We start from the raw sequence: 72,089 nt of genomic DNA on the forward strand, positions 1-72,089 counted from the left end.
GGAGCTTTAGAAACCGGCTGTGTTCCGGGAACCACGTCAACAGTAAACTCAATCTCCCTATCAATCAAATCTCCTGGCAAATTGTCTGGAAAGACATCTGGGAATTCCCTGACTATGGGAATACAGTTCACATTAGCATTATCATCAGTAGGTACAGTCAGTACAGAACACAGATATCCTTTGCACCCCTTTCTAACTAATTTAACGGCTTTTACTGACGAAATCAAATACGGAGGAGGTACTACTCCACTCCCATTAAACACGAATTCAGGCAAACCAGGTGGACGGAAAACAACTTGCTTGGTCACACAATCAATAGTGGCATGATATTTTTGTAACCAATCCATCCCCAATATTACATCAAAATGATCAATGTTCAATGGTAGTAAATCAATAAACAGATGCATGTCCCCAACAATGATTTCACATGCGGGGTACATATAAGCACATGTCATGGATCCTCCTACGGGTGATGATACGGCTAGCAAATAGTTCATGGGTTCTAAGGGTCTATTCAATTTCCGTGAGAAAGCATGCGATACATAAGAATGCGTAGACCCCGAATCAATTAATACATATGCATTTTGTGCACAAATAGAGAGGATACCTGACACAACGGTTTCAGTATTTTGTACGTCTCCCGGTACTAGGGCGAACACTCGGCCCTGCCTCATGGGCTCTTTCCCGGTAGCTTTGGGGTTAGGCTTTGGTGCTACAGCTGATGCTGCTGCGCTTGGTGCAGCTTTGCTACTAACTTGCGGAGCAGAGGGGCAGTCTCTAACCGTGTGGCCCACTTTGCCACACCTGTAACAGGCTCCAGATATTTTGTAGCAGACCCCTTTGTGCTTCTTGCCACACTCAGAACAGGGTGGTATAAACCCACTCCCCTGGCTGGGGCTAGTTGTCGACCCCGTATTCTGTTTCTTGTTGGCCGGGTTGTGCTTGCCTTTCTTGAATTTGAAACCCTGCCTCTTACTACGCCATTCCGACGTTGGTGTTTCAGTTTTCAGTGCTTCAATGTTTGATTCAGCCATCAAGGCTCGGTCAAGAACATTTACATAATTCGGTAGCTTCAAAACATTTATTCTGTCAAGAATTGCAACATTAAGGCCGCCTTCAAACTTCCTGGCCTTCTTAAATTCAGTATCCACCATATGCGGTGCATATCTAGCAAGCTCGGTGAATTTCGTCTCATACTCCGCAACGGACATTGTGCCCTGCTTCAGCTGTTCAAATTCAGTCACTTTTCTATCCCTGACACACTGAGGGAAATACTTTTCAAAGAAGGACTCCTTGAACTGAGCCCAAGTCATAACAGTATTTGTATCGCGGATCAACATCCACCACCTTCTAGCTTCTTCTTGTAGGGTGAAGGTAGCTAACAATACTTTATTCGCTTCTGAGCACGGGAACACCTCAAATAGTATTTCTGTTTCAAGCACCCAAGCTTCAGCCTTTAGCGGTTCCAGTCCTCCCTGAAAGGATGGCGGTTTCATCTTGCTGAATTTATGGGTGAGAGCAATAATATCCCCATCATTCACATTCGCATTAGATTCCGGCTGTACCGGAGGAGGAGGAGGTGGGGGCTGTTGGTTCTGTTGTTGTTCAAGTCTAGCGGTTATCAGTTCCATCATTCTTTCCATTCTTTCCATTCTTGCCTCAGTAGATGAGGTTTCAGGTTCATTTGCATTGTCCATTTCACTATAAGCAGTTATAACAGTTATAAATTATAACATAAACAGTCGCGTATTTAGACAGTTATCACATCAACATGTATTCAGTCATAACATAGCCACACACTTTTCAAGTTCATGAAATGCCCTAATCACTTTTCTAGGACACCCTATAGCTCATTTGGACACGTGTGTGCGGTACAACTCGTGGTTAAGTATCGCTCTGATACCACTCTGTCACGACCCAAACCCGGCCCTATGGGTTTAGCACCGTAACTGGCCAGTAATCCGAGATTACCGAAGGCCTGCAGAACAGTAGTACAGTACAACAGAGTACAGGGCTTGGCGGAAGCCAATACAGTAAATGAATAATGTCCATTGAGCTGTGTCAGTCTGTATGCCAAAAAGATTTTTCATGCATTTACATATACAAACAGTACAGTCTATACAAAATTTACAGTCACACAGTACAGGGACCTAATCCCTTGATAACAGTACAGTAAACATCCAGTCTATACAGAACAGTAGACGGTACAGGAGGGGGAATTGTAAAACGCCCCTAAGCCTTAACACGATAGGCTCGGAACCTCGCAGTGAGGCACATAGGCTGGCTTGACAAAATTGGAGTCTAACCCACGCTCCTAGCTCCGATCTGGTGGCTGAGCACCTACATATATATATAAATAGTGAGCTAAAGCCTAGTGAATAACATGATGCGTAAAGGGTTTAAGAATGAATGTCCTTGCAGTAATGAAAACAGTCCATTAAATCAGTATTCCAGTCAGAACAGTTATTCAATCATATGTGGTACATCCATTAGCATAGCAGTAAACAGTAGGTCTTAAAGACCGAACAGTAATGATGGCCATCAATCAGTAAACAGTAGTTGTTCCACGAGGGAACCGACAGAGATCTCTGTAACAGTAACAGTCAGTAACAGTAGTTGCTAAGGATGCCACAATACAGTTCAGAATAGAGGACATACATTCATTCAATTAACAGTAACAGTTCATAAAGCAGTACAGTTCAATTGTTCAGAAAATAATCATTTGAACATATCTTTACACAACTGTTACTCACAGAGTTTGGGCTACAGTATGCTAGAGCGTGTCTCCCCAGTCGCCAACCCTACACAGTTCACAGGTTGAACACACACTAAGATACACAGTTGGGAAAGATAACAACTTAATCCCTAATTTGCCTCGGTGTGTTCTACATCTATATCCTCAACAAGATGTCTTAAACTAGGCCTAAGAATGCCTAGAATGGGATGAGGATGCAAAGATGCACATTTAAAAGCATTTTCAGAAAAACAGAGTCCCGCTCGAGCGCAGGTTTCCCCGCTCGAGCGGTCATGCAACAAAGGTACACGCTCGAGCGTAAACTTTCCCGCTCGAGCGTACTGTAAAAGTACTGGATGGGTGAAATCTCCGCTCGACGCCCGCTCGAGCTTGAGACATGACTCCGCTCGAGAGCCCAATAATCCGCTCGAGCGGACTGTAAAACAGTGCAGAGAGATGCTGGATGCTCGGATTTCACGCTCGAGCGTCAATTACCCCGCTCGAGCGGGAGTGCAAAATCTGGAAATCCCAGATTGCACCTCCAAGCTCAAACTCACATTCCATTGCATCAAAACCGATCCTCTTGGGCCCATTTTCTGGAAAACATTTATAAACACATAGAATAACATGTTTCAAAGCTCAATTTAAAGAAATCAAAGCCCAAGGGTGTTTAATTCAAACTCAATTTAAACCATTTTTCAAGCACAAGATGAACATGCAAACATGCATGAATTCAAACCATTTTGAAGCTCCAATTTGATGCTCTAAGGAGTCAATTGATCCAAGAACAAGTTGAAAACATGGACCATTACAAAATTATGGACATGCATGCACCATTTTGCCATGAACTCAACTCCAAATTCAACCAAGAACACATGCAAGCATGAATTATGCTCTATATCAACATGTATGAACTAAAACATGGCTTAGCTCTACAATTAGGCATGAACCATGCATGAATCAACTTAAAGACAAAATCAAGAGATGAAATTCATACCTACGTTCTTTGAATTAGAAGACTAGGAGCTCAAATATACAATCAACCTTCAAGTTCTTCAATTAACAAGCAAAATTCAAGATGGACTTCAAGTCCTCACTCTCACTCTCTCTAAGGTCGGTTGGACAAGAGATATGGCTGAGGAAAATGTTTTGATTCAAGTGTATGAGTGTATACAAGGCTCAAAGGTGTGTGAGATAGTGGCCCACTTAGTGGCAAGTTGGTAATTACGGCAAACTTTGCAATTAACTCGTTTTAATCTAATTTAATCATACCTAATCAGTTTTCAAATAATTATACCATAAAATCACATTAATTATGACGATCATAAAACATTAATCAATTCCGGATTCGGCCGCCGATAAGGCCTTCAATCAGCAGTTTAAACATAAAACGTGAACAGATCAAATAAACAATCAAACAGATAGAATACAAATTAACGTACATACTCAGTCAATTCAGTTCCAGTTTTCAGTCAGTCAGTTCAGTACTTTAATCAGGTCAGTCAGTCAGTTCAGTACTTTAATCAGTTCAATTATCAGTCGTGATCAGTTCAGTTCAATGGTAATCAATGTTTATCGGTAAGCAGTATTGAGGGTTATTACACTCGCAGTCGGCACGCCTCGCAGCCGACCCCCCCTCTCGGCCACCCTCACGGTCAGCTTCTCCCGATTCAATCACCCTGGCGATCGGCATGGCTTCCCGTAGAGCTCTCCACTCGGTTCGAACTTCCCTTCCTCCTTACTATTCCCTTCGTTGGACTAAAGCTGCACTCGGAAATGGGGGACTACTGACATGGACAGGCCCACGAGACATACGGCCCACAGCAAACCACCCCGAACCCATCGCCTAGGACCAATAGCGTAACCCGGTTGGCAAAACCCAGGACAGCTGGAGACCATCTAGACACGGGGGGCCAATGGTATTCGGGCACATGGCAGGTGAAACACGGGCCACATCAGCAGACAAAGATCTGCAGAGTTATTACCCCAACACATCACCATTAATGCAACCCATCACAACATTTATTACGACAATACCTCCCCGTCGGAACAGGGTCCCCCCTCACCCTGAACAAGGTAAGCTACGGCACAGGCTTTCGGCGGAAAGGGGACACGTCACAAGGGACAGTGAAATGATTACCAAAGGATATAAGCAACAAGAGAAGCACAAGAAAAAGGTTAAGCTTTTTATCTCTCCATCTTCTTCCCTACATTTCCCTATTTTCCTCTACTAATTCTCTCGCCGGAGGGTTCACTGGGGGACTGCCCCATTCCCCTTTGGACTTGCTTGCAGGTCATTTGACGGAATCTCCACCCGAAGCCGGAACCTGAAGAACCTGGGCCAGCCTGACCCATCCACCCGGGACGAACTGTATCATCAGTTAACATTAAATATATTAAAAAAGAAAGAAAAAAGATTAAAGGTATATTTAGTTTTTGTTGTGAACCTTAAAAAATAAATAAATAAAAATAAAATAAATAGTTGTTAACATTAAATATAAAAAATAAAAATGGAGATTAAAGTGGGTTGGGAAAAATCCATACCCATTAAAAAATGGGGAGGGTGGTACCCATGGAAAATGGGGAATGAAGAATGAAAAAATTTTATTATAGAAGAATAGGAATAAAAAATTAATATCCACCCCCTTGCCCCCACTGCCATTCCTACCCATTTCTAGTCATTATGTTTGCAAAGAAATTTTTAAGTATAAATAGGGTACCAAGCTGCGGACACAGACTTCACATGTAATATTAACCAGTTATGCACGTGTATCGCCCGGGATGCGTGGATCCAAATTAATATAAAATAAAAAAGAAGTAAAACGAGGTTCTAGATTGATAGGTTAAAGCAAGCAGCTGCACTGAGAGGATGACAACGTTTCCATCCTTCGTACGAAATTTTATTTTTAAAATAAAAAATTAATCATGAGCCTCAATACTTTATATGCGGAAAATTTTAGAATCTAAATTATCTTATATTGAGATTAAGATTGGACCCGTTTAATTCAGTTCATGAGTCTATTTTTAAGCCTCATTTCGATAATTCAAACCGTTCAATGTGTAAAACTCGTCGAATACTATATCCTTGTAAGAAAATCACATTGATTGAATATCGATAGTTATTTGATCGGATCAGAATTCTGTCAACCATTTATTTTTTCACCATTCATTTTTATTGATACAAATCTAATCCGATCAAATAACTATCGATATCCGATCAACGTAATTTTTTACAGGGATATAGTACTTGAGAGGGTAATTTTTGGGAAAAATTGGGCCGAGCTTCGAGTTGGGTCTTGAGGCCCAAAACGCAGAGAACTAGGTAAAAAGGCCGTACTGAATACTCCGGCCTAGAAGGCAAGGTTACTCCGGCCTTGGGGAGACAAAGTTACTTCGGCCCAAGGAGGTGAGTTTATTCCGGCTCAAGGAAAGATAGTTGCTTCGGCCCAAGGAGGAGTAAAGCTACTCCGGTCCAGAGGCAACTCGGAGTTAGGCCGGTCTCAGAGTTAGTCCGGTCGCAATATGTTTTGGGAAGACCGGCTTCGAAATTAGTCCGGTCGTGACATACTCTGGTTAGGTCAGTCAGAACTTGCTACTTGGAAGTTTGATCTAAACGCACCAAGGTTGAACAAGGGCAGCCGAAGTAATGAGTTAGAAGAGAAGACCGAGCTAAAGATAGTTCGGCCTTCTTTGTGGCTCAGCATAGCCAGTGTTATTTCGGTCATGTGGTAGTTCGGCCATGGAGAAAACCATCCCACTTGGTTTAAGCAGTGGGGGAGGGTGTAAAAGGATAAGCATTATCCTTAGGAGTATGAATCCTAGGAGGACTCTGCATGGAGAAATACAAGTCCTACTAGGATTGTGCCACGGGAAACTTATAAAAGCTCACAAGCATCACCTTGGAGGAGGTAATTGAACACAATCTTTCTGAAAACTTAGAGCCTTGTCTATTTGTCAAGTTTTCTGACTTAGGCATCGGAGAGGTTTCCGGCACACACCCGCCGGCTAGCTCACGTTTGTGTTTTCAGGTGACAAAGCGACGTCGTACGGAGGAGCGTGGACTTGGTCAACAGGATTATACGAGGAGAATTATTTCCTCCCCGTACAATTGGCGCCGTCTGTGGGAAGAACAGACAAGAACAAAAACCTCTTGACTAAGCTTCTCCTTTCTCGCAAATCAATGGCACACATTGAAGACTTGCCACAGTCCGCCGTCGACGGACTAACTCCAGAAGGGGGCGCAAGGCGTGAAGGATTACCTGCTGTCCCTCCCATGGCGGACTTGGAGCCCCAACAACATAATTCCAGGAGGAGTGGCAGGGGAAGGCGGAATGGCAGCCCTCGTCACTCTCCAAGTCCCGACAGACAAAGGAGGAGGATTGATCCTCAAGCCCTGGAAGATCGCGTAAAGGAACAGGATGAACTAATTCGAAGAATGGCGGCGGACATGGAGGCCTTGAAACGCCAGATGAAGACCAAAGATGTGGCGACATGAGAGGGGCGCAAGCACAAGACGCCCCCTCGCCACTCAGAGAGTCGTAGTAGGAATACTACACCCTCCCAAGGAGAGAGCAGAAGCCTCAGGACAGGCGACACTCACTCCTTATCCTCAAGGACTCGTCACTCCAGGTCTGAGAGGACGAGATCCGAAAGATCATACACTGAAGGGAGCACGTATTGGCCTTCCCATTCACACCAAACCAGATCTAGACAGACAGAACTGCCCAGGTCATCCGACTTACGAACCGTGCTCGAAGAAAAAGCACGATGCAAGGAGGATGCCAGGGCGAGGGATCCACACCGAGTTTCGGCCTTACAGCGGTTGGCTCCTCGGACGCATGGAAGCGTCGAGGTTGGAATGCCAATACCGCGACCGGCCTACGAACCAACGGACAAGGCATTGGCGAGATTACAGACTTCGCCGTTTGTCCCAGCGATCGAAAACGCACCCCTACCATCAGGCTTCCTTCAGCCGAAATTCAATACATATGAAGGGAAGACGGACCCGTATTCACACTTGAGCCACTTTCGCCAAGTCATGGCTGTGTACAGGCGAAACGAGGCCTTAATGTGCATACTTTTCCCATCAAGTCTGGGCGACCTAGGCTTGACTTGGTTCGAAAAGCTCCCAGAGGGCAGCATAGCCTCCTGGGCCCAATTGGCAGAAGCATTCGTAACAAGGTTTCGGACAAATACTAAGACACCGGTGGAGATAGACCAGTTACTCTCCATCGACATGGGTGAAAAAGAGACCCTCAGATCTTACAACAGTCGCTACTGGGAGACATTCAACCAGATTGGAGACTGCCCCACCAATCTAGCCATTGCGCAATATAAAAGAGGCCTACCAGTAGGGAACCGACTAAGGGACTCGATCACCATGACGCCACCCCTCACCATGGAGGCCCTGATGGAAAGAGTGCATCAGCACATCAGGGTAGAAGAGGATGGCGCGCGTGCTAAAGCAAAATCAAGTACGACCGCAGCACCAGAAAAGAAAACCCCTGCCAAGGTCAACACGGTCGACCGAAGTAACAAAAACGGGCGTGGCAGACGAGATAACGGAGAAGACCCAGACAAAAGATGGTTGAGAATCCGCACTGCCATAACCACGGTGTTCAAAAAACCAATATATCGAATTTTGAGCGAAATCAAAGATAAGCCTTTTGTCAAGTGGCCAGCCAAGCTAGGGGAAGGTCAGAAAAATTACGATGACAGATCACGGTGCACCTTCCACAAAGAAATGGGGCATCGAACTGAGAATTGCATGCCACTGAGACAGCACTTGGAAGAATTGGTGGCAGCAGGCCACTTGGACGAATACATTGAAGGAGGAGCGCAACCGGCCCCCCAAGATCATAATGACCATCCCAATAGAATTCCAATCGATGCACCACCCCAAGGCATTATCAATGTAATTCATGGAGTTTTTGAACCTGAGCGCATATGCGAGCTCAGAGGTTCAATCAAGAAGGCTGAGCACTTTAGGGAAGTATTAAGTGCCCAACCTACCATCAAGAAGGGGAGGACAGAGGCAACAAACGTCATGTCCTTTTCGGATAAGGACTTGGAACGAATTTACTGCCCCCATAATGATGCCCTGGTTGTCACTCTCCGAGTCAAGGATTTTGACGTCAAGCGGATTCTGATTGACCAGGGTAGTTCATGTGAGATCATGTATTACGACACATTCAAGCAACTGAAACTGCAAGACAAAGACTTGGCACCTGCAGTTTCTCCTCTGATTGGATTCAACTCCATGCCAGAGTGGCCTGTCGGCAAAATAATCCTTCCAGTCAGAGCAGGAAGTATAACAAAACAAGTGGAGTTCTGGGTATTGAAGGTCCCTTCCACCTACAACATCATCCTGGGCAGAACATGGCTGCATGCCATGCGTTCGGTAGCGTCATCATACCATCAGGTAATGCGGTTCCCCAATGACGCCGGTATAATTGAAGAAGTCTATGGCGATCAGATCATGTCAAAACAGTGCTTCGCCACAGCGAATGGAAGCCGAGCTTCCAAAGGATACGTTCATTCGGTGGAAGAGCCAGAAAGTAATGAACTATTCGCTGACATCGGCAAAGAGGCTGATCAAAAAGCAGTGGAAGACTTGGTGGAGGTAAAAATAGATGAGAAGAACCCGGATAAGTTCTTCTTGCTTGGCTCATCATTGTCCAGCGCTGAGAGATTAGAGGTCTTGGAATTCTTGACCTCCAATATCGAAGTGTTTGCCTGGACACCTTACGACATGCCAGGCATTGATCCAAACTTCATTAGTCACCAACTCAATGTCCACCCATCCGCCAGACCAGTCATTCAACGCACACGCAGATCGGCACTCCACCACGCCGAAATAGTGGCAGAAGAGGTAGGCAACCTGCTGGAAGCAGGAGCAATAAGAGAAGTGCACTACCCAAGATGGATCTCCAATACAGTCGTAGTGCCGAAAAAGAATGGTAAATGGCGTGTCTGCGTCGACTACAAAACAGTCAACAAGGCGTGCCCAAAAGATAGCTTTCCTCTACCAAGGATAGATCAACTGGTGGACCTAACGGCAGGGCATAACCGTCTTAGCTTCCTGGATGCATACAGAGGCTACCACCAGATCGCCATGCATGAACCAGACCAAGAGGTCACCTCCTTCACAACACCAAGGGGGTTATATTGCTACAAGGTCATGCCCTTTGGCCTAAAGAACGCAGGGGCGACATTCCAAAGAATGGTCACCAAGATGTTTGAACCATTGTTAGGCAGAACAATGGAGGCTTACATCGAAGACATGGTGGTCAAAAGCAAGGATGAGAATGACCATCTTAAAGATCTAGGCGAGATGTTCCAGATCCTGAAGAAACACAAGCTGCGCCTCAACGCGTCCAAATACGCATTCGGAGTTGGATCTGGCAAATTCTTGGGCTTCCTGGTGACCAACCGAGGTATCGAAGCCGACCCCTCTCAGATCAAAGCAATCCAGGAATTGGAGAGACCAAACTCAGTCAAAGAAGTACAGCATCTTACTGGCATGGCGGCTGCACTCAACCGGTTCATAAGCAGATCATCGGACAGACTACGACCGTTCTTCCAAGCTTTAAAAACCAAGTTTGAGTGGGATGAAGAATGCGACCGAGCTCTAGAAAGCTTGAAGGAGTACATGTCTTCCCCACCACTACTTGTTACTCCAGTACCTGGTGAAGAACTCTTTTTGTACCTGGCAGTTTCTCAGCACGCAGTTAGCGCAGTGTTGGTTCGTGCAGAAGGAATACAACACTTGCCCATCTTTTATGTAAGCAAGACATTGTTGGGAGCCGAAACAAGGTACTTGCCCTTAGAGAAGCTAGCATTAGCGTTAATGATGGCATCCAGAAAGTTGGCGCATTACTTTCACGCCCACACCATAGTCGTCCTCACAGCCTTTCCATTAAAAGCTCTATTTGAAAGGGCGAACTTCAGTGGGCGAATTTTGAAATGGGCAGGCTGAAGCATCAAATAAAGTCGTCTTGGATGGACTAAAGAAAAGGCTAGAGAAAGCAAAAGGCAAGTGGGCGGATGAACTTCCTCACGTCCTATGGGCTTACCGCACCACACCTCGGCGATCAACTGGAGAAACACCATTTTCCTTAGCCTATGGCATGGAAGCAGTGATCCCACTAGAAGTTGGCCTCCCCACAATTCGAAGCGAAAATTTTGATCCAGACTTAAATGGAGAAGCCATAGCCTTAGAACTCAACCTTGCAGAAGAAAGAAGAGAAAGAGCGCTAGTCCACATCGCCTCATACCAACGAGAGTTAATCAGAAAATACAGCAAAAAGGTTCATCCAAGACAATTCAAAATTGGCGATTGGGTACTGCGCAAAGTAATGGGAAACACCTTGGTCCCAGGAGACGGCAAGTTAGGCCCAAATTGGGAAGGTCCTTATAAGGTGGTTGGATTAGTAGGCAAAGGGGCATACCACCTAGAAGACAAGGATGGCAAGGCAATCCCTAGGCCATGGAATACGGCCAATCTCAAGTTATTTTACTTTTAGCTTTTCTTTTTCAAACATGTAATTTTCTCTTCCTTCAATAAAATGAGAAATTCTTTTTGGCACAAATTACTCTTTGTAAAAATTAGCTTTCAAGACTTAAGTATATTGCAAACATGTTATTCTAAGTTAGCTGGAAAAACTAACTTAGAGGTTGGCTGGATTAAACCAACACCCTTCCTAAGCCCAGGATAAGGATCCAGGCTGCAGGACATTTGGTCGGAATAACCAAATACTATAAGTTAGCCGGAAAAACTAACTTAGAGGTTGGCTGGAATAAACCAACACCTGTTACTCTTCAGCCGAAGTAAGTGCAAGGCTGAAGAGTGGTTGGCTGGAATAAACCAACTCTTGTTACTCTTCAGCCGAAGTAAGTGCAAGGCTGAAGAGTGGTTGGCTGGAATAAACCAACACCTGTTACTCTTCAGCCGAAGTAAGTGCAAGGCTGAAGAGTGGTTGGCTGGAATAAACCAACTCTTGTTACTCTTCAGCCGAAGTAAGTGCAAGGCTGAAGAGTGGTTGGCTGGAATAAACCAACTCTTGTTACTCTTCAGCCGAAGTAAGTGTTAGGCTGAAGAGTGGTTGGCTGGAATAAACCAACACTTGTTACTCTTCAGCCGAAGTAAGTGCAAGGCTGAAGAGTGGTTGGCTGGAATAAACCAACACCTGTTACTCTTCAGCCAAAGTAAGTGCAAGGCTGAAGAGTGGTTGGCTGGAATAAACCAACTCTTGTTACTCTTCAGCCGAAGTAAGTGCAAGGCTGAAAAGTGGTTGGCTGGAATAAACAAACTCTTGTTACTCTTCAGCCGAAGTAACCAAACACTGTATACTCCTCAGCCGAAGTAAGTATATCGGCTAAGGAGTGGTTGGCTGGCAAGCATATTTTAGAAAGCCAAAACCGAAATAACAGTTGGAGTAATAGAAGACATTACAAAATACAGGCATACATACCACAACCGGAATAAAAGTTGGCGTAAAATTTTCATTCAAAGAAAAAGTCATTACAAACGAGTGTAGTTCGGTTACAAAGAAAAAGAATACAAAGTCAAGCGAAAAGATCTTCAATCTCGGCATCAAAGGCAGCATCAGTGTCAGCTGGAAGACCGGTCTTTGGCGGCAAGACTCCTTCAGTCACAATAGCGGTATCGACCGGAGCCACAGTTTCATTTGGCTGTTCAATAGTCAGATCTTCCACTCTGGACTCGGGCCGATCTATCTGATCCACGTTTTCAACCGGAGTATCCTCAGTGGCAGAGTCTTCATCTGAACCTGAGTCCTCAAGGAATTGCTGCTGCATCGTATTGGCGTATTCCAGCAGAGAGTTCGGTATAAAGTAGGCTGGAGGGTTGAAAACCTCGGTCTGAGGATCATGACCGAGCTTCTCAACGGCTCCCCTCCAGCCGCACTTAAAGAAAAGATCCTTGGCAGCATTGCATTGTAGGGCGTAAGCATCCTCTGCCCTCTTGAAGCCCTGCTTGTCAGCCTCTTTTACCTTCTCCTTTATTTCGGCATCCTTCTTTCTTTCAAGTTTTAACAACTCGCGCAAGTACTTGTCCTTCAGAACTATGGCAGTCTTTTGTTTTTCAGCTTCGGCCGAACTAACCATTCCGGTCAGTCGGCCGACCTCACCTCGAAGTTCGGCCAGTTCCTTTCTGGCCTCTTCTAGTTCGGCCGATTTCGCCTCTGCCTCGGCCGCTGCTTGCCTAGTCACTTTCCTCAGCTCCAGTACTTTCCTGTGGGTGATTTGGTTTTTCTGAATAGCCTGACAAAGCAAACAACTTCCCTTTAACCGAAGAAAGAGTTGAAAAGAAAAAGAAACATAAAGAGAAAAGCAACCGAAGTCACTAACCAGAATCATGGATTTAGTAGCAGACCGGATGGACTTCAGCTCGGTGGTTAACTGTTTTTGGTGATGTTCCATGTCTTTGGGCAGACACACGCTCTTGGCCAGGTTGATGGCCAACAGGTGGTCTTTCTCAGCAACGACCGAGTCTGTGTCTAGAATGTCTCGGTCGTTGAAGGTTAGTTTCGGTGCCCAGCAGCCAATGGTTCGGTCGGAAGACTCCGGTTGGGGGCTCGGTGGTAAGCTCGGCTGAGTAGGAGGTTCTTCATCAATCAAAACTCGTTCGGGTTCGGCAGTTCGGGCATGTTTGGTTCGGCGGGAAGAGGATGGCTGTTGGGAAGGGAGGGCGACAACAGCAGGCTGCGATTGGCTGGAAGGCGTTACTTCGGGCCTAGTTGTTTCGGTGAGAAGGGCCCTAACTCTGCTCCTTTTCGCCATCTCTTCTTCTGCGGTTAGAGGGACAAGTCTTATCTCGGGCAAAGTTGGGTCCGGCTCCGGTGCTTCTTCAAGAAGGAAGTCAGTCACCCTTGCTTTTCGGCGACCGCTGTAGCGGTAGGTCGGCTCAAAATTTAGAAGCTTGGCCCAACCTCTTTCTTTAATCCGAAATGCGGCTCGCAAAACTCCGAGGTTGGGATAGCTATACAAGGAATGGAGATGGGCGAAATCTGCAAAAAAGAGAAGTGTTAGTTCGGCTAATAGACTAAACAACCGAGATAACACACAAAGCAGAAGACCGAAGTAAAATTACCAAGCTCTCCCATTTTCCAATTTATAGGTCGGCCAGGAATTTGAGCTTGAAAATCCTCAAAATTCCCAGAGACCCAGAAGAAGTCATCATCATTAAGGTCTTTGTCCGGTGTGTACTTAATTATCTTCTCTCGGCGGCGGCGAATCCTAAGGTAATAGACCCACCCAGCATTCTTCGAGCCGATGGAATACTGATGGAATATTTCGGCTAGGCCAAGATTTAGTCCGGTTTGGTGGTTCAGTGCGGCTATTCCCATTATAATACGATATGTATTGGTGGACAGTTGAGTGGGGCATAACCTAGTCTGTCTAAGAAATTCGCAGATTAGCGGTTGGACAGGAAACCGTAGTCCGGTTTCTATTATGGATTGAAGGGTAAAAGGGACGAAGCCTTCATTGTCCCAGGGAGTAGCATCTTTTTCGGCCAACGTCAGATGGACATCGTTAGGAATTTGGTAATCTTCCCTAAATTCGGCCATGCCACCAGGGGTCTCAACTAGATATCTATACTTACCCATCTGGTGAATAAATTACTTATAATTTATGTCGGTACAAAAATTTGGGTCAGTAGCTCGGTTGAGCACACGCAGGAGTGCCTGGGCAACCTAAGTCTGCAAGGTAGAAAACAAAGGGGTTAAGCACAGATCGTTGGACCGCGCTACAAATTATAAGCAAGATATACAAATCCTACTTCGGCTTAGTGGGCTGGTTCTACCTCGGCCCATCAGAAGGTTTGTTAGCTCGGTTTTGAGCAGTCTAGACAAGTTTAACGTCTAGGGGCAGCTTTCTGAGTTCGGTCTAAAAAACTAAGAAAGCTGGTTTAGTCCCAAGGCCTAAATCGGTTGCGGTGTGAGGAAAGTTACTCCGGTTGAGCCCCTAGGGGCGGCTTTCTGAGTTCGGTTTCAGAACTTAGAAAGCCGGTTTGGCCCCAAAATCTTAGCGCGGTTATAGACCGAAGTACCTAGTTCGGTATGTGCAAGCTTGTTCGGTGATCTTATCTTGGCTAGAGTGGTTCAGAAGAAACTACTGACATTCCTACAAGTTCTAGTTCGGTTATTGACTACAGAAATCTACATATTTGGGGCAAACAGGATCCTAGTTCGGTTGCAATGTGATTTTGGATCTAAGACTTGTTTTTCTACATAACAGTTCATACACGTACAAGTTCTATTCATTTTTTCATAAGAATATAGAGGCAAAAACAAAAAAAAATGCACAAGCATGCTTCACCAAGACAGGGAAAACAGAAAAGAAGAAAGCAAAAACAAGTTTTTTCAAACTTACCAGGGGGAAACAAAGGCGAGGAAGGAAGAATGGCAGCAAAACCACAGCCTTTTCAAGAACAATGGAAGAACAGTTAGAGCACACAGAGAGAAGACGAAGGATTTGAAGAATGTAAGTGAATGATTCAAAAGTAAAATGGTTCTTTTGTGAAAAAGGAGAGAGAAAGAAGCGGCAAAAAGGGGCGGGAACTGTACGAAATTTTTGTAGGGCGGCGTGACAGTTGGCCACAGCTTATCAGAGTTTGCCACGTGTCACTGGAATGGGAAGCGTTACAGTCGCTGTGATTGAAGAGACGTTTTGACCGGATATAGTGATACCCGAGGTAAACTTAGCTCGGCTGGAAAGGCTAAAGGATTTTTAGCTCGGCTGAAAAAGCGTAACAAACTCTAGCTCGGCCAGAAGGCTGGTAATCCCAATCATGTTGCACAGATGGAATTAAGGGGCAATTGAGAGGGTAATTTTTGGGAAAAATTGGGCCGAGCTTCGAGTTGGGTCTTGAGGCCCAAAACGCAGAGAACTAGGTAAAAAGGCCGTACTGAATACTCCGGCCTAGAAGGCAAGGTTACTCCGGCCTTGGGGAGACAAAGTTACTTCGGCCCAAGGAGGTGAGTTTATTCCGGCTCAAGGAAAGATAGTTGCTTCGGCCCAAGGAGGAGTAAAGCTACTCCGGTCCAGAGGCAACTCGGAGTTAGGCCGGTCTCAGAGTTAGTCCGGTCGCAATATGTTCTGGGAAGACCGGCTTCGAAATTAGTCCGGTCGTGACATACTCTGGTTAGGTCAGTCAGAACTTTCTACTTGGAAGTTTGATCTAAACGCACCAAGGTTGAACAAGGGTAGCCGAAGTAATGAGTTAGAAGAGAAGACCGAGCTAAGGATAGTTCGGCCTTCTTTGTGGCTCAGCATAGCCAGTGTTATTTCGGTCATGTGGTAGTTCGGCCATGGAGAAAACCATCCCACTTGGTTTAAGCAGTGGGGGAGGGTGTAAAAGGATAAGCATTATCCTTAGGAGTATGAATCCTAGGAGGACTCTGCATGGAGAAATACAAGTCCTACTAGGATTGTGCCACGGGAAACTTATAAAAGCTCACAAGCATCACCTTGGAGGAGGTAATTGAACACAATCTTTCTGAAAACTTAGAGCCTTGTCTATTTGTCAAGTTTTCTGACTTAGGCATCGGAGAGGTTTCCGGCACACACCCGCCGGCTAGCTCACGTTTGTGTTTTCAGGTGACAAAGCGACGTCGTACGGAGGAGCGTGGACTTGGTCAACAGGATTATACGAGGAGAATTATTTCCTCCCCGTACAGTACTCAATAATTTTTACACATTAAATGGTTCAAATTATCAAAATGAGACCAAAAAATGAACTCACGAGCCGGACTGGATGAGTCCAGTCTTGATCTCAACATGAGACAAGCTGGACCCAAAATTTTAACAATCAAAAATTAAATACAAATAAATTTATTAATGATTGATAAAAAAAAATTGTTAGATCCTATGTAAAATAAACTTATAAAAATAATTTCTTTCAAAGTTTTAAAAAAAATATGTATTCCCAATTTGAAATCAAATCTTCATTTGTGTTAATTAAAGGGGATTTTTTTAGGGTCTCGGTATTAAGATTTTATAGCATAAAGGATATTCAATATTTTCATAATATCTAAGGTTCCTCAAATCAATTTAGAGAAATTCTCTCTAAAGAAATTGACTTCTCAAAAAAATTCTCTTCAAATTAGAGAAATTCCTCCAAACTAGAGAAAATTGCCTCATTACGTGTAGATAATTACTTTGGGTTCAAACTAGAGAAAATTAAAATTTCTCTGGCTTTGTTCTCTAGCTTTGTTCAAACAAAATTGAAATTTCTCTGAATTTGTTCACAGAGAATTTCTCTGTGAAGAAATCCTCTATCTTAGTTTATCCAACAATTCTACTCCAAAATTTATACCTATCAAAACAATTCAACAATTCACACAATAAACAATCGATAGTGAAATTCTCACCAATATTGCAGAAAAGTACAAATCCAAACTCCAATTTCTTCTGATTTCAATGTGATTTGATTTTCTTTGATTTTAATAGCAATGGAAAACAACAAGAGTTACGGTAGTAGAGCTGTTGATTCGTCGTTGTCGTCGTCGTCGTCGCCAAAACAAAATTGACAGAACAGACAGAGACTTGAAGCCTTCAATGAAATCCTCATTTGACTCCAACACTTGAATCACCAAGATGCCAATCTCCTTGGTAGAGGAGTTGGGTGAGGAGAGAGGGTTAGGAGCAAAGGAGATGAGAGAGTGGCCCTAAGGAGAGAGGAGAGAGAGGTTGAAGTAGGAGACAGATCAGAAATAGGTGGGAAGGATAAAGAAGTCACAGACGTTGCTGCGGAGGGTGAAGTGGGTGTGAGTGGCGTATACGAGGAGGAGCCATTTTCGGCAGACAATGGCGGCAGAGTTGCGACTATGGGTGTCGAAGATGGCGGAGATTATGTTTGGGAGGATTACGTTCGAGAGGTCAGTCATAGCGGTAGAGGCGAAGGCGGTGGCGGTGGCCATGGAAGGTAGTGAAGTGAGGTTTGGATTAGAGAGAGAGATGAACGATGAAATAGAGAAGGTATAGAGAGAGAAAGAGAGAGAGAGAGAGAGAGAGAGAGAGAGAGAGAGAGAGAGAGAGAGAAATGAGGTTTGATTTGAAAGAGTGAAATTTTTCTATGATATATAGGTGTGGGATTAAGAGACCTTAGACATCATAAAAAAATATTGTGGATTTCTTCCATTACTAAAATGGGAGATGGACCTTAGACTAATTTTCCCTTAATTAAATTTACCAAAAATCGTGAATTTCACTTGTATCGAAATATTTTTGTTTCTGAAAAAAATAAAAACAACAAAAAATTATATAATATATAAATTATGACTTAGTTATAATTCATTGTGCATTATTTTGATTATTAATCAAAAAAATCTTTGTTAATTTTTTTTTATGTTTTTGGTTATATCTAAAGTGGCATATCGGGTCTTTAATTATTTCAAGTGTTGTTTGATTATGATCTATTATAATATTTTTATATAACAAAATTTAATTATTTTATTATACAAAAAATACTTAAAGCAGGTTGACTAAATTGTAGGATTTATTTTTATATCAGAAAGATCGTAAGAGTTATTTATATTGATGTATAAAAAATTATAAATTCAAACCGTAAACATCGTCCTCAAAGGTAATCAAGCATAAAATTTCTATAACCTTAATAATTTCAGTTCTCAAAATAATTTTGATTAACTATGTTACACATCATAATAACTGTAAAATTTATATTATAGTCAAATTATTTTTTATATCGATTTTGATTTGGACCCGACCCATTTGATGTTTTGAATCCGGGTTTTATTGTCTTATATAGTTAGTCATGTCTTGTTTCCACTTATTTCTCTTTGAGTTTGGCTTTTAGGAGGTGTTGGTTGCGTTTGAAACAAGTTGGCAGCTTGTTTTTCAAACTGTTGTTGCCTAGGATTTTGTTCCTTCGCTCGAGCGACACTTCTTGTGCTCGAGCGGTCTTTGTGAACCTCCAGTCGTCAAAAATACTGGGAGTTTGTATTCTTCACTCGAGCGAAGCTTCTTGCGCTTAAGTGACAGTCTTCTATCTATAAAACTATTGGGATTTTGTATTCTGCGTTCGAGCAGTAAACTTATTGTGTCTGGTTGCCCGAGCGACACATTTTGCGCTCGAGCGAGCTGTGCATGTATCAGTTCGTAAACAGCTCTTTTTGAGTCACTTTTTCATCTCTCTCTCTAAACATTTCAAAACCATAATATCTCTTACTCTCTCTCTCTCTCTCTCTCTCTCTCTAAAACTCATATTTTTCACTCAAATACACCTAGATCCGTCGAGTTCTTCTCCTGTGTCCCTTTATTAAAAAGGTAGAGCTTGATGAGGGTTTCGTTCTAATCGAAGCAAAGTTGATTTTTGGCATCTTTGGGTTTCCTGTACTCTCTCTCTCGTCTTCTAAGCTTGAATTAGGGATTCTTTGCACCTTATGTGAGTTTTAACTTAGTTATTTGCGATTTCTAAATAATATTTTGATTTTGGGAATTTTTGAAATAAATCTAGGGTTTTGGGTTAAGGATCAAAAGAGGAGTTTTTACTATGGATCCTTAAAAATGTTGGTGGTGTTGGAAATAAAGTTGTGTTGTGATAAAATGGTTGATTTTAACACTTGGGATTGATATTGGAAGAAAAGGGGTTTTGCCCTAATATTGTCAAATGTTGATTTATATAAATTATGAAATTGATGTTGAAATCGTGAAATTGGATTGATATTAATGAGGATCGTGGAGTTGGATATGTATTATCACTCGCCTCTTAAAATTTGAAAAGTTTATCTTTATTGAGAATTGTGTATCTATTTAGAAATATCTATTTTGGGCTATTGGTAGAGGATAGCTATGATTATTGTAGAAATTGTATGAGAATTAGAGAAATTGAAACTATTTTCTCATTCATTTGCATTGGTCATTATTTTACATTTATACATTCCACATGTATATTGTTTTGAGAAAAGGGGTGAATCTGTGGAGGAGTTGTTGTTGCATCAAATAAGTTGGTCTGTGTGTCTAGGGTGAAAGTGCTAAAAACCTCCCGTATACATGGGTGCTGATCCTACAAACGAAATATCCATAAAATGGCAATAGTAGTGCTCGTATAGCCTACGTTTACATGGGTGTCGGCTTACGGTTTCCTACGAACGAAATTTTCGTGAAAGGTTATTTTGGTTCTAAGATTCCTAGAGTATGATTGACTGCCCTGTTTTCTAATGTAAAGGAAGTGATTCATGGATTATGATATTAACCTGGCATTGCATGGTTTTTGAAAGAGATAAAATGTTGTAGTGCAAGCATTGCATATGCATTCACCTTATAGCTTTGTTAAGATTTATATTATGTGTTGGATTATCTCTACCAGGCTTTGGCTCACCCTATGTGGGAAGAACATTTCAGGTGTTGATGATCTGCCTCCGCCAAGGCAATAGCTTGGGACGACTTGGAGCAAGAATTTCATTTGTTGATTTTGTATATGTTTTGTACAGGCCAAGGGCGTTTAACTGTATTGGTCTTAAATTCCACTTTTGTTGTAACCAAGCACTGTCTTGGAAAGTTGTAATCCTTTAGGACATTTATTATCTGTTTTATTTTCATGTCTTATCTCTTATTGTGACATATGTTATAGATTCAGGGATAGGCTTATGAATGTATAACAGCATGTGTCACTCTTTTGTAAACTCAATTGGAATCAATGAAAGATAATTACTTATATTGGCGTAGTTATTTAATATATATAACGGACGGTTTATTGCTTATTATTTTCATTGCGTTACAACTTAGTATCAAAGCATACCGGGTTTGAATACTTTGGATACGTAGGAAGTGGCTCTTACCACAATGGGTTTATCTCGTTTGATGGAGATATTTGTATATATGGTATGCCTACGTGATACCATACTTATGTGATTATTTGGGTATAAGATTTAATGTCTAAGATGTTGATTGGGCCTATGAGTTTCTGGAAGTCCTATTAGAAGAGTACATGATCACTGTAATTTCTAACTGGAACTCTGGCAACGTCGTGGAATGATCATTATCTAGAAAGAAAATTCGTATGTGTTTATGTGATTATATGCTTATGTGGAGTGAATTATTGTTGTTCATTGCTTTATGACGCAAGTGAGTTAGCTTCGGCACATTTGTAAATGTGCTAATCTTCATTGTTACCTTTATTAGGATGTCAAGACGTGGACATGGTGGTGGTAGGCGTGGTAGGCCTAGACGGCATGAGATGCTGTTATTGGATGAAATTCTAGTGCAGGAAAAAAGAGTTGGTCAGGCTAATATAACCAAACCAGTTGGTCAGCAAACCATAGGTGTTTTGGCCCAAAAAATGGTCGAAGCCTTGTAGAAATCCATAGACTTTCTCAGGGCTAAGAATCAAGTCCAGGCTCAAGTTGCTGAAGCATGGCTGTCTTTCCTTAAAAGGGAGTTCTTCCAGTCTAATCCAGATGAGTTTTTGGGTGATCCTAAAGAGCCTTTGAAAGTGGATAAATGGCTCGAGTAGATGATGAAGACATTTGAGATGCTTGGCATCAAGAATAATGGGTTGAGGGTGACCTTAGCATCTTTCAAGTTGAATAGAGATGTGGGTCAATGGTGGAAATATGCGCGTGGGCTCATTGGGTGACTTGGGAGGCCTTTGTCAACACCTTCCAAGACAAGTTCTTGCCTCACACTGCTAGGGAGAAGTTGAGGGATCAGTTTCTAAAGCTCAAGCAGCTTAGCTTGCTAGTAGCCGAGTTTGAGGCAGCTTTCACAAGCCTCTCTAGATTTGTATTGGAACTTGTGGCGATAGAAGAACGTTGTTGTATCGAGTTCAAGAAGAGACTGAGGACTAGGCTTCTTTTCAAAGTAGGGGTTAATGATTAAAGACTACAGACACCTTGTGGATGCGACAAAGGCGGCTCATCTAGAGACCGTGGAGAAGAACGCACGAGGGGCTAGTCATGAGGTTCAAGGGGAGAGTTAGGACAGTAAGAGGTAGAGGGGTCTCACTCCACAGCAATCCTAGGTAGCACAGTCTAGATCCACCTTTCCTGCGTTGAGTTCGGGTTCAAGGAAAGGTAATTAGAGAGGCTTCTCTAGCTTTAAGTGTAGCTAGTTGGGTTACAAGTCTCCATCTTGCCCGCAAAGAGGAGGAGGGCAACAGTTTGTACCATCTGCGGCTCTTTCTCAGAGCCAGAGTCAAGAGAGAGGGCAGCCGTCTACCTGTGATCAGTGTGGGCAGTCAGGGCAAATGAGGAGGTTTTGTCCTCAATCAGGTGGCACACTTGGTGTGTCTGGTTCGAGGCAGACACAGAGCCACTAGCTTGCATAGATAGCACAGGCCTCGAGGGCTAATCAGGAGGCTTCTTCGACCTAGTCAGTGTATCAAACTTACGCTCCGAGGGGTGAGCAGGTGGCGCAAAGACCTACAGGGCATGTGTATGCTGTTACCGTGCCAGACTTTGTGCCATCGCCTTCAGTAGTACGAGGTAACTTCTTGTTGTGTAATTCTATTGCCAATGTCTTAATTGATACGGGTGCATCCCATCCATTTATCTCATCTGCATTTGCATCGGCATTGGGATTACAATTGGCTCGGTTAGCATTTCCACTTAGTGTAGAGTCACCTGTGTGTAGTGAGATTGTTTTGGAACAGGGGTGTCGGGGTTGTGAGATAGAGGTTGTCGGTCGTCGACTTTCTTTTGCATTTGTGTTGATTGACATGTCGAGTTTTGATGCTATATTAGGTATGGACTGGTTGTCATCGTATCGGTTTGTCATAGATTGTAACCGCCAGAGGATTACTGTATGTACCTTAAGTGTCGATTATTTTTATTTTATGGGGGACAGAGCAAATAGAGCTTCATTGCTAGTATGTAACCCCGCGAGGTCAGAGTGAGCTTAGTTGTCTTGTTGCAAACTTCTTGGGTAGTGAGTGTGATGAAGTCCTAGTTGAATTGCCAAGGGTAGTTTGTGAATACCCGAATGTTTTTCCTAAGGATCTCACTAGTTTGCCACCTCATCATGATATTGAGTTCTCTATTGACTTAGTGCTTGGCACGGCACCAATTTCTATGGCACCATATAGATTTGCACTGACCGAGCTGAGTGAGTTGAAGATTCAACTCTAAGAATTGTTAGATAAGGATTTTATTTGCCCTAGTACATTGCCTTGGGGAGCACGGGCTCTCTTTGCCAAGAAGAATGATAGCACATTATGACTTTGAATTGATTACCAGAAGTTTAACTGGGTAACTATTATGAACAAATACCTAATGCCTTGTATAGATGATTTGTTTGACCAATTGAAAGAGTCTTGTTGTTTCTCTAAAATAGACTTGAGATTGGGATATCACCAATTGAGGGTAAAGGATGAGGATATCTAGAAGACGACATTCCGTACGTGGTATGGCAATTATAAGTTCCTAGTGATGCCTAACCAATGCACCAGCTGTGTTTATGGATTTAACGAATCGAATCTTCCATGAGTTCTTAGACCATTTCGTAGTCGTCTTTGTTGATGACATTTTTTATTTACTCACCCTCTGAGAAGGAGCACGAGGAACATTTGCGAGTTGTGCTAGAGTTGCTTAGAGCCCACAAGTTGTATGCTAAGTTCGGAAAGTGTGAATTTTGGTTGAAAGAAGTTAAGTTCTTAGGCCATGTAGTATTTGGGGAAGGGGTGACTATAGATTCTTCCAAGATAGAAGCAATGCAAGATTGGGAAAACCTAAGAATGCCTTTGAGATTCATAGTTTCTTGGGTTGGTTGGATGTTACCGTCGGTTTGTGAAAGATTTCTCTAGATTATCCTCGCCACTAACTAGGCTTATATGGAAGGGAACTAAGTTTGTATGGAATGAGACTTGTGAAAAGTCTTTCCAAGAACTTAAGGTTAGACTTACCACTACTCTAATATTGATTATTTCGGAGAGGGGTTTAGGTTATTCAGTGTATTGTGATGCTTCACGGGAAGGTTTGGATTATGTTTTGATGCAAGAGGGAAAAGTAGTAGCTTATGGCTCACGCTAGTTGAGAACACACGAGAGAAACTATCCTACTCGTGATTTAGCATTAGAAGCTGTGATCTTTGCCTTGAAAATTTGAAAGCATTACCTTTATGGTGAGAAGTTTGAGATGTTTTCTGATCATAAGAGTTTGAAGTATCTATTTTCACAAAAGGACTTGAATTTGAGGCAAATGAGGTGGATGGAGTTTATGAAGGATTACAATTTTGAGTTGCACTATCATCTAGGGAAAGCTAATGTAATGGCCGATACCTTGAGTAGAAAGTCCTTTAACAGTGTAGTGAGTGTTGCTATTCGGGAATAGGAGATGTTGGGTGCTATTGGTGAGTTTGACTTGCATCTTGGAGAGTCTGTTGAGTCGGCAGCTTTGTTTTCGATAGTTGCATAACCTACACTCATGAGCCAAGTTATAGAAGCACTGAGGGATAACCTTGAGGTAGAATCCCTTCGGGAGAAATATCTAGTGGGAAGGTAGAAAGAGACTTGAATGTGTATTCTGACTCAAATGTTAGATATCTTGACTGTCTTTTTGTGTCGGAGTCTTGTCGAGAGGAAGTACTCCGAGAGTTCCACCATTCACACCTTGCAATACAACTGGGAGGCACAAAGATGTATCACGACCTTAGTCGCCAGTTTTGGTGGAAGGGGGTGAAGAAGGGCGTAGCCGTGTTTGTGTCAAGGTGTCTTGCTTGTCAACAAGTGATGGCCGAGCACCAGAGGCCAGCAAGTTTGTTGCTACCCTTGCCTAGAGCCGAGTAGAAGTAGGAGGATGTCACAATGGATTTTGTTACGGGGCTTCCAAGGACTCAACGGGATAATGACGCCATTTGGGTGGTGGTTGACCAATTGACTAAGTCAGCACACTTTTACCTATGCACACGAGTGACTTAGTAGATCATCTAGTTGACCTTTATATTAGGGACATAGTTCAATTTCATGGGGTCCTTATGACTATTGTTTCTGATAGAGATCCGCGTTTTATGGCTCAGTTGTGGCAAAGCCTGCAGAATGCTTTGGGCACTAGGCTGACTTTTAGTACTGCCTATCATCCTCAGACTGACGGACAGTCAGATCGCACCATTCAAATCCTTGAAGATATGCTTCGAGGTTGTGTCCTCGACTTCAAAGGGTCGTAGGAGAGACACTTGCCTTTAGTGGAGTTTGCCTATAACAATAGCTTCTAGTCAAGTGGCTAACCATGTAGATCTCCTGTGTGTTGGGTTGAGGTGGATGATGCACCTATGTTGGGTCTAGAGTTAGTCCAGGAAATGACGGAGAAAGTTGCACTTATGTATAAGAGGTTGGTCATGGCTCAAAGTCATCAAAAGAGCTATGCCAACCATAGGAGGAGATCGTTATCCTTTGAGGTGAGAGATTACATCTTCTTGAAGATATCAACTAGACGGGGTTTGATAAGATTTGGAAAGAGTGGAAAATTGTCTTCTAGATTTATTAGGCCTTTTGAGATCCTAGAATGGATTGGGGAGGTAGCTTACCATTTGGCCTTGCCGCCACAGCTTTTCAGGGTTCATGACGTGTTCCATATCTGTATGCTTCGGAAGTATAAGCCGGATCCTTCACATGTGTTGGATTGGACTGAGTTAGAGGTTGATGAAGATGCCTCGTATGCAGAGAGACCAGTTAGAGTTTTAGATACTTGAGACTAAGTCTTGCGACGCAAGACAATTCCTTTTGGTGAAAGTGTTGTGAAGACACCACGAGGTTAAGGAGGCTACTTGGGAGCGTGAGGAAGAAGTCCATGAGAAGTATCCGAACCTATTTGTTAATGTTTGAGCACGTATTGAAAACTTTGTTATGTTAATATAATATAAACATTGTATATGTTTTAGAAATGTGAATTGTATATTTAGTGTTGAAAACTCGCTTAACATATCGATGGAAATAGATGACCGGTGGATGGGTCATGGTAATAAATTTAGGTTGCTATCATTGTTTTAATTAGTTTAAGCATGGTTTTAATGTTTGATTTAAAATTTCAAGTACGAAATTCCTGAAAGGGAGAAGATTATAACGATTCTGGTTTGGACCTGACTTATTTGATGTTTTGAATTCGGGTTTCATTGTCGTATATAGTTAGTCATGTCTGGATTCCCTTTATCTCTCTTTGAGTTTGGCTTTTGGGAGGTGTTGGTTGCGTTTGGAACAAGTTGGCAGCTTGTTTTTCAAACTGTTGTTGCCCAGGATTTTATTCCTTTGCTCACTTCTTGTGCGTTGTTAACCTCCAGTACTTTTGCAGGTCTGCAAAAATACTGGAAGTTTGTATTCTTCGCTCGAACGAAGCTTGTTGTGCTCGAGCGATGTTTTTCTGTTGGTAAAACTATTGGGAGTTTGTATTCCAAGCTCGAGTAATAAACTTATTGCGTCTGGTTGCTCGAGTGACACATCTTGCACTCAAGCGAGCTGTGCGTGTATCAGTTCATAAATAGCCCTTTTTGAGTCACTTTTTCATCTCTCTCTCTAAACATTTCAAAACCCTAATACAAGCAGAAAAGAAAAAATAATGGAAATTAAAGAAGAGAAAAGAAAGAACAAAAATAAAATAGATAATTCAATTGAAAAGAGAAAGTGGAGAAATTTCATAAATCTTGTATTCTTTTCTCTTCTTCACTCTTCTGCAAAACACGGTGAAGTTCGGCGTCATCGTCATCGTTGAGGGTGATGATCGGCGTCGTTGCAGTGAATGACGGTGATGATCGGCATCGTTGCGTCGTCGTCGTTGACGATGAAGATCGGCGTCATCGTCATCGTCGTGGTGCTAATGAATGAAGGCAAAACTCTGCTTTTGTTTTTTAACAGAGAAGGCAAAGATGATGATGAAATGAACCAATATTTGAGTAAATAAATATTTCAATACAATGTTGAAAACCATGCACTGGTTTTGGAAAACCATGGGCTAGACTGATTTGTTTTCATTTGATTTTCTAATTATTACATAATTTTGATAATATTTTTATAAAATATAATTTAATATAATATTTTAAAGAGTGTTGTGGAGTCCAAAAAAGGGGTACTAACTATTTTTCATAATTTAATATAATAATATTTTTATAAAATATAATTTTTAATATTAAAATATATCATAAACAAGCACAATTTTTTAATAATGAACTCACTAACAATTTTTAAATTTAATAATAATGTAACAAGGATATTTATGAAATTTTATTAATTAATCTCCCTCCTATCTCTCAAAACAAACAAAAATTATTATCAACCCACTGATTATCAAACAAATACAAATTTTCTAATCTCCACACTAACAGTTTCGTTACTAATAATTTCCGCACTAATAATCCTACCGAACATACCCCAAAAAACAAACTGGCCCTAAAAGTAAACCAAACCGATGGAAGTTTCCTTCTATAAATGGATGATACACTAATCAGGTTACATACTCCCGCCTTCTATCCGGACTCTTCCACTCAAGCCCCAAAGAAACAATGGAGAGAGACAAAGTCATTCACGCAGCCCTTGTACCGTTCGTCGGATTCGGCCACTTAATTCCATTTTACGAGCTCTCCATCGCCTTAGCCAAAGCCGGTATTCACGTCTCCTTCATCTCTACCCGAAACTACATTCAGAGACTCCCTCAACTCCCTCCCCATTTGTCATCCCTCATCACCTTCGTCCCCCTTTCGTGGTCGACGGTGGGCTCGAACCTTCTCCCAGAAAGAAGGTTCGAGCCCACCGTCGACATCCCCGACGGCAATGGCGAGCACTTAATGGCCGCTTTCGATCTCCTCAAACACCCCTTCAAGCAATTCGTTATTGAACAATCACCCGATTGGATCATCTCCGACTGCATTTCTTACTGGACTGTCGATGTAGCCAAGGAGTGCCATATCCCTCTCGTCATCTTCTCTGCCTTCTCCGCCGCCACCCATGTGTTCTTCGGCCCACCCGAATATTTATCCGGTAATGGCCAGAGAAGACTGAGGTCGTCGCCGGAGGACTTGACGTCGCCGCCGTGGTGGGTCAGTTTCCGATCATTGGTACATCATCGTCGTTATGAAGCAATCGGAGCCATTGGGATCTACACAGCAAATGCCTCGGGAATTTCGTTTGCCGAGCGCATCGCTAGAACACTTGATGGGTGTCGAGCTGTGGCGATTCGTGGTTGCAGAGAGTTGGAAGGTGAGTATTTTGATTTGTTCGGGAAGTTCATGGGTAATAAGAGGGTGATTCCGACAGGCGTACTTTTGCCGGAAAAACCCAACAAAACACCCATCGCCGCCGCGCATAACGGGGAGTGGAGTAAGATCTTCGAATGGCTCGACGAACAGAAACCCAAATCGGTGGTGTTTGTTGGGTTCGGAAGCGAGTGTAAACTCTCCAGAGACCAAGTTTACGAGATAGCCTCTGGGTTAGAGTCGTCGGAACTGCCATTTTTGTGGGCTCTGAGAAAACCCAGTTGGGCTTCCAACGATCTCGACACTATGTCGCCGGATTTCGGTCGCCGGACCTCCGGCAGAGGCAAAGTCTGCATCGGATGGGCACCGCAGATCGAGATTCTGGCTCACCCATCAATCGGAGGATCGTTGTTTCACGGCGGTTGGGGTTCAGCGATCGAAACATTACAATTCGGGCATTGTATGGTTGTTTTGCCACTGATCTTCGATCAGCCATTGAACGCGAGGTTGTTGGTGGAGAAAGGTTTGGCGATTGAAGTGGAGAGAGGTGAAGATGGGTCGTTTTGCGGGAATAACATAGCTCTCTGTCTGAGAAAAGCTATGGCTTGGAAGGAAGGAGACGAAATGAGGACTCGGGTAGAGAAAGCTGCTGCGATTTTCAAGGATCAAAAGTTGCATCATCAGTACGTTGATGAGTTTGTTGAGTTTCTGAAAAATGGGAAGTGAGATTTGTGTTTTTAAAGGTGAATAAATGAAGGAACTGTTAGTTTGTGTGGAATGAATGTTAAGGATAATGAGAAAAACAATTCTAATAAAACAGTTTTTTCTTCCATTTTTAGATGAGAAATCTTGGTCTCCAAATTTTTTCAGTTGTTCCGTACAAATTAAAATGGTTCATTAGATGATAAACATAAAACAGAAAAATTAGCATTTAGAACATGTTAATAACAAAATATTGTATAAACAGAAAAACTAGGAGGCTTTTCTTAACATAAGCCTTTTTTACATTGTATTTCTAAAATTATGCCAACTTCTGATGAAATTCCAAAATTAAGCTAAAGCGCCATTACTATTCGCGCTTTTACTGTTAGGAGCGCAAAAGTAGATGAACAGGAAAATCGCTATTACAAATAGCGACTTTAATTAAGAAGTCGCTGTTACGAATAGCGCTTCTAGCGTTAATTTTTTTTCCAATAAAAACGCTGTTCTTAACAACGCTTTTTACACAAAATTTTGTTGCCAAAAAAAAGCTATTTCTAATAGCGATTTTAACAAAAAAAAATTCCAGAAAAAACGCTATTTCTAATAGCGATTTCAGTTCAAATTTTGTTGCCAAAAAAACGCTATTGCTAATAGCGATTTTAACAAAAAAAATTTCCCAGAAAAAAACATAAAACATATTTTAAAAAATATATTTACACTGTATATTTTAGTACTTGGCTTTACTAAAGCAATTATCATGTTAAAATATGTTTTTTTTTTCTTTTGTTTTTGTTTTTGTTTTTGTTTAGAATGTGTAATTCATAAATTTTACATAATATGAAAAAAAACCTCTTTTCATATATTAATTTTACATACTATTTTTCATATATATAATTTCAAAATCATATTCATGTAGATATTATTAAACCAATCATGTTCATTTATTTGGCTTTACTGAAGCCGTTGTCATGTTACATTTTTCATTTTTTCTTTTGTCTTTGTTTTGATTTAGAAAATGTAATTAAAAATTTTTTTTCGTCTTCACTAAAGTTGTTTTCATGTAAATATTTTTTTTGCTTATTGTTTTGTGTAATTAATTATTTTTTTTTTCGCTTTACTAAAGTCGTTTTCATGTATTTTTTTTTTCTTTTGTCTTTGTTTTGGGTTAGAATGTGTTATTTAGAAAATTATTTTGGCTTTACGAAATCCGTTTTTATTTAAACATACATATATATTTATTCTTTTGTTTTGGGTTAGAAGGTGAGAATGTAATTCAGAAAATCAGTTTAGTAAACCAGTTTAGTAAAACCGTTTTGTACCCGTTTTCATTTATAAAATTTATTTTTTTGTATCGTCTTTGTTATGGGTTAGAATGTGATATGCATGCTGTACAGTTCGAAGCACACCCACACACTGTGCAACTCGACGAGCAACGACGAAGGGTGAGACGCGAAGACCACCGCGGAGTAGGCCAAGAAGACAAAGGCCACAGCGAGAGCTCCTAAAATAAATTTTCTCAACATTTTTGTAATAATACTTAATACATAATATACGAAGTCAGTACTTTACAAAATACTCATACGGGCATGAAAACAACATAACTGAAGTTGCAAATGTAATAGTTTTCAGTTACGTAGGTAGTACAGACATAATTCTCTCACAAAAATACATTATGGACACCATGAACTGAACACACATTACATACATCCTGGACACTCTTAACTGAACACACAATACATAAACATAACAGTTAGATAGACAAACACCTAATTCATGACCTAATATTGCATATAAATAGCCGTAACATTTGACAGACACAATACATAAACATAAACTTAAACATAAACATAACATAACATAACAGTTATACTTACTCTAACACAGACATTACATATTAATGCAAGTTGTTATATTGCCGAAGTGTAGACATTAACACCTAATTCGCGCTTAAATCGGCAGGTGGCTCAGAGTCTGAACAATCCGAAAGCTCAGCGTCAGAGACAAGTTCAGGATCCTCCATGATAGCCTTGATAGCCGCAACATTTGGTTCTGTTTTGTTCTTCTGGGCATCCTTCTTAAGTATGAGTAGCTGCATATCGCGGGCCAATCTACGACCCTGAGAAATCTCACGTTGTAGTGTTTGACATAGTCGATCAACATTATCAGGATCTTCCTTTTAGATCTCAACAGAACGTGCTTTTGGCACTTTCAGTCGTCTTTCCCGACATAATCTTTCGTTTTGCACTCGCTCTATAAATAGTGCGGGCCACTTAAGAAGTCTAGCCTTTGCATAACCATATCCTGTTTGATTTTCTGATGGATCCTCCACCAAACCACATGGATCTCGATAGTACTTGGGCATGACAAAATGTCGCTTCCCAAACCTATCATGATAAGCACAAGAGGCATCCAAGAAAGGAAATGGTGTTTCATCTTCAACATCGCCACTTCCCCTTCCCCCTCCTTGTCGTGAACTTTCACCCCTTTGCAAGTTCCTACCACCTCTGCGACCCCCACTCCCTCCTATGAACCATGCAGCCATGCTAATTTTTTAAAACAAATGAATGATAATTTCGTAGGGCGAAATGAGTTGTAAGGTTGTGTCTTCACCTTTACTCGTTTATATAGTTGATTATGAACGGATAAATGAGAATCCCACATATATGCATGCTGACTGTAAGGTAAATGCATGCTGACTGTAAGGTAAATCAGTAGATTCACTGTTGCCATGTGACTTTCTGAATTGAGAATCCCACATATATCAATACGAGATGAGTTGTCACTGTAACAAAAAAGTCGAGCAAAAAATGGAGAAAACCAAAGCATGTGCACCAAGTCACATGACTTCACAATCCATCTGCATATACGAACAAAATAAGGGCATGCTGACTGTAAGGTAATTCAGTGAATTCACTGTTGCCATGTGACTTTCTAAGTTGAGAATCCCACATATATCAATAACAAATGAGTTGTCACTGTAATAAAAAAAATCGAGCAACAAATCGAGGAAACCAAAGCCTGTGCACCAATTCACATGACTTGACCATCCATCTGCATATAAGGACAAAATAAAGCCATGCTGTTTGTAAGGTAAATCAGTGAATTCACTGTTGCCATGTGACTTTCTGAGTTGAGAATCCCACATATATCAATAACAGATGAGTCGTCATTGTAATACAAAAAATCGAGCAAAAAATCGAGAAAACCAAAGCATGTGCACCAAGTCACATGACTTGACAATCCATCTGCATATAAGGACAAAATAAAGGCATGCTGACTGTAAGGTAAATCGGTGAATTCACTGTTGCCATGTGACTTTCTAAGTTGAGAATCCCACATATATCAATAACAGATGAGTTGTCACTGTAATAAAAAAAATCGAGCAAAAAATCGAGAAAACCATAGCCTCTGCACCAAGTCACATGGCTTCACAATCCATCTGCATATACAGACAAAATAAAGGCATGCTGATAGTAAGGTAAATCAGTGAATTCACTGTTGCCATGTGACTTTCTGAGTTGAGAATCCCACATATGTAAATAAGAGATGCGTTGTCACTGTAATAAACAAATCAATAAAACCAAAGACTGTGCACCAGGTCACATGACTTCACAATCTATCTGCATATACTGACAAGTCTCTCCACGATTTGACTACTCAATGTGTGAAAAAATGAAGCTTATGAAGCTTACGACCCGCTATTTGTATTTCATTGAAAAGTATGACTATTTGAATTGTTCTTGTCATTTGGGAAGCTATTCACCGACCTACCTATTATGTTTTATGTGTTGTTGAAGGCGGTAGTTCGATTCACCGAGTTTAGTTTTTTGTCAACCCCTCATTCATTACCGGAGTCATAATTTTTACTGGACTTTCAAGAATTGGAAGGTGACTTTTTCTTCTTTCCTGATGGAGATTGAAATTCGTTGTAATTTCATCCCTATTTCAGCAGCCCCAGTTAAGGGAACCTTTTCTCCGAGTTGCCTGATCTATTTTATGTGTTTTAAGTATTCACATAATTGAACATACATTAATCCATTCATTAATCCAGAACATTCATTAACAAATTGCAATTCAATAAAGAAAGTCATAAAGTCATAAATGTGTACTTATAAATGTAGTTATTTCATAAACTTCAGGTTCATAACAAAAATACTTGAAATACATCCGTACGTTACACCAACAACAACATTGTCTTACACTCCAGGAACGAACATATGAAAGATAACGGTGTTTGATTTCTTATTCCTCATCTGACATGTAGTAGTCAGAGAGATATTTTTCATTGTTGAAGACATTATTTCGCTCAACCATTGTCAAATCTCTGTTGCTTGCTTCTGCCATTTCAGTGGCTAGCTGAAGCATGAAATGTCGACATCTCCGCATCAACATCCTGTTGTTCTCCTTCTTAATTCTGCTAACTGCTTTTTCATAGTCACTCACATTTCGTCTAGCCATGGTCAATGAACGACGATGAGGTACCGGTGCCCCAAAGTTACGTAGATCATTATACAATCCTTCTTGCTCCGTTACCCTGAACGCCCATTCTGCTCGGATACCAGCATAATAATCCTTCGGACTCGAGTACTTTTCGCTCTTGTAGTCATACATAAATGGAGGTAGCAGCCACACTTTCGGATTTCTTTGCCAGCGTGAACTTCCTGCACCTCTTGAAGACATTGTTAATAAAATTAAAAAAAATAATAATAATAGTAATTGTATATATATTACTATTGTTATGACTTCAACAAACATCATACTGGGGTATTTATAGACATCATAGTGGTGCTAGGGCACTATGGAATAAGTGATACACGTGATATTATTTGATGTTATTCATTTCATGTAATTTTGATTACCCGTGACTTTGTGTACCTGTGATGTAGTCACGGACGTGGTTGTAAGATAAAATAATAATTGTAGGCCATAGAATCACAATGCAATCCCTTCATATTCGAGCAGTGCGTTGTCAAATAAAACAAAATGCAGTGAGTTGTCATATCGGCACATGAAACTATTTTGTCATGCTTACTTTTGTAATACAATAAGTACTCACTTGGAATTGACGATTTCAGTACGTATAAGTGTTTTCGAGAAATTATAAATGAAATCGAAAAATGAAATTTTCTTTGTATTAAAGTAATATTGTTCATAAACTATCATTGTTTTTCTCACCAACATAATAAAATGGTCACCTGCTAGGTAAACACGATTGGAACTTTGGTGCCTATATTTTATCTTATTTTTAGTTAATGAATTTCACAGTCATCCGATTTTTATTGTCATTACACAACCGTCCATCATATTTTTTTACCAACATAATAGCATTTTCTGCTTCTTTTCACAATCGTAATAATGTGACTTAGATGAATTCTGAAACGTGCGGAAAAAACAAAGCATGTAAGTTACACTGCAGAAGTCACATGCATCACGTAATGTCAAGAAAAAAGTCACAACATATACAAGCATGGCAAAGTCAGAAAGTCACATGCATTACTGCATCACTGCATAAAGTGACATGCAGCATTGCATCACTGCACAAAGTCACATGCAGTGATGCAGTGATGCACAAAGTCACACGCATCACTGTATCACTGCACAAAGTTAGATGCATCCCTGCATCGCTGCACAAAGTCACATACCTCCTACCTACTGTACCCATTGGAATTATGCACAAAGTCACAGGCATCACTGCATCTGCGGCACAATAGCTGATGCTACAGGCCGTTGATTCGTTCATGACTGCACAAAGTCGAGTCCTGACAGCCGAATGCACTGGATAAGGTCAGTGGCATGCATGTGATCGAACAGGAAATTGCATACATACAGCTACCATGTGTATATATGGTATAAATATCGTAGCATACCACAACAAAAGTTTTACAGCTATTTCTAGCGATATCATCATGACATATACGGTGGTTGATCTATATTCAGCAATGGGTCGCTATTGGGTTGCAGATGGAGATGAATTTCAATACCCATTAAATCCAAATTTGCGTTACTCATGTGCCACCGTCAATACCATGAGAGCTGAGTGGGAATTTCGCAAAACTCGAGCAAACGTTCTCGTTGAGCTATGCCGTGAAGTTAATCTTAAATTTTCTCGCCGGTTAGCCATGCGTATGCCAACTGACACTCCACAGTTGTTGCAAAGGGCATTGCATCGTATCCGCGACGAGGTTAATCGCATGACCCAACGTTTGCAAAGGTCCGGACTAATGAAGACCGCAAATGAGCGTGCCGAAGATGGGTTAATGGATGATGCACACCAGTACTACGTCTGGAGCATGGATGTTATGTATGAATCTGATATTGAGATGTCAGATGATGATGATAATGAATGAAATTGTTTGGATGAACGCCCAGGGCATTTCTGTAATGCATGCAATTTGTAATGCTTATCCATGACTTATCAATGAAGCGAGATATTTCAATTATTTTTAGCTTCTTTACACGTTTTGTTCAAACCAAACGCGTTTGTAATTTATGTTCTCCTAAATTACAGATAATGAGAGAGGGGTAGAGATGTAAAACAAATTTGTGTGATTCATCAATATAAATAAGAATAAAAAATTGTGAAATTATAATTGCGAATAAATAAGTATGACACTTACATCAGCTGTACAAGTTTGACACATACAAACAACAAAAAGAAAAAAAAAAACCTATATAGTCCATATCGCAACCGCTAATGCCCTAACCTGCCCCCAGTCCCACAACCCCGACCATGGATCTCCCTCCTCGGTCTCCTACGGTAGACTCTCTGAATATCTGGCACTCTTTCCCCTGCATGCGGCCCTCCACTGACTGCCTGTGGAGCCTGTGAGTGTGAGTGTGACCCCCCCTCTCCTGCATCTGATGCCCCTGATCTTGCCTGTGCCTGTAGATCAGATACTGCTGTGAGCTGTGAAACTCCCACTCCCTCGTCTGGTGCAACTGTGTCACGATCTGCAGCTGGACCCCGACCTCTGCCTCTGCCCGCACCCCGACCTCGGCCGCGACGTCCCCCATGACCATAACCTCTCCCTCGCGCTCTTGGGGGGGGCTCAATATGGGCCTCATCATCAATGTGGGAGATGTCAGTGAGAACTGCATCATGTGTACTCCTGGGCGCGGTCGAAGTAGTCCCCATAAAAGCAGGTGGTAACTGGGTGGGTGGGGTAGCAACATCATGCATGAACCGGGGCGCGGTCGAAGTACTCCCCAGAAAAGTAGGCCGTAACTGGGTGGGTGGGGTAATAACATCATGCATGAAGCGGGGCGGTGACCAATCAGGGTCAGGGTCAGCATGCTGGGTAAGATGTACGTGTGGGGAATATGGAGAAATGTATGGGGTATCATGTGGTGGGGTGACTGAAGTCGAAGGACCTGCTGTGGCTGGCGCTGAACTGGGAGGCACTGACGTGGACGGGACTGATGTGTCTGGAGCAGCTGCTGCACTGTGTACACCGTAGTCCCCAAAATGCAGACGATCTACCCGATGGGCATGCTGGATCCCCTCGTACAATAACTCTCTGATCTCTACAAGGGCCTGCAGACCAAGCTGTCCATCACGTCTGAAAATGGCGTCCTCAGCCAAGTGATATGACCTCCCAACTCGAACCACCTGGAAAAAAAATCAGATATATTAGGCTATAGTTGATTGAAAATAATCAATTATGATATTAACAATTATCGGAGATATAGTACGATACTCACCAATGCCTCGAGAGAAGGCCCAACTCCCTGATATCCGGCCTCGGATAGGTGGCTCGGATTACCGACAAGTAGGTGTGTATGTCGCCGATACCACAACATGTAAGGGTCGGGAGAGGGGAAGACCCCATCGCTCCAGTCAACCTGTACAATAGTGTCGCGACGGGCATCCCACAACTGTATGTATCGCATATGATGCTGACTCCAGTCAGTGCTGGCTCGGCCACGTCTATCCGTCGCATGCAATCGCCACTCGGTGTCACACCGATCCGGCACGGCCTGGACCCGACCAAACTAGGGATGGCAATTTGAAACCGGCCCGACGGAGACCCGATCCCCCGACCCCGATTTATACGGTTTTTCCCCGAAAAATTCCCCCGACGGGACGGGGACGGTGTTCAAAAATTATTCCCCGATTAATTTCGGGCCGGGGACGGTGATAAGTGCCAAATCCCCGACCCCGGCCCGGCCCCGACTCGGCTGTCCCCGACATGCTATATATATATAATATAGTATGCTTTATATAATATAATATAATATATAATATAGTATGCTTTATATAATATAATATAATATAACTTTACTTTTCTCCCTCTCTCTCTTATTCTCACCAACTCATCACAGTCTCTCTCTCTCGTCTCTCACTCACTCACTGACTCATCTCTCTCTTCTCACTGCGTTTCTCATCTCTGTATCCCTCATTGAGATCTCACTCAGATTTTTCTCACTTCTTATCATCATCAGCAATATTATCCACATCGACCACCACCACTGATCTAAACAGATCGTGAACCGTGGTCCGTCCGTGAAGCCATCCGTGGTCCGTTCGATCGATGTCTTGATCAATGGAAAGATCGTGAAGACCTCTCTCTCTCTCTATTCAGATCCTATCATATTCATATTTGACTCTTTGTTCTCTAGATTTACATCCACCATTGAACAGATCTGTTATTGTTGGTGCAAATCCTATCACTTTCTCTCTCGAATCGTATTTTTTTAATTTTTTTATTATGCAAATTTAGATCTGTTATTGTTGTTGTTGTTGTTGATGATGAAACGGATTGCCACATAGTAATTTTATTTTTCTGTTCTTGTGTTTCGACTTTTTTTTTTTTTTTTCTTCAGATCTGCGTTTCAGCCCTCTCCTCTTCAATTTCTGATTTTTTTTACATATGATGATTGTTGTTGAAAACAGATTATTTTTTATTTTTCTTGTTCTTGTGTTGTGTGTTGAACAAAAAAAAAAAATTGGCCGGGGATATTTCGGAGTCGGGGAAACCCGATCCCCGTTAGGGGGCGGGAGCAGGGGGAATGATGGGTTCCCCGTCGGGGATCGGGGGCGGGGACGGGGAGTTTTTCACCTTCGGGGATCGGGGACGGGGAGTGCGATCCCCGGCCCCGGCCCGGCCCGTTGCCATTCCTAGACCAAACTGTCGGAGGACACGATCAGGGAGATGCCACTCAACCACGTCAAAACAAATGAGTGGTACTCTCGCCATCCATATATCCTCACCTAGGCAGCAGTAGTCTGGGAGCGTGTGGAGGACATCAGCATAAGGCTGCCAGATAAACTACAATAACGACAAGTCTATTAAAAATCGCTCATAAACATATACAGTCCATATGACAATTAAAATTTAGGTATTTAAATTTGATACCTCGCCGTCTATCATCCGGTCAAGCTGGTCTCTATACACGACCACTACGTGGGTTGATACGACCTCGTGGCTCATGTCAACCCTCCACCGGCTACCTCGAGGTCCGGCCGGCATCTGCATGTCTCCCTGCCCGATGGGAACCTCACCAGGAGCAACTAGTTGCCGCCTAGACGGGGCAATGCGAATCAATCTCTCCCACGCCCAAATCTACAATAGTTTGAACGCAATTACAATACTGATATATGCCATACAATATGAATTGACATGTAATAAAATTCTTACTAACCTGTAGCAAGACAAGGGGTCCTCCGATCTGAGTCACACCCACCTGAGTGGCTCGACATAACATCCTATACAAGCATGCCAAAGCCACGGCGCCCCAGCTGTACTGGCCGATGACGTCAATGTCTCTCAACAGTGGCAAATACATCAGCTTGAGCAGGTTCTGTGACTTATCAGGGAGAAGTACCCCCCCAATAAGCCACAGAATATATGCTCGTGCATGCTGCTGTACTAACTCATCTGCAGCATCATCTGGAAAATCGCCCTGAAAATGCTCCGACAGCCACCTCACCCTCACTCTACCTGCCTGTAAGTCTGCAGGTGTAGGTGCTACTCCCAATAGCTCAGCACATAGCGCTATCCACTGCTCCGTCGTCAATGATGGGTCAAGTCCAGTAACTGCTCGCCCATCAATCCGTAGACCGTATAGGACAGATACGTCCTGCAATGTGACGGTGGCCTCACCGGTCGGGAAATGAAATGTATGAGTCTCTGTGCGCCATCTCTCGACGAGAGCAGTAATGAGTGGGTGGTCCAGTCTGATATGGCCTATACGATATACACCATAGAATCCCGCGCGTAGTAGACACTGCAAGACTCTATGGTCCAATGGACGATCCCACAGGCCGGAATCTCCCCGTCGGCATGCCACCACGGTGCGTGACTGGTCCTGCATAACAGAATGAGTATTTAAAATTATAGCATTATCAAGGAAATGAAAAACAAAATGCAGTGTATTTTCATTGTACGCGTAAAGTCCAACAAACGTTATTGCATACCGGGTCCTCCCATATACTGTCAGCCCGATGTGGATGACTCAAAAGGGGGACCTCATCAGGTAGATGTGCCATGAAGCCTGTATAGTTGAAAAACAAATACATTTTGAAAAACTGTATTGGTGAGCATGTAATTTAACTATATCAATTAAGCTCAAATTATTATGTACATGACGACTTGGAAAATAAATGTGGTCGATTATTTTAAAAGTATAAATTTGTGTGCCATTAACATGGAAGCAATTAACTAAAATCAGAATTTTGCATATTATGTGCCATTAAATATGATAAGCAATTCAACATAACCTATCGTTATCTATGCTTCGGACTAATATAAAAATCTTTTCCAAAGTCATTTTACGATCTCAGTTACATAAGCTTAATAATGACCAATAACATGTGGATAGTTTTTGTATGTCAATATTTACAAACAAAATGGAATGATCATTTTTTTTTCAAAACTTCATTATTGATTTTGGCATATTTGACATAACCTCATTATTGATTTTGGCATATTTGACATAACCTCATTATTGATTTTGACATATTTGACAAAATTCGTTACATTTATGGCATATTCGACAACTTCATTATTGATTTTGTAATTTTTGTTTTGCAATAAAGTAAAAAATTTGTAAATTACGTACATGTAATTCATAAATTCTAAATGTACAAAATGCTTGAATCAGTCGAAATATTAAAATCTTAAAATGAAAGAAGAACTATGTGATTTTAAATAAAATTTTGTAATAAACATTTTCAATGAAGTAGAGAATAAAAACTATGATAGTTGTAAATTTTGTCAAGCAAATAAAACAATTACAATATATAAAGAATTAAACAACAGAAATGATCTATTACAAATAAAAAATGTTCTATTAAATGTATGACCCCGTTTACAAATAATGAATTACAAAAGAAAAGAAAATGATCTATTACAAATAAAGAATTACAAAAAGATCTATTACAATATGTAAGTATTACATAGTCTTCATCGACCAAGTCGCGCCGGACATGTTCGCCTGTCATGACCTGTCTGCTAGCACTCACTGCAACGAGCGATCAAACGCCTATCTGATATGTCCATCTCATTCGGAATACGAGACATAGATGCACGACCCCGTTTCACTTGTCGCAGACGCAGTACATTAGGCATTAAAGTCCACTGCGGATCAGCCCAATAATCTTGATGCGGTATTGGATTGAATTTAGTTTCCCAAACCCTCATGTATACAGGAAGCCTATATACTAGATCAACGTACTCGAATGGATTGTCACCGCATTCAGACATTACAGCGAGCATATGAGAACATGGATAGTGTCGTATCTCATATTTCCCACAACTGCACGTGGGTTGATTCATCCGCACAATTTGTGTATTGCGACCTCGTCCATGGCGAAAAGATGTTTGCACCTCAAACACGCGGCGTGGCCTATAAAAAAATTGTAATAGAAACTAATGAAGTTCATGTTATTAGGTGTAGTTAAATTGACAACATAATAACAATAATTTTATTTATATTACAAACTAACCTGTCATATGATATCAACTTGAAAGTATTTGCCCTTGCGATGCCATCCTCAATAGTTTTTTGCATCTGTCTAGGGTATTGGAACTCATTTCGTACATCTAGTTCATCTTGGGCTCCCATCTCGTCAAAATATTTTACAAGCCGCCGAAATGTAAATTCAACCATAGCTGAGATAGGTAAGTTCCTTGCACCTTTCAAGACGCTATTGAAGCACTCTGCATCATTGCTAGTCAATACCCCCCAGCGATGTCCACTGTCATACGAAAGGGCCCACTCCTCAGGATTCATCTTGTAAACCCAAGTGATGGCTTCTTGGTCAATAGCCTGTATTTGTTGTAAGTAACCATTACACTTTCGTCGTTGATGAGCACTTCCTGCTTTCCATAGAAGTTGTTTCAGCTCCTTATTTCTGAACGTAGTGTTAAAGTTACTACAAACATGTCGAAGGCAGTGCCGATGATATCCAACAAATTGGAGCGAGGGATTCAACCAATGCCGCCTCACAGCAGCTAAAATACTCTCAGTTCGATCGGATATCAAAGTCACTCCCTGTCGGTCCATGACAATATGTTCCTTGATATTTGAAATGAAGAACGACCAAGACTCCAAACTCTCCTTGTCGACAACAGCAAATGCAAGCGGTAGTACTTTGCCATTGGCGGTGACAATCGTTGCTACAAGCAACACATCAGTGTATTTCCCGTATAAGAATGTACCATCTATGGTTATAGCAGGCCTACAATGTCTGAATCCATCGATGACGGGTTTGAAAGACCAAAAAACAAAGTGGAAGACGGGCATAATGGTTGTATTTCCGGTATATCTATGCTTCCATTGCACGATGGTGCTAGGATTAGATGTTTGTAATGCATACATGAATTTAGGCAACATCATATATGATTCATCCCAATCTCCGAATACCATTCTAATTGCCTTTGCCCTTGCATGCCACGCCTTCTTGTAATGTATAGTATAGTTCATGGACTTTTTTATGTCTTCGATGACATTCTTAATGGGCATATCAGGTTCGTTCTGCATACAACAATACCTATGAGTCAAATTATTTTGGTGTGAACACTTTAAAGACACAATTTTGGTGTGAACACTTTAAATAAACAATGTGTATATAAATGTAAACATTTATTTTGTATACTCACCGCAACTTGTCCCAAAAGATGAGAAGCAATGTAACTGGAGCTAATATTTGTGTGGTCCCTGTTCGTTCGTGGGTATAAACAATGGTGAGGACCCCTATACTGCTTTATTTCAAAAAGCCCATGTCTCTTACTAAGAGATGCACGCAACCACCATCTACAGTCGTGCTTGCAAGCACACACCCAAACGTCTCGCTTGGAGGTTACGACTTTATACTCTCGATTATTTGTTGCATGGTACAATTTCACAGCATGTACGAGTTGCTTCTTATCAACGAAAACCATCCCTTTGTCCAACTCTGGATTTTCAGCATTCCAGATTCGGTTACGGGGAACGACATCGTGGTTACTAATGTCAAAATCACCACCCATGTGAATGTTTTCAAAGAAAGGGATTTCAGGTCTAGGTGGAATGGGGGCATTCTGAATATCAACGGGAGCGTCGACATCATCTTCTTCATCATCATCATCATCATCTGATCCGCCCAATGAATTTTCTTCATCACACATTTCATTCTCATCATTGTCTAGGGCGACATTAGGACCGTACATGTCACTGTCAGCAAACTGCACAAAATTAACCATTTCAGCCATATTACCAGCAACTTCAACTGGAGTCGTATGATGGCTATAGGTGGGCACAACTTGGGTGTTATTGTGAAATTCAGTCTCGTATCCACCATGTGAACTTGATTCTCCACCATGGCCATGAAATGTCTGTTGTGTGTAGCCAGCTGCATAACATTCATTTGATTCATACATAGGAGACTGAAATGCTGTCGTGTCAACCCCATGTGTCAGCAATGTAGTGAACGGATGTGAATCCATCTGTGTTATATTCGGAAGATTCTGTACAACCTCTTTCTGAATGTACACTTCCAAACAATTTGGTGGTTCGAAATTTCCACCGATACTTAAAACGGTGTTCAACGCCTCATCGTCATTTATCGGTAATATTTTGTATTTGCTGGTTGCTTGCCACTAGCGATAAGGATATCTACATTTGAAGATCAATCGGACTGTTTCCCCGTAACTTGCGACCTTGGACATAAACATCTCCTCCAAATTGCCAAGTGTGGTGCCAAGTTGCACCATATATATCCCTTTCGGCTCAGCATCATATGACACACCTTCATCGGGATCCCGAATTATGTTTCCCCCCCAGTAAAAGATAATTGGAACAGTTGCCATATACTTGCATCAATGAAACAATAAATATTAAAATATCAACAATATACATATATCGAATTGTACTTGTAAAATAAACATTAAAATTTGCAGAAGCCACAAATAAAAGCAACCCTCTAATTTTTTATCAATTTATATTTTCCAGGGTTGAAGGAACTGTAGAGGTGAAACATTAATTCAATTTGTATTTTGTCAACTATATATTTGTGTCTCAACTTGATTATTACTGTTTATTTTCTCATTTTTTCACTTATTTTTATTCGTATAACAGAACAGCTGAGATTTCATCTATACGTGGAGTTATGGATTGTGTCTCATTTACTTCCTATGTGAAGACTCTTATCTTTTCAACGTGAATGTTCTTTGTTGTCATTGCTCTATTGTCTTAATCTAAAAAACACATAACAAGAAGTATACTTGTTGTCTTAATTCTTTCGAATTAGTGGCGAAAAATAAAATAGGTTGAGAGATATTTAGTAGAGGGTGACGCGATTGATTTGGACAATATAAAATACAGGGTGCAAACATTGAGAGAGATTTTTTTAACCTGGTGATGTAATTGTTCAGATTTATGGAAAATATAAGTTAATTTGATTTGCTCCAACTTGTGTCATTACGGACCTTAATGACAAAGTTATTTCCTATGTGAACTAGTAACCCTCGTCCATTTTGTAGAGGGCATAGAGGCTTTCTTATAAAATTAAAACAACAAACTGATTTTGGATCATTTTGGATCGTTCTGAAAAGTAAGAAAAAAATTAAATTTATTTACTCCTTTTTTTTCTTACACATACAAAAACAAAAAAATAATTACAGAGATAATTTATAATGGCAAAAAATTAGAGATAATTAAATTGAAGTTGGTGGTTAAATGTATGGACTACATTTTGGATAGTTATCCATGTGAATTTATCGGGCCATCCGTACCAATTATTTAGTATTACAAAACACATGCTTACCCATCAAAGTGCCAATTTTTTTTTTCCCTTCTTACGTACGAAATTGCTATGGACTATTAATTAAAATAATTTATTACTCTTTTCATGCATATATGTCTGCACACCTCTATGGACAGAATAATTATGATATTTGCTTCTGCCAACCCCTAATTTTGTAAATCTATTTAAGTGGCCTTCGGTAATCTTAGGATTACTGGCCGGTCATACCTATAGTAGCGGGTTTGGGTCGTGATAGAGTGGTATCAGAGCACGAGTTATACCGTACACATGAGTCCATATAAGCTACAAGATGTCCTAGAAAGAATTAGGGGCATTACATCAGCATGTGTTAGTGTATGTGAAATTATACGACATGTCTGAAACAATTAGACATGAAATGAAATTGAGCATTGTCAAAACTATAAACGAGCTATTTGCCTATGTTTATTAGTGCTCTATTTACCTATAGCAAATGGAGAGAACAAGAAGTGATGATGTGATTGAATCCTTTGATGCCAGAATGGAAAGAATGTTAGAAGCTTTAACCGAGTCCATGAGATAACAACAGAGACAACAACTACCTCTTTCGCCTTCTTCAGTGCAAGTGGAACCGATAATTAATGACATTATCGGGTTGACTCAGAAATTTAACAAGATGAAACCTCTGACTTTTCTAGGTGTTATTGAGCCACTGAAAGTTGAAACCTGGATACTAGAAACTGAAAAATTATTTGAAGTGTTTCCATGTTGGATCATTTTGGATCGTTCTGAAAAGTAAGAAAACTTGATTTTGGATCATTTTGGATCGTTCTGAAAAGTAAGAAAAAAATTAAATTTATTTACTCCTTTTTTTTCTTACACATACAAAAACAAAAAAATAATTACAGAGATAATTTATAATGGCCAAAAATTAGAGATAATTAAATTGAAGTTGGTGGTTAAATGTATGGACTACATTTTGGATAGTTATCCATGTGAATCTATCGGGCCATCCGTACCAATTATTTGGTATTACAAAACACATGCTTACCCATCAAAGTGCCAATTTTTTTTTTCCCTTCTTACGTACGAAATTGCTATGGACTATTAATTAAAATAATTTATTACTCTTTTCATGCATATATTGTAACTACTCTAAATTTATTACTCTTTTCATGCATATATTATACAAACATGAATAAACATTATTAAAACATAATGTTTAGATTTTCTTTTTCAATGGTAGTGGACAATCACAAAGTGAAAAAGGCGATAAGTCAGTTCGTTCAATACCCATTTCAAAAACTTTTTCAAATTTTCTTCAGTTTTCTCAGAAAATTTTAATTTGTACTAGAATACTATTATATGTATTACAAATTCAGCTCATTAAATGTTTTAATCATATTTTGGCTGCCTGACCCCAAATATAGTGAAATAAACCAAACGAAATTAAACCAAATTTTTTTTTTTAAATCAAATAGAGTCAAATTTAAATATTTTCAGAAACCAATAAAAATATTTCTTTTCAATAAAATAGAGTCAAAATTAAATATTTTGATAAACCAATAAAAATATTTCTTTTTAATAAAATAGAGTCAAAATTAAATATTTTGAGAAACCAATAAAAATATTTCTTTTTAATCAAATAGAGTCAAAATTAAATATTTCAGAGAACATGATCTTTTCATGGAGAGAAAATTAAATATTTTTTTAATCAAATACATTCAAAATTAAATATTTTTTTGTTTAATAATTATATTTTGTAAAAATTAGACATTAACAATTTCTTAACCATAATTTGATTCAAAAAATGTAGACATTTTGATTCACAAGCATAATTTCAAAATTCCAATTTCTTATTTCAAATTTCAAAATATAGACATTTCATAATTCCAATTCAACAATTCTCAATTACATGAATTTCGTAATATGACATTAACAATTACGAATTATATGAATTACAATTTCTACTATTTTTATTCTTAATTAAACAAAATTACTTTTAAAACCATAATTTGAAACCCTAATTTCCTTTTAATTCCTGTTAACAAGCAAAAAAAAAAAAAAAAACTCACAAGCATCATTTCAAAATTCCATTTTCTGATTTCAAATTTCAAATTTCAAAATATACACATTTCATAATTTCAAATCAACAATTCTCAAATACATGAATTTCATAATATGACATTACCAATTATCAATTATATGAATTTCGGATTTTTTAATCGCAATTCTTAATTAAAAAAAATTACTTTTAAAACCCTAATTTCCTTTTAATTCCTCTTCACAAGCAAAAAAAAAAAAACAATTTCCAATTCAACAAATGTACGTTGGTTTATTCAATATTCAAAATATAGACATTTTGATTCACAAGCATAATTTCAAAATTCTAATTCCTGATTTCAAATTTAAAAATATAAACATTTCGTCATTTCAATTCTCAATTCTCAATTCTCAATTCTCAATTATATGAATTTCATAATATGACATTAACAATTATCAATTATATGAATTGATGATTTACGAATTTCATCATTCCAAATTTCAATTCTCAATTCTCAATTCTCAATTCTCAATTCTCAATTCTCATATTTATGATTTATTTAAAAAATTCAAAAAATTAAAAAAATTCCAAACCCGATTTATGATTCAAAAGCATAAAAATTCAAAAGCATTACAACCCTTAATAATGTGAACCCTAAAATGACATCCTAATTTAAACAATCCTAATAATGTGAACAATCTGATATCGAACCCTAATTTCATCACCACAACCACACTGACAAAGCATAAACATTCATAACCATATTCATTTTCATAACCACAATGATAAAAACCCTAACATTGACAGAAAAATACATTTAATAATTCCAAAAAATTCAAAAACTAACCCTGATTCCAAAAAATTCAAATACATTTAAAAACCCTAACATTGACAGAAAAACCCTAACCCTGATTTCAAAAAATTCCAAACCCTAATTTCATAACCACAATGATAAAAACCCTAACACATTTAATAATTCACATGTAAAACCCTAACATTGACAGAAAAATACAACACATTTACAAACACAAAAACTAATTACATAAAATTAGGATTAATGTCATACCACGGAGAGAGAGAGAGAGCAGAGACAGAGAGTGAGAGCAGAGACCGAGAGCAGAGAGCGAGAGCGAGGTGAGATGGAGGAGGGTGAGAGATGGAGAGGCTGATAGATGGAGAGGCTGAGAGATGGAGAGTGAGCTGAGAGCGAGATGGCCGAAAAACCTAAGTCTGAAAAACGTATTCTGAAAAACGTATGCAAATGAGGGGGGGGCTTCGTATATATGAGGACTTTAAAAACGCTGATCGAAAAAGCGTTTTCATTTAACTGAAATCGCTATTAGAAATAGCGTTTTTTCTGGAAATTTTTTTTGTTAAAATCGCTATTAGCAATAGCGTTTTTTTGGCAACAAAATTTGAACTGAAATCGCTATTAGAAATAGCATTTTTTCTGGAAATTTTTTTTGTTAAAATCGCTATTAGAAATAGCGTTTTTTTGGCAACAAAATTTTGTGTAAAAAGCGCTGTTAAGAACAGCGTTTTTATTGGGAAAAAAATTAACACTAGAAGCGCTATTCGTAACAGCGACTTCTTAATCAAAGTCGCTATTTGTAATAGCGATTTTACTGTTCATCTACTTTTGCGCTCCTAACAGTAAAAGCGCGAATAGTAATGGCGCTTTAGCTTAGTTTTGGAATTTCGTCAGAAGTTGGCCTAGTTTTGGAAATACAATGTAAAAAAGGCTTATATTGGGAAAAGCCTCAAAAACTAGCATTTAGAAGAGGCTTTTCCCAAACTAAGCCTTTTTTGCATGGTATTTTCCAAACTAGGTCACTTTTTGACGGATTTTCCAAACTAAGCTAAAGCGCTATTACAAATCGCGTTTTTACTGTTAGGAGGCCAAAATTTGATGAATAGTGAAATCGCTATTCAAAATTGCGATTTTAATTAAGAAAGCGCTGTTTCAAATCGCGCTTTTAACATAAAAAAAATTTGTGAAAAAAACGCTGTTTAAAATCGCGCTTTCACTGTGTATATATATATATATTTTTTTTTTTTTAGAAAACGCGAATTCAAATCGCGTTTCTACTGTTGAGCCACACACCAAAGCCAACCCACACTCTGACACACACACATCAATGGGGGCACCCACAACACTCAAGCATCATTGAAATAATATACTTTTTATATATAATAATAATTTATAATAATTAATTATATAATTTTTATAATTTTCGTAAATATAAATTATTTTTAGGTTATGAATGGTTTGATTTATAATATGTATGCAAGGATAAAAAAATTTATAATCAAAAATAATTTTTACAATTTTTATAATCAAAAATAATTTATAATACGTATGTATTATTTAAATCTTTACATTTTTTATTTAAAATTTTTTACAATAAACCCATCTTCACATTTTATAATACGTATGTATTATTCAAAAATAATTTATAAAAATTTATAATTAATACGTATGTAAATAATTTAATACGTATCTTTACATTTACATTTACAGTAAACCCATCCTCACATTTACATACGTATGGTTTAAGGGTAAATTTTTTGATAAATGACTTAAATGATAAATCAAACCATCCATAACCTAAATTTTTTTACCCTTACATACGTATGGTTTAAATAATTTATAAAAATTATTGTCATACGTATGTAAAAATCGATTATAAAAATTACAAAAATTATTTAAAAATGATTTAAAAATTATTATCAAAAATTATTTATCAGTACTAAAATTTTTTACTTTTTAGATAGAAATAACTAAGGTGCATCTAAAAAAGTAAAAAAAAATGTTTAAAATAAAAACAAAAAAAAAACGAAAATAAAAAAACTCAGTTTTCAAATAAGTAAATCCAAAAAACTCAAACCAAATATACTGAATACTTTTTAAACAATTATGTTGACATTTTGAAAAAATTTGTATTTTATAGAAAAAAATTTTAGTTAACCAAACAATTGTTTTACTTTTTTTTGATAAAAAAATTATATAATAAATATATAAAGTATAGAGTGAGTGAAAAAAAAAAAAAAAATAGGAGTTGGCGTGGATTGAACCCGCGCCTATACCAAGCCATACGTATGGTTTAAAAATTGCAATTTATAAATAATTTTTGATAATAATTTTTAAATAATTTATAATCAATTTATAAATAATTTTTGCAATTTTTATAATCGATTTTTGCATATGTATGACAATAATTTTTATAAATTATTTAAACCATACGTATGTAAGGGTAAAAAAATTTAGGTTATGGATGGTTTGATTTATTATTTAAGTCATTTATCAAAAAATTTACCCTTAAACCATACGTATGTAAATGTGAAGATGAGTTTACTGTAAATGTAAATGTGAAGATATGTATTAAATTATTTACATACGTATTAATTATATATTTTTATAAATTATTTTTGAATAATACATACGTATTATAAAATGTGAAGATGGGTTTACTGTAAAAAAATTTAAATAAAAAATGTAAAGATTTAAATACATACGTATTATAAATTATTACAACAAATTTTATAATACATACGTATTACAAATTATTTTTGATTATAAAAATTGTAAAAATTATTTTTGATTATAAAATTTTTTATCCTTGTATACGTATTATAAATCAAACCATTCATAACCTAAAAATAATTTATATTTACGAAAATTATAAAAATTATATAATTAATTATTATAAATTATTATTATATATAAAAATTATATTATTTCAATGATGCTTGAGTGTTGTGGGTGGCCCCATTGATGTGTGTGTGTCAGAGTGTGGGTTGGCTTTGGTGTGTGGCTCAACAGTAGAAACGCGATTTGAATTCACGTTTTCTAAAAAAAAAATTATATACACAGTGAAAGCGCGATTTTAAATAGCGTTTTTTTCACAAAATTTTTTTATATTAAAAGCGCGATTTGAAATAGCGCTTTCTTAATTAAAATCGCAATTTTGAATAGCGATTTCACTATTCATCAAATTTTGATCTCTTAATAGTAAAAGCGCGATTTGTAATAGCGTTTTAGCTTAGTTTGGAAAATCCGTCAAAAGGTGACCTAGTTTGAAAAATACCATACAAAAAGGGCTTAGTTTGGGAAAAGCCTCCATTTAGAAGTCGCATTGTTCGTATTCAAAAATTATTTTTCCTCTCTTTGTGAATGTTTTAACAGACTCAAACAATTCTAAGATGAAATTCAAATAACTCACGTCAATCCTTTTCTAGTACTCACGAACTCCATATTAATGTCACAAGTTGACTTCAATATGAGTTTAGGATCAATATTTATTCTAGTTATTTCAATGTTAAGGACATCAATATGAAATGATGGAATAATATTTTTAAAAACTTTTAGAGTTGAGGGTAAGTTTGAGATATTGAGGGGTGTGAAGAGATAAATTTTTTGGGAAATCCTATTTTCACAAACCTAAATAACTCAAAGCAAATCTTTTCTCAATACACACACCTGTTAATTTATTTATTGATTGTTTTTCTCAATCCACAAACTAAAAATTACAATTATATTCTTCACTCAAATATTATTGTACACACACTTACCCCTCCTTTTTACACACTTTTTGAAAACTTGAAGACCAAAAAACTTTCACCCACGTGAAGCTTGAACACCAGTTTGAAGACCACATTTTTGAGCTACCCATGAACTTGAAGACCTCCATTGAAGTAAAAACCTCCAATATTTGAAGGGAGTCCATTGAAGCCATCCATGGAAGACCTCCATGAAAACCTCCAAAATAAAACACTGGGCCCTTTAACCTCAGTTTCTTCAGTGCATGTAATCTAGAAAGGGATGGGAAATTTTTTTAATTCAGCACTACAGAGCCAAATGAAATTATATATTTCAACATTTGGTAACCGAAAAAGTTAAAAATATTCACCTTTAAAAAAATCGGAACTAAAATATTGAATTCATTAATAATTTTCGAAATATAGATATCGAAGAAGTAAATATATTTCAGCGGTTGATATCCGAATTTAATACATAAATTCAACACTGGTTCTTCGAATTAAAACCCAAAAAAAAAAAATATTGCTCAAAAATTGTGGAATTGATAAGAAATACTGCTTCAAAAAAAAAAAAAAAAAAAAGACTGTAAACCTATTGCTCCAAAAATAAAAATAAAAAAAATACTACTCTTCCATATCAAAATCAATCAAAAATTGTAGAATTGATAAGAAAACGATATAAATAATAGATTGAAAACCTAGAGATTAAAGCAATATGAAATATGTTTTGAGAGTATTGTTTTGCAAGTAATAGAGGAGTATAAAGTATGTAGCAAACAAAGTGACAACAATAATAATAATAAATAAAAAAAAACTAGGGTTTATTTTTTTAACTCAAAAAGTGAACATTGAGATCTTTTTGTTCTTAAAAGATGTGTATAGAGAATTTTTGTATATAATATTATAAGAGTTGTTAGATGTCTATTGTGGATATTCAGGTTTAGGGTATAATTGTCATTAAATTAAAAATTTATTAAGTGTGTTTTCTGAATTATTTAGGCATGTGAAAATAGAATTTCTCAAAATTCTTTGATAATTATTTTAAATGGGTGGAAAATTTTTAAACAGAGAATTGTAAAAGAGCTATAAATATCTTGGACACACATGCTTAAAATTAGGAAATGTGTGAATGATAAAAGTGGTTTTTTAAAAAATAATTTTCTATATTTTTTATTTTTAATAATTTTTTTCATATTGACTCAAAATATTTAAATTTTTAGACGTACCTAAAATTTAAATATTTGTGATTTTTTTAAAAATCACTAAAGACGAAAACATAAATTAAAAAAAAAAAGATAAAGCATAAAACTAGTATATTTTTTATATTTCTTGTTTTTAGTGAACATTTTTTAGATTTTTTCATAAATATTTTCATTGTTTGGTTTTGAATTTTTTTCTAACAAATTAAAAATTAATTTAATGATAGAATGAAAAAAAAATATGAAAGTCCAAATTGAAAGTGATATTAGGTGATAGTTAAAGGGGGTAAAATGATATGAGGTGATAGTTCAAGGGGGTAAAATATAAATCATCCAATTGATGAAAGGGTATTTTAATTATTAAGGTCTAAATGGAAAAAAATAAAATAAAAATAATTGTTATATTTAAAAAAAAAATCATGTATTTAATCTTTTTTAACTAATAGTGATTTATTTATTTATTTATTTATTTGAATTGATATGTTAACAAGACACAAATTGAAACTAATACAACATGATAATACAAAATAATAGACAGGTTAGACTAGTGTCGACCAGTGATTATTTGGTCATCTTAGGCTTTATTTGATTCATAGGATTAATAGTGAAAAAATTAATAATTTTATGAATTAGTGTAAAATTAATTATCCAATAAATTAGTGAGATAATCATTTATTATGCATTCATTTTGTTTTCTTCTTTCATACTTGAAATTATAATCCTAGCCCCTCTCAATATTAAAAATTTGTTAATTATGTCAGATTGAATATCTGTTGTACATGTAATCTGGTTAATAAAATGTGCAATTAAACATGAGATTGTGAGTTCATAGACTCACAATTTAAATCCTATATTATAGTCTTACTAATCAAATGTTGTGACGCCCCAATTTTTTTTTTTTTGGAAACGTCATAAGATTTAAATAACGATAACTCGCTAGATAAAGTTTTAACTACTAATTAGGAACTTTTAAGTTCTTACATGGTCAAAGTCCAACAACAAAATAAAACTACAAGTTCACACACAACGTCACAACATAGTTAAATCCTAATACAAGGGATAACAGGATTTTATTTTGATAAAATCTTGACTCTAAGTCAGCCAAGGTTCGATATTGGCAGCAGCTCCAATTTCAGCCTCAGTCCCTTCTTCGACATAATCTGGCATGAAACGCCAGGGTAACAAAATATATGCCATGAGCTTTGCAACACAGTAAGAAAACGTAACTAACCTACCATTCTTTTTAAGAGAAAAATAATAATGTTCTAAACATGAGATAACAATATAATTATACACAGAAATTACAACCATTAGAATAATTTCAGTAATTTTAATAAATTAGGTGACACTCGAAATCTCACCAAAGAGATTTAACTTACCAACCACTAAGCATGGCAACGGTTAATTTGAAACCCTCTCTTTGTCAAATATTTAAGTGTTACCAACCGTAACTACCAGGGATGCCCGCGTCCGGAGTTATATACCCAAGTAGTGGCATCCGTGGTCTACCCCAAGGAAACGGTCTGCCAGGGGTAAGTAACCTCCCTGTGTGCCACCTGCACATCCACCCTTATTCCAAAACCGAATACCGAAAAGGGGTCAAAAAAGTCCCGTGCCATCTTAGAGTTTCGCAACACAATTTACGTGAGAATTCTCAAAACCAGGGCTCACTCTGAACAATCGGTATTAACCGTCAATCCCTTGATTTCATACTCTCTTTAAAACCAAGACTCACTCTGAAAACTAGTATTAACCGTTAATTGTTAACTTTGTATGTGCCTTTAATCCTTTCAGTTAATTTTGATATTAATCACAAATAATTCTAATTTTTAATCACAAATGATGTTATACCAACTCATTAAAAATCCCAACATAAAATATTACACATGTCACACAATAATAAATAAATGTACAGCATTTAAATAAACAATTTATTTAAATCATGGTATGAAATAATAATTTGGATACAAAGAAAATAAACCAAAGTCACACACGTGCATGGATTTTTAATTTACAAGATTAGACTACCACAATATTAAATAAACCACAATACACCCATACATGGATTACTATATTTGATGGATTGGACCAACACAATAACTGATTTTTATCCAAATAAATAATTGAAGTGATGATCTTAAACCTGTCTAGAAATTTTCAGGTTATACCTTAGGTAATAAAAATTATAAATAAATTATTTATACAGTTCTAATATTCAATAAATATGTTTGGGTTATTTTTCAGAAATAAATTCCCAAAAATAAGTTATAAATAATTCTGTAAAATTCTCAGAAATTTTATCACACAGATTTATCACATTTCCTTATTTTAATTCCATGCTTAAATTTATAGATCAAACCCATAATATAAAAATTTATCATGAAACTAGACTTCTCAAATTTCATCTTTTAGTTAGAAATTACCAGATTTGGCTTAGTATAAAATTTTAAATAAATTTTCAAATACATGGTAAAATCTGTCTCACAGTTTCAGATTTAGTTAAAAATTTGTATAAATTCATAAAAAGCTCAAAAATTGATACCAAAATTTCTGGATAAACTAGACATCATTATCAACAACTTTGTAGAAGAAATAATCTCGAAATTTTGAGTGTAAAATTGTCTAAAAATTCGAGCAACATTCTGGCAGATTCAAATTAGACTATTTTCATCACAGTTTCAGATTTAGTTAAAAATTTGTATAAATTCGTAGAAAGCTCAAAAATTGTTGGCAAAATTCTTGGATGAACTAGACATCATTATCAACAACTTTGTAGAAGAAATCATCTTGAAATTTTGAGTATAAAATTGTCTAAAAATTCGGGTAACATTCTGACAGGTTTAAAACAGACTATTTTCATCACAAAATTCCTACACATATATATAAAATTTCTATTTATGAGTAGTCATTTTAATCACAATGAAGTAATCTGAAAGTTTCACTAATAAAAAGAAATGAGAGGGTTGATAGGGTTTTCTTACTAAAATCTTCAATTAATGAATCCTTGACCAAATCTTTAACTCCTCTTCAATTCTTCACTTTCCCAAGCTATTTCCTTAACCTTTCTTTACCATTTCCAGCACATGAATTCTAAGCTTTGAAATCTCTCTCTCTACAATGTCTCAACTCCTAAACCCTTTTTTTTTTCTTTTTTTTTTTTTGGGGGGGGAAATGCTCTCAGCACAATGCACATTACATACACCTCATTCTTTCATTACACACCACGTGTGCACATGGACACTAACATATTTCATTGAAGCTCCAGCACATCACTCACATGCACACACACCCACAGCAGATTTCTCAATACACCCACACCCATAAACACTCTCACTTCTAGACTCTTACATAATTCAATTTATATTTTTGCTTAATTTAATTGAGCAACACTTAATTTTAATAAATCTTGATTAACACATAATTAAATTAATCAACATAATCACAAATCCCACATAATTTAATTGGTCTAATTTGACTTCCCAATTAATTTTGTTAAATTTTTATCATTCTGAATCAGATTTCAAATCAAACTCCCAAAAGGTTCCAAATATCAAATTAAACTTATTGAGCTCATCAATTTTGGTTTCTCAAACCTTTACGGCCTTCAATTTCAGATCAAACTCAAAATCTTCATCTATAAATTACATATTCAATTGAGCATCTCATAAATAAATTTAGTTCATAATAATCTAAATTATCAAACCTCACAACTCAATTAACTCCAATTCGGACCCAATTGATCAAACCTTAGTTTTATTAAACTGAATCGAATATTTAATTACACTTTCATAGGGTCCAATACTTGAAATTAAACTGATTTAACTTATCAATTTCACCTCCTTAGGCTATTTGGACGTTCAATTTCTAATTCTAAAATAAATCCTTAATAAAATAATTTATAAATAACAAATATTAAACACCCACAAAATTATTATTATTTATTTATTTATTTATTATTATTATTATTTTTTTCCTTGTTAGTGATTGAATTGAATTAATTTAAAACTAACTTTTACACTAATACATATTTCAGATAGACTCTAGATAAAATTAATTAATTTATTTATTTATCTTCTTTTAAAAATAATAAAATGTGGGTTTTCACAAATATGTCCTTAGAGTATTGTTTCACAACATTTATTACTAGACACCTATCAAATTATTTCTCAAAAACACAAAAAATATTGAATCTCACTATTTTAACCAATGAATATCAAGTTGAAGGACTATACCGCATTGTTTCAAGAGCAAAAAAACAATTTGTTAATGCTGAGATACTCTTACATAATTTTAAAAGGTTTGGCATCTCTAAAATTGTCATATCAACTTGAGAGGGCGCATGTCACGTTTAGAAATAGGTTGTTTTAATAATTTTTTGATATTTCACAAAAAAATGTGCTGAAAAATAAAGAGAATGATGTAACAATTTATGTTGACTTTTTGACGTTATAGCTAAAATATATGGTTGACAAACGAGGCCGACTTGATAGACTTATTTTGAAATCGATTCCGGTAATTCGAACCATTCACTTTTTTAGATTTGTCGAGTAAAATATTCATGTAAAAAAATAAAATAATTAGATATTAGTAATTATATATTTGAATCATATTTGTTTTAGAAATATAGATGACAAATATAATTTTAAAAATAATCATTTATTTTTTATATTATAAATTTGATTAAAACATATAATTATTGATATTTAATTATCTTATTTTTCATATAAATATTATACTCCATAAATTTTAAAATATGAATAATCTAAATCATCAAAATAAAATAAGTGATAGAATCTATCAACCTCTTAAATTTTCTCAATGTCATTAAGATGTGCACCGAAGAAACACCCTACCCCAAATTGAAAATCACACGACACAATGCACTGACAACGATATATGGATAGCTGGAGAAATACCGTGGTCAATGTTCTTCTCTTTCAAGTAGAGTCATGTTTATCTTTCAAATTTTGTCGGTTGAGAAATTAATACTGTTCACATGTTATCATTTTTATTTTATTTTATTTGGCAAGATTTGAGAAGTGGGTTGATTTTTTATATTTTTGACTTTTTTTGACTATTTTAATTTGGAGTTAAAAAGTTTGATTTTGGAAAGACTTTTGATTTTTTTAATTTTTTTTGAAAGAAAAAATATAATGATTATGGATTGAATGTGATGCTTTATCTTATTGGATTAAAAAACTTAATTTGTTTTTTGTGACTATTTTAACAAAAAAAAAAAAAAAAAAAAACCCCAAACCCTCTTCCCAAACCATACCTTTGAGTTTTAGTTGGATTAATTATATTTTTAACTTTTATAATTTTATTAAAATTTTATTTTAATTTTTATTATTTAAAGTTAAACAGTTCGATCTCTATATTTAAAAATAATAATAATAAATAAGTGAAAAGTTTAAAAATAAATATCAATGTCAAGGAAAACTTTATATATTTCACTTTTAACATACTAGCAAAGTTTTTCAATAATTTGTAAATATTTTCCCTACCTTTCACTTAAATGATATTTTTCGTATTTTAAATTTAGTTTTAGATTGATCATTCTTTTAATAATTTTGGAACACTTGCCTTTAAGATATACACAAAAAAATAATAATTAAAATTTAAACAAAATGATCGAATTGAAAGGGAGAAGAAGAAAGGGAGGAGGGAGAAGAAGAATAAAGGAAAGAGAGTTGGCCAGATATGGCACCAACAAGGAGGGTACTGGCAGTGAACTTCTTTTGCAACCCTTTCTCTCTCTCTCTCACACACACATACACACACACATTGGATTTAATGAACTGAAACAAATAACTTTTTTTTCTTCACCAAAACGACGTCATCTTGGTGAAGGGTAATCTCAACCCTTCATTTTAAAACTGGGACACGCGACGCTTTCCTAGGATCACTATAGAGGATCACTTTACATGATTACTCTAGAATATCTGAACTCGTTTATTTCTCCTCTATTATGAGGATTGCATGTAGTTGTTGAGCTTGGGCTTACTGGGTTTCACATTATGGGGTAATTATTGATTAGTCCCATTAAATATATTTGAATATCATTAAGTCCTATTAACTTTTTGAATACATTAATAGGTCTTACATTATCTATCTTGCCTCATTAAATTATTACTTTTCAAGTTTTTTTATCCTTTCTCTCTCTTTCTTTCTCTCTCTCCCCTTCTACTATTTTTCCAAAAGTTTCACATCACCATTGTCTACTGTCGTCGTCGTCGTCCACCCGTCACTACCACCGTCAACATTGTCATCTACCCACCACTACCATTGTCGTTGTTGTTGTCGTTGTTGTCGTCATCATCGACCGCCACCACTGCAATCGTTATTTGAATGTCGTCATCGTTTTATTTTCACTATCGCCGGTCTATACACCATATCACCACTGTAGTCAATCTACATAACCTGTAACGCCCCCAAAATAATTACACAATCCAACTCCAAACAACTAGTACAAAGTGATATGAGTGAAATAAAAAGCTTTCATTAATTAGAGTTAGTATACAAAATGTGACACATGCGATGTACATTCATAAATAGTTCATTCTGAATCTACAACATGTGTTACAAGTAGTAATAAGGAATGAAAGCTAAACATATATTCATATGCCTAAAGGCTTACATCTTTCCAAGACCGTGCTTGGTTACAACAAAATGAGTCAGAAGCTCAATACAAATAAAATCCTAGGCTTGTAAAAAATTTAAACACAAAATAAACAAAATTGAGCCTTCAACTCCATTGTTCTCCCAAGCTAAGTCCTTGGCGGGGATATATCACCAGCACCTGAAAATAGTTTTTCCCAAGTAGGGTGAGCCAAAGCCTAGTAGAAGCAATCTAACACAATATATGAATCTTAACAAAGATATAATTATGATGTGGATATACAATGCCTGTGATAAAATCATTCATAATTTATAAGATCATAATATGCCAAGTTTTATATCTCAAGTCATTTCATGTCAATTCATTTTACCTCAATTCATAAGTCATGTCCATAGTTATCTAGACTACCCAACTGAGGCTACAACTCCGTGGTTCTCTAACCAACATAACCATTATACAAACACTTCAATTTGCCCTTTTACGAAAATTTTGTCTGCGGGAATCGGCACCCATGTATACGTGTGGTTTTTGGGACTTTCACCCTGAACATGCAGGCCAACTTAATTCAATGGAGTCCATCCCATTTCTTCTCCCAAACATGGAGTACATCCACTTTCTTCTCTCAAACATCATACATTTACAATGTATTAAAGACATGGTCATATTCAATGACAACAGATAAGAGATTAGTTTCAATTCACGTAATCCTCCTGGAATTTCAACAACAATCATAGTTATCCTCCACCGATAGCCTAAAACAGATACACAATCTCCAAGACAGATAAACTATCCAAATTCCCAAAGATGAGAGATAACACGTATCCACCTCCAGCATTTATATAACGTCTATCCAATTTCACATTCCTAATACTAGTTCCATTATTTATACAAAATAATTATTTGAAATATTTTAGGACAAAACTCCATTTTCTTCCAAAATCCAATCCAAGTGTCAAAATCAACAAATTTAACACAACACATCCTCATATCTACACCTATAATCATTTTCGATACCTGCATTTGAAAACCCCTCTTTGGGTTTTAAACCAAAACCCTAGGTTTGTCTAAAATCCTCCAAATCCCAACATTAACAATAAATAGCTAAGTTAAAAATCATGAGAAAGTGTAGAAAGTCCCTACCTGAAAGCTAAAAGACGAGCAAAGCAAGAAGAAAACTTCAAAGATGCTCAAACACAACTCTATTCAGATAGAAATGTAGCCCTTGAGATACTCTACCTTTTTATTAAAGAGAGTAGGGTAGAGAAACCACCAGATCTAGGTAAAAATGTAGACAGAATATAGGTTTTGGAGAGAGAGGGTCCCTATCTAGGGTTTTGAGAGAAATAGATATGAAAAGGTGATGTAAAAAGTGACTTTTACGAATTGATATACGCACAGTCCGCTCGAGTGCAAGAAGTGACGCTCGAGCGCAGAATGCACACTCCTAATAGTTTTGCAGACAACAGACCAACGCTCGAGCATAGAATACACTCTCTCAGTAGTTTTGCAGACCTGCAAAATTACTGAGAGTTCATAAAGCCCACTTGAGCGTAGGAAGTGCTGCTCGAGCGGAGGAGTAAAATTTTGGACAACAAAAGTTTGAAAACCAAGCAACCAACCTATCACGACCCAAACCCGCCTCTAAAAGTTTGGTCCATGATCGGCCTGTACTTAGGCCTCAAAACAAAATTTCACAATATTAAAATCATATTAGGGCCTAAAGCGGAAGCAAAATAAAATAAAAAAATAATAATAATGTCCACTGAGCTTGTGCATACATGACGACTACAATAATTAAAACATTTAACTACACTTTCCATATTTACATGTACAATAACAAGGCTTATATAGATCTCACACACATATACGTAAATTCAATAAAATACAAAATTCTAACAATACAAGGTTAAAGCCTCGACATAGAGGCACATCTTAGGTGGCTTGACATAGCAGGTTCACAAAAGAACTTCTGAGGTGGACCTAAGGTTGGTTCCCGGGTTGATCACCTACATACATATAAAATACGGAGTGAGTGAAACTCAATGAGTAATAATAAAGTGAAGAGAATCAAGTGAATAATCTAGATTTAAAAGAAGTATAACACAATACTCTTCCAAAATTATATCATTCACAACATTATTCATAATCATATTTACAAAACAACCTTAGGCCCACCATGTAACAAAACGGCCTCAGGCCTACATATATCAAAATGGCCTTGGGCCCACAAATATCACAACGGCCTCAAGCCCAATCATATATCAAAACAACCTTAGGTCCAAACATATCATATTGTATCACTATATCTAATTGTAGACGCGCCCGCGTGGGACCTCGTGCTACAGTTCGGACTCGATTTGTGTCACGGTTCTTAATCTGAACCAAAGAGTCCAAATCTGGCAAATCGTTTTGAGAAACAGATTTTTGAGAAAGTAGTGCCAAACATGGACTGCTTTGCCAGATACAGAGTCGCCACCTAAATATTTTTAAAATGGGGAAATTTAGGAAACCCTGACTCGGTGCCGAAGGCCACATGTCCGTCATCACCGGAGTTGTCTCGGCTCGGGAGCTTGGGTACGATCGGGGAAGGTCAGCTATGAGCACCCCCTTTCGCCCGGTCCGAAGACCGGCCTCTACTAACCGTGATATCCGTTTTTGAAAACTTTATGTGTTCTTAAACCGGTTATTAGCCTAGAATTACTATGTTATGCGCGCAGCAAACAAGTATAGACCAAATCGCCCAAATTGGAACAAAACATTTCATGTTTGTTTTGAAAATGGTTTGCTACTCGTAAGTAGGCTAAAATGCAGGTTTTGCCACCTTCAAGTGGGCTTTTGGAAAAGATGGTTTTGCCACTATCTAGTGGGCTTAAAAATCGCAGTTTTAATGCATTCTTCCAATTTAGGTAATTCAACCTCCATCCACAGGCATTCAAGCAGTTATATCACATAAGCATTTAGCCGCATGGCAAGCATACTGTCATGTTAACATTCACACGCATGCGAGATGCTAAAGCGAAAGCACTTACATTGTACTCCGAGCCAAAACAGAAAACTAGTTAGCAAACATGCATGCCCTAGTTCATGTTAAAAATGGCTAATGCATCACATGCAAAAATGCAATCTAGGCGGGCTCGGCTAACCCTAAACATGGCATGTGAAAATGCACAATTATCACATATTCGGTTTAGAATTTGAAATACAAATGCAGTTAGCGTGATGTTCCGAGCCTGATGCATGTCAACAAATGCATGAATGCACGCATGCATAGCATAAGGTATGCTAAAATAAATGTGCCCTAATCTACCATCATAAGCAGGTAAATAAAAGGGAGAAAGAAGTGGGGGTTGGAAGACATGCACACACACACCCACACTTATTACAAGTTTGCCCTCGCTCGGAGGGACCAAATAAATATTACAAATTAACTAACTACGCAAGCTAATTAATATTACAAATTAACTAATTTAATTATTCTAAGAAAACAGTAAACCGCCTCGGGAAGCGCGCCGCCATGCGTAGGCTGCCTCTGTTTTCTTTCCTGTGCTCCTCTGGAGGCTGCCAAAATTTCAGGACTGCTTCCTTAGGCACTGGGGAGTACCACCGGCTGAGTGGAATCACCACCGGCACTGGTATATGTCCATCGGCACAAAATTGAATCTGTCGGCAGAGAAAAGGTTGCCGACCGGCACCTTACACTGCCGGTCGGCAAAGAAAGTCTGCTGGACCTGCAATTCACAGCAACAGAGGGCAAAACGAGGCATGGCAGCGCAATTCAAGGCATGTATGCATCGACCATATCCCTTATCATTGTAACGACTCAAAGGGACATGTGCCTCGGTTCCCGGGCCACCAATCACGCATTTCCATGCATGATGGCCCAAAGAACCAAGTATGCAACTTTGATTTCAAATGTATGCAAACCAATCAAACAAAACTCCCAATCCCTATCACCCAAGTCAAGGGACAAGGAATGCATGCAAGATGCAATGCAACCTAGGCATACAAGCTAAGAATGCAACATGGCATGGCAAGGCACTTATGCAAGCATACAAGCATACATATGGCAATGCAAATAGATGAAAGATGGACTTATACATGAATTAGGCAGCTCTAGTTAGGCCCAAAACAGTGGCCAATGGAAGAAAATGAAGTGCCTCGAAATGCGTGCGCACGGGCACGCAAACCGAGGCAAAGGCATATGCAATGCAATGGCTAAAATGGCATATAGAATGCAACATGGACTTATACTAACATGAGAGAGCCTCAGCCACACTCACATAAGAGGCCGATGAATGAAAATGAAGTGCCTCGAAATGCGTGCGCACGGGCACGCAAACCGAGGCAATGGCATACGCAATGCAATGACATGGAAATGATATGCAAACATGCCAATGGGATTTCAGCAGCAAAATGAGGGGCAAAACAGCCCCGAAATGAGGCGAAAGTATGCCCGATGCATGGAATTCCTCCCGAAATGCGAAATTAGGCACCCGAAATGGCTTACAGCTATACAAAGCATGCATAATATGGACATGGAGCATGAAGACAGAAGCAAGACAGCTCTGAGACAAGCATTTTTACAGTTTATGACATGGCCAATCAGCAAGCAAAGATGGGGCTAAAATGGCATACAAAAACGGCCCTAAACATGCGATTATGAAGCAACTCACAGCTGCTGTCCCCAAACATGTTAGGGCCCTTCAACAACATTGAAGAGGGGCCCAAAATATGCACATTTACAGTTCATGGCAAGGCTCAAAAACAGATACAAGCATGGCAAACAATTTATGCAAGATTAAGGCCACAAGAGGGCTATAACATGAAGTACACAAAATATTCAACAAACAGCCAAAGACCCTTAATAAAACATGACAAGGGGGTCAAAATATGGCTGTTTTGAGTTCGGACCTCAGCCCAAAAACAGCAACATCAGGGGCTGCCAAGACATACAAAAATGGGACCAAAAAGAGGATATAAAGGGAAGTACAACATGGAAGTCCCAAACAGTGTTGAGCCCTTCTTCAATGTTGAATAAGGGCTCAAAATAAGCCTATCTTCAGTTTACATCAGGCTCAAAACCAGATTACACATAGGCCAAAAATAACATGCAAGATTAGGGCATTTAAGAGGGGTAATGAAGCAAGTGCAAGCTACTGTCCTCAAACAGCAAGAGGTCCTCAATCAAACATGAAGAGGACCTCAAAATATGATGATTTGAAGTTTGGGTCGGAGCCCAAAGATGTAACCACAAGGGGCTAAGATATAGGCCAATAAAATGCACGAAAGAGGGAAAGTGGGACTCACCCTTGTAGAACCAATCTTTAGCAACCTTTGGACCGGGTTTGGGAGCTTTTAACCTCTGGAGGACAGCCTCAAGCTGCTGGAATAGGCGTTGGATGCCTTGTGCTATGAGTTGATGAAGAAATGGCCCAAGAACAAGGGTGTTTGATGGTTGAATGGGAGAGATATAGAGAGAGATCAAGGGTTGTGTGTATGTATATCAGATATATCTATATATCTCTGGTTTTTTTTGTTCCAAAAATCCAACCTAAACAAAGGAGGAGGAGAGGTGCTTATATAAGCAATGCTAAGCTTCTAAGACAAGCTTCAAAGGGGCCAAGGGGTTCAAGGGGGGTGCAAGGCTTCTAGAGGAAGCTAAAACAGCTGGCCAAGCTTCTCCAAGAAGCTTGGCCAAAAGGTTCAAGCTTCTAGAAGGTTAGGGGGTTCAAAAGCTCACAAGGTGCAAAACAAACACGCATGCACGTGGGGGATCAATTCTGTGCATTCCAGCTGGCACAGCTGGAATCCACTCAATCTGCAGAATGCTCCGGAAGGTCGTCGGCTAGCAAAAATTGCCAGTCAGCACAATAAAGTGCCGGTCGGCACAATAAATTGCCGGCCGGCACAAACAGAGTGCCGATGGGTGGCCGGTGAGGTCAAAAAAGTGCCGGTGGATGTCCAGATTGAAGCCCCGGAAGTTAGCTTCCAATGGCGCAAACCTTGCATTAAAATTCCTTCTGTGCAAAAAGTTATGCCCTTTTTCGTGAAGCCGCGCAGATTCGATCCAACCGGGATGATGCCCGACTTCAACTGATCATATCTCCCCCACCCGGACTTGGCTCTAGGAGATTCTTGAGTTCAAAATGAAGCCCCGGAAGTAAGCTTTCCGACGGTGGTGGCCCCATAGCTAAACTCCAAGCGTACAGATAGAAAAGCCCGATTCAGCGAAGGCTGCTCGACTCGCTTCTACCCGGATCCATGCCGAACTTCTCCCAAACTAGTTTTCTCCTCCCCTTTCCTCTCTTCTTCAACTCCAAACCCCTAAACAAAGTGTTTTGAAGGATTTGCCTCTCTCCTTGCCGAAGAAACTGAATCTTTGCCCTGCACATCTCTCAACACCGAGCAAACCATCAGTAGTGCCCAAGTCTTAAGGGCGGTCAAAAATGGGGTGTCTACAGTTGCCCCTCTTTGACAGAACTCGAAAGTCATAACAATGACGGGAGTGAATGTCAAAGCCCAGAGACGACCCATTTTTGACAAGGCCGAAGACTTGGACAAACAAACAAAATACCGATAAATAAATGGTTGTGCCCACAGGCTGCCTACGTATCCCTTTGCAAGGAATCAAACCAGCGTAGTTCAGGGGCATGATGCAAATGATATGCAGGAAGACTTTGATAATTGGACTTATACGCCACGCGAAGCCAGTTTTGAAAGTTGGACTTATACGCTACGCGAAGCCGGTTTTGAAAGTTGGACTTATACGCTACGCGAGGCCGATTTTGAAAGTTGGACTTATACGCTACGCGAAGCCGATTTTGAAAGTTGGACTTATACGCTACGCGAAGCCGGTTTGTATTCAAAACAATGCAATGTACTAACAAGTACAAGTGAGGTGCGCAAGATAGCGCGATAGAATGCATGCAAGATGCAAGTGAGGTGCACAAAACAGTGCGATGCGCAGAACAGCGCGAACAACTTTGAAATGCACAAAACAGTGCGATGCGCAAAACGGCGCGAATGAATTTTGAAATGCACAAAAATAGTGCGATGCGCAGAACAGCGCGAACAACTTTGAAATGCACAAAAATAGTGCGATGCACAAAACAGCGCGAACAACTTTGAAATGCACAAAACAGTGCGATGCGCAGAACAGCGCGAACAACTTTGAAATGCACAAAACAGTGCGATGCGCAGAACAGCGCGAACAATACAATGAAATGCACAAAAATAGTGCGATGCGCAGAACAGCGCGAACAACTTTGAAATGCACAAAACAGTGCGATGCACAAAACAGCGTGAACAACTTTGAAATGCACAAAACAGTGCGATGCGCAGAACAGCGCGAACAACTTTGAAATGCACAAAACAGTGCGATGCGCAGAACAGCGCGAACAACTTTGAAATGCACAAAACAGTGCGATGGATTGAAATGCACAAAACAGTGCGATGCGCAAAATAGCGCGAAGAAAATACAATGCACTAACAAGTGCAAGTAAGGTGCGCAAGATAGCGCGAACAAATGCAATGCACAAAATAGTGCGATGCGCAAAATAGCGCGAAGGAAATGTAATGCACAAAACAGTGCGATGCGCAAAATAGCGCAAACAAATGCAATGCACTAACAAGTGCAATTGAGGTGCGCAAGATAGCGCGAACAAATGCAATGCACAAAATAGTGCGATGCGCAAAATAGCGCGAAGGAAATGTGATGCACAAAACAGTGCGATGCGCAAAATAGCGCGAAGAAAATACAATGCACTAACAAGTGCAAGTAAGGTGCGCAAGATAGCGCGAACAAATGCAATGCACAAAATAGTGCGATGTGCAAAATAGCGCGAAGGAAATGTAATGCACAAAACAGTGCGATGCGCAAAATAGCGCGAACAAAATCTAATGCACTAACAAGTGCGATGCGCAAAATAGCGCAAACAAAATACAATGCACTAACAAGTGCAAGTAAGGTGCGCATGATAGCGCGAGTGAATGCATGTTCTATGCAAATGAGGTGCATTTTCTATGCAAGTATGGAAGAGTGCATTTTCTATGCAAAAGATACGAGCATTTTCTATGCAAAAAAACAGGAGCATATTCTATGCAATATTGAAAGCATATTCTATGCAGAATCGAAAGAAAACATATTCTATGCAATGGAAGGGCATCAAACATGTACTCTGGTGCCTCCGATTTACCTTTCGGAGGACTTTGTAACACACTCAGCTCAAAAAGGGCACACCCTGTTTATGTTGGCAAGAGATAACATCTGTTGCTGCTTTAATTGCCATTCTGACTTGAAGCAGGCTTACACTTGGGGTCGAGATACACTCATACTCCAGAGAAATGGCGAGGTCTGGGAAGGTGCACCTGAAATGCAGTCTCGGATCTTGCCAAAGCTGGAACACCCTAAGATGCTCCAAATTTTCCTTTTTTTCTTTTGCTTTGCAGTGTGGAACCTACATAGCTTCAGATAGGTCCTTGTTCTACTGTTCACACTTATCGGGGGTGGACCCTGCAGTTTTATGAAAGAACAGATACTGTTTTGCACAAATGTGGAGAATGGCACAGCACTCTGAGCACAAGATGATTTATTTTTGAAATTGAGATATGAGTTTTCGACCAGGTATTGAGCCTACAACTGAACACAGCGAGAAAGACTCAACAACGGAAAACAAAAGGTACACAACCTAAACACGTCGAGACACGCTCGGAACGACTCAAAACAAGAATCGAGATAAAACAAAAAGACACGACACTCAGACGTGCACAGGGAGCCTGTTTCACCGGGTATTATTCCCACCCTTTCTTATTTGTGATTCTCACATCACTCGGCTCTCAAGCTCGATTTTTCTCTCAAAACCCTTTTCTCGCTTTTTCTCTCAGCGCACATCTCTCTATTATTTAATCTCTCGTTTTTCATCCCTCCCCTGGGTGGTTGATGGATAAGCTGGAAATTGTGGGCTCTTGCCCCTGGTATTCTACCAGCTTTTGATTCTTGTTCACAACAGTGAATTCCTCCCACAGAGGGGTTGTGCTACAACTGGGTGTGTAGCAAATCTGCAGCTAACATCGGTTGATGATGGCCTGCTGGGGAGTTTGGACGTGGTTAGATCTGTCCAGATGAGGGAGTGGAACATCTCGCCCCATTCCAGTTCGTGCTTCGTACTTGACTTGATTCCTCGTTGCTTGGAGGATGAGAGAGCTTTCAGCCCTTTGTTGTTGACTTCAGTTGTGCCCTTTTCTGGCAGGTAGAGTGCCCTTCTTGGCAAGTATGTTGAAAATGGGGAAAAGACAGGAAGCCTGACTCAACTGTGCCCCTAGTTCATCATTTTGACCATTTTTTGGTTTTCTACGAAAACAATTTTGACCAATATGAGAGTTTAGATTAACATACTTGTTCGATTTTTGATTTGAAAATCATGCAAGTCAGGCTATGAGCACTGAAAATTTTCCTTTTTTGGGTCCAAGAAATGGTCCAGTTTTTGGAAAAGATGGAACAATTTTCGAGAAAATTAGTCAACCTCAGTAAAAATTCTCAAAAACTATTTTTGCAAACGGCCGATGCTTAACAAGCGCGGAACCCACTCTTGAGACGCACAACCTCGGATTTGGAGGAAAATTGCCCCCTTGCTCGAAGAGAGCTACATGGCAACGGAAAGTTGCCCCTTGTTTGCACGGCACCGCAGCGCATTGAATGGCAACAGAAAGTTGCCCCTTGTCTGAATGGCACCGTAGTGTATTGTAATCAGTCCTCAGAGTGATGATTGCAACCGAACTCCCGGATACAGAAAAGACAAAGATGACTAGAACCATCACATGGACACAGTTGAATTTGAAGTGTTTGTGGCTGGACTTCAAGATGAAGTTGCCTACGTATCCCAAACATGGGAATCAAGCCTTACGTAGTTCGGGGTAAGGTACACTCGGGTATTAACCTCTCCTTTTTAGGCTCTAACTTTTGTCAAGGCGCCCGTTGCGGGTTTTCGACCTTGCGAGCTTTGTTCTTCTTTTCTTTTCAATTCTTTTCATTTTTTTTATCTTTTCTTCTCTTTCTTTTTTTTCTTTTCTTTTTTTTTCTTTTCTTCTCTTTTTTTTTTCTTTTCTTTTCTTTTTTTTTTTGTTCTTTTCCTTTTTTCCTTGCTCTAACTTTTGCCTGGGTCGCCCTTCCAGGTTTTCGACCCAGCGAGCCTCTCAAGGGTAAAAGTGTAGCTTTGTCCATGTCAAATGGTTCTGAGATCTCGAATTCGTCTGAATCCAGGAGAGTGACTGTTGTTCGCTGACAGTGCAGGAGTCCATCCCATGGGGGCTGGATTTGCCCCTAGTGTTGTAGATCGGAACTCAATTTTTCTTTAACAATACTTTCTCTTCCCTCCCTCTGGGATTTGGCGTTCTTGCCGGTCTTCATTGATTTGCAGGACGACCAATCTTCGGCTCTTCGAACACATCTGGCATTTTTGCACCTAGTTCCAGGGATACTTTTGATCTAGCCTTGCAAGCTTCTTTTGATGACATCTGATCTTCTTGGTCTGACTTCCCTGCCCCTAATTTATGGGCTGCTTCAAATCAGGCCACACAGGCTTCACATCGTAGTTGACCGTTGAACCTTCTGAATTCAAGTTCAAGGTTTGGGAGCGAAGGGGTTGAGTTTCGAGGCTGAGGGCGATCCTAGGCTGCACAATCTCAAGAGCGATTCCACACAGGTCTTCGCAGGACCGCGCAAAACATTTTTTGAAATTTTTTAAGAAAGCGACAAATCGCTCGCGCCGAAGACAGTGTAGAACCAATCTGGATCAAGCCAGGGTCCTTCTCAGTACTCACATTAACAAGCATGATCTCAATCATTAAGGGCTTAGCATGCCTCTCTTTCTCTAAAATGATCAAAATTTTGCAAATCCCGAGGAATTCCTTCCTCTTCGTTTTCACCGCAGTGTTCAAAAAAAGTTTTGAAAAAAACTTAGGTCGATACAATGATTTCAAGGCACAGAAAAGGCAGGCGAAGAGCATTGTCATTCCATTCAATACTTCTGGCACAACTGGCACACGGCAGAAGCAAACACAAGAGTGTGAAAATCACTGCTGTTCATTCAAATCTGTTGGCACAACTGGCTCCATGGCAGAAACAGACTCAAAAGGACAAACACAAAGCAAAATAGTGATATCCGATGTAACACCCCCGGAATCACCCGACTCTTAACAAAACAGGACTGACTCGATACAACAAGACAGACCTGAAACAAAAGGACTGACTCAAAACAGACTCAAAACAACACAACAAGACTGACCCAATACCCAAGTCAGCATGTACAAAACTAGCATTCACAAATGCTCAAAATAGTGTGTGCCATACACCACATCTGGAGTAAATCGAGCGCCATCCGCAGGTGGTTCACCCCCCGATCACATCACATTATCCCCCAGGTTCACTGATCCAATGACGATAGACTTCGCTGAGTTGGTGCGGCGATGACCTTGTTGTTAAACAAATCCTGTACATCATGGCGCAGACGAAAGCAGCTATCGGTCTCATGACCGGTTTGTTGGTGGTACACACAGTACTTAGTCTGGTCATGCTTTGCAGGGATAGGATCGGGTAGGGGCCGTTGTTCCAACGGTTTCAGATGTCCTTTCCAGAGTAAGACCTCTAGAGCCTTTGACAAAGGCATATGAAGTGGAGTGAAGACCCTCTTGGCTCGAGGTGGATATTTTGAGGTTTGTGGAGTTTTGCTGGATGCACCAGCAAAGGGATTGGCAGGCGTTGACTGGGTTTGCTGATCGATTCCGAGCACGGGATTAGGGCTGAGGGGAACATTCCTGGTACAAAGGCGCTTCTCCCGGTTTGCCCCTTGATTCAGACTGCTCTCATTCTGAGTGGCGAAAGTGTCATCCACAGTTTTTGTGACAACTGCGAGGACTTGCTCTTTGTTCAGTCCCTCAGCTTTCAAAGCCTCAATATCCCACTGAAGGTGTTCATGGGGACCATTGCCTGCTCCTACCTTGTTCTTACCAGTCGCTTCCACTTTGTCAAGAGATCGGCCTTCTTCCAATGCAACCCGTCCCAAAGTTGGGGAGCCTTTAGACATGAACTCCCTGGTACGTGATGTGGTTGATGATGGGGCCAAAACCCCAAAGGCCAGATCTGCCACAGTTCTCTGAAGATCTTCGATCATCCTCATTAGTTCAAATGTAGTAGGCTCTCGAGCCTGGTATAGCTGGGAGGCCCAGACCGGGTGCGCAACAGGCAACCTGGGCGAATGTGGTGCACCACCATCGATCTCGCCCTGCAAACTGATTCCTTGACCTAATGTGGCTGTCATAACCACAGTCTCTTCTGAATTCTGCGCCATCATAAGTCCCGCCTCAGCAAAGGGGGAACACTGGCTATTCTGTACCACCTCTCTGACTCTCTGAACCTTCAAAGGAAAAACAGACAGCATTTCAGCCCAAACTGATCAAACACGGGCGTAGCCGACCAACTGTACTTTATTACTGATCACTGTTCCTCAGAATCACTGTCCCCAAAACTGAATCCGGATACCCGCAGATATAACTGATTCTCAAAACGCTGATGCTGATGCCCACAGGCCTGATACCCAGACTTGCAAACTGGTATATGCGTTCCTATAGAGATACACTCTAAAAGCACATAGCAAGTAAGAGAGAGCCAAAACACCCCTATGTTGGGGTAGGGTTTCCCTGTCCTATTTTGTCAGGAGCTAGGGTTTCACTACGCACACAGCGGTTTCAAACAACCTAACATCGGGTGAGCAACCTGTCCTAGTTTGGAATGGTCACTATGGATTCCGAATATGCACTAAGTCGAATGGTCAAAAGGGTACCCCGGTAAACCGGGGTTTGTGTTCCCATGCTGTCAGAGCCCATAGCCGATCAGCCTTATGGACATGTCTTGACAAGACAAGCCTCCGGCAAACCGTTCAGGAATGGCAGATGGCAAACACTGTGTTCCTAGGCGCACCAATGCACATGTAATGCAAAGAAACACATAAGCGAAATCAAAACAGGATATCACGAGTTCGAGTCAAGCTCTCTAAAATCCCCAGCAGAGTCGCCAGAAACTGTAGACGCGCCCGCGTGGGACCTCGTGCTACAGTTCGGACTCGATTTGTGTCACGGTTCTTAATCTGAACCAAAGAGTCCAAATCTGGCAAATCGTTTTGAGAAACAGATTTTTGAGAAAGTAGTGCCAAACATGGACTGCTTTGCCAGATACAGAGTCGCCACCTAAATATTTTTAAAATGGGGAAATTTAGGAAACCCTGACTCGGTGCCGAAGGCCACATGTCCGTCATCACCGGAGTTGTCTCGGCTCGGGAGCTTGGGTACGATCGGGGAAGGTCAGCTATGAGCACCCCCTTTCGCCCGGTCCGAAGACCGGCCTCTACTAACCGTGATATCCGTTTTTGAAAACTTTATGTGTTCTTAAACCGGTTATTAGCCTAGAATTACTATGTTATGCGCGCAGCAAACAAGTATAGACCAAATCGCCCAAATTGGAACAAAACATTTCATGTTTGTTTTGAAAATGGTTTGCTACTCGTAAGTAGGCTAAAATGCAGGTTTTGCCACCTTCAAGTGGGCTTTTGGAAAAGATGGTTTTGCCACTATCTAGTGGGCTTAAAAATCGCAGTTTTAATGCATTCTTCCAATTTAGGTAATTCAACCTCCATCCACAGGCATTCAAGCAGTTATATCACATAAGCATTTAGCCGCATGGCAAGCATACTGTCATGTTAACATTCACACGCATGCGAGATGCTAAAGCGAAAACACTTACATTGTACTCCGAGCCAAAACAGAAAACTAGTTAGCAAACATGCATGCCCTAGTTCATGTTAAAAATGGCTAATGCATCACATGCAAAAATGCAATCT

At 39.1% G+C, this 72,089-nt stretch overlaps 2 protein-coding genes, 1 long non-coding RNA gene and 1 pseudogene across 4 annotated transcripts; 1 reads left to right on the forward strand and 3 right to left on the reverse strand.

The window, feature by feature from the left end:
- The first annotated feature begins 27,093 nt into the window (after nt 1-27,093).
- LOC114288175 (UDP-glycosyltransferase 91C1 pseudogene) lies at nt 27,094-28,739 on the forward strand (annotated as a pseudogene). The gene has a single exon (XR_014329923.1). The product of XR_014329923.1 is annotated as a UDP-glycosyltransferase 91C1 pseudogene (transcript).
- A 6,414-nt stretch (nt 28,740-35,153) lies between these two features.
- Nucleotides 35,154-36,580, reverse strand: LOC114268954 (uncharacterized). Its single transcript, XM_082867991.1, has 2 exons — nt 36,296-36,580; nt 35,154-36,203 (listed from the first exon to the last, which is right to left on the reverse strand). Exons 1-2 carry the CDS (start codon nt 36,482-36,484, stop codon nt 35,286-35,288), a joined length of 1,107 nt encoding a protein of 368 aa, XP_082724117.1. The 5' UTR covers nt 36,485-36,580; the 3' UTR covers nt 35,154-35,285.
- Nucleotides 36,581-37,581: 1,001 nt separating this feature from the next.
- On the reverse strand, nt 37,582-39,083 carry LOC114285950 (serine/threonine-protein phosphatase 7 long form homolog). The gene is made up of 4 exons (XM_082871944.1): nt 39,063-39,083; nt 38,237-38,902; nt 37,951-38,157; nt 37,582-37,863 (listed from the first exon to the last, which is right to left on the reverse strand). The coding sequence occupies exons 1-4, from the start codon at nt 39,081-39,083 to the stop codon at nt 37,582-37,584; spliced, it is 1,176 nt and encodes a 391-aa protein (XP_082728070.1).
- Nucleotides 39,084-52,504: 13,421 nt separating this feature from the next.
- On the reverse strand, nt 52,505-54,727 carry LOC145790173 (uncharacterized). Its single transcript, XR_014328826.1, has 2 exons — nt 54,563-54,727; nt 52,505-52,741 (listed from the first exon to the last, which is right to left on the reverse strand). It is a non-coding gene; the product is annotated as an uncharacterized LOC145790173 (long non-coding RNA).
- Nucleotides 54,728-72,089: the final 17,362 nt, after the last annotated feature.

Source organism: Camellia sinensis, chromosome 5, assembly GCF_055761805.1.
Source record: "Camellia sinensis isolate YWXY chromosome 5, ASM5576180v1, whole genome shotgun sequence".
NCBI lineage: Eukaryota > Viridiplantae > Streptophyta > Magnoliopsida > Ericales > Theaceae > Camellia > Camellia sinensis.

What these genes read in the sequence shown, in the direction of transcription:
- LOC114268954 (XM_082867991.1), bottom strand. Translation starts at nt 36,484, where the DNA reads ATGCGATACATACAGTTGTGGGATGCCCGTCGCGACACTATTGTACAG. An exon ending in GGCCTTCTCTCGAGGCATTG is followed by an intron (nt 36,204 to 36,295) that starts GTGAGTATCGTA and finishes TTTTTTTTCCAG; the next exon opens with GTGGTTCGAGTTGGGAGGTC.
- LOC114285950 (XM_082871944.1), bottom strand. Translation starts at nt 39,083, where the DNA reads ATGGCACATCTACCTGATGAG. An exon ending in TGGCACATCTACCTGATGAG is followed by an intron (nt 38,903 to 39,062) that starts GTCCCCCTTTTG and finishes TCTGTTATGCAG; the next exon opens with GACCAGTCACGCACCGTGGT. An exon ending in GACCCCTTGTCTTGCTACAG is followed by an intron (nt 38,158 to 38,236) that starts GTTAGTAAGAAT and finishes AAACTATTGTAG; the next exon opens with ATTTGGGCGTGGGAGAGATT.